This window comes from Dendrobium catenatum, unplaced genomic scaffold (genome assembly GCF_001605985.2).
Source record: "Dendrobium catenatum unplaced genomic scaffold, ASM160598v2 fragScaff_scaffold_72, whole genome shotgun sequence".
Classification (NCBI taxonomy): Eukaryota; Viridiplantae; Streptophyta; class Magnoliopsida; order Asparagales; family Orchidaceae; genus Dendrobium; species Dendrobium catenatum.
The window spans coordinates 1,983,987-2,056,075 of NW_021318534.1; the positions used below are offsets into that span (position 1 = coordinate 1,983,987).

The 72,089-nt window shown below is 33.7% G+C and overlaps 1 protein-coding gene and 1 long non-coding RNA gene across 2 annotated transcripts in view; one reads left to right on the plus strand and one right to left on the minus strand.

Annotated features, from left to right (window-relative positions):
* LOC114579861 overlaps nucleotides 1–82 on the plus strand; it is a 1,221-nt gene extending 1,139 nt beyond the window's left edge. Inside the window, exon 2 of the long non-coding RNA XR_003701088.1 lies at nucleotides 1–82. This exon is cut by the window's left edge and continues 306 nt beyond it. This is a non-coding gene — a long non-coding RNA (uncharacterized LOC114579861).
* An 18,044-nt stretch (nucleotides 83–18,126) lies between these two features.
* LOC110092417 (ammonium transporter 3 member 1) lies at nucleotides 18,127–20,868 on the minus strand. Its single transcript, XM_020816947.2, has 2 exons — nucleotides 20,563–20,868; nucleotides 18,127–18,853 (listed from the first exon to the last, which is right to left on the minus strand). Exons 1-2 carry the CDS (start codon nucleotides 20,789–20,791, stop codon nucleotides 18,336–18,338), a joined length of 747 nt encoding a protein of 248 aa, XP_020672606.2. The 5' UTR covers nucleotides 20,792–20,868; the 3' UTR covers nucleotides 18,127–18,335.
* Nucleotides 20,869–72,089: the final 51,221 nt, after the last annotated feature.

Sequence of the window (72,089 nt, forward strand, 5' to 3'; positions counted from 1 at the left end):
GTATGCTCCAGTGACATTTATATATACATCCATACACAGTATATTAAGTATATCAGATCAGTAAAATTGTAGTTTGTCAGCATGTCTCTCCAAGGCATGAAGTAAGAAAATTTAAGCGCTCCAGCATATAAAAATATTGTTTTCAAATATCAGTAATTATGCTTGGGGTTTCTGTTTGAACCGGAATTGCATGATTGTAGCCACGATTGAGTCTTCTTCTGTAGGTTCGCTATGAGCTGCATTTATATTATGCTGATATGTTATTATTATTATTATTATTATTATTATTATTATTATTATTATTATTATTATTATTATTATTATTATATATATATATATAATGTATTTAAATGTCGGATTTTTTTTTCTTTACCATTGTCAGTAGTTACTTCATGCTAAAAAAAAAACTTCTTGCTATTGTTATAATAGGAAGATTTTTGAGTGATTATCTCAAATATATCTTGAACCTCCATTGTCACTTCATTCTTTCTCTACTCCAACCAGAGACAGACACATTATTATTTGCTTTGAAACTCATTGAGGCTCTACTACATAATGCACGAGACAGCAAGAAGTTTCCATGGTTTTATTTCAAAATAGTCCTTACATCTATATGCCACATGAACCCTTCTTGTGATTCGACCAAACTCAGTAAGCTTCATTAGTCGTGATGAGAAAGATTGCTTTGTTAATGCTATTAAGTAGCATATTTGGTCAGTCAAACATATTTGTAGAATTAAAGAACATCTAGAAAATCTTTAAGAAAGATAGATGCATATCTTTTCACTCATTGGGTATTTGAGACATTGCAGCTAGCATTTCTAGACAACATTTGAAGAGTTTCTCTCTTTCTCTCTCTCTCTCTCTCTCTCTCTCTCTCTCTCTCTCTCTCTCTCTCTCTCTCTCTCCAAAAATCATCAAAATCATGTCTTGCTTTTATTCTGACATTAATTTAGCAGTTTTATCACATTGCAATTATATTAAATTTCAACAACAATGTAAACAATCACATTAAATTATCCAAAATTTAATGTTTAAAGTCCATATGACCAATGCCATTTTATTTACAACTCAGAATTTGTTGAAAAGTAAAGTGGACGGGTACCACTGATAATATATCCAGATTCTAATCCTAAGACCGACGCAACTGATTTTTAAATGGGATATCTCTTCTTTTCTTCACTTCAAATATAAAACCTTATTTCGGATGCATCACCGCAACACCATAAAGTTGAGCACAGCGCTCACCTTTACGAAGCTGCTACACTCAATTAGAATTTTCAAATCCTTCTAGATTCTCAAACCTGAGAGCCTAGCATTGCAGTGGCGAATTCCTACACCGTAGCACTTAATTTTTCTCCCAAAATAAAGAGGACAATACCGCAGCGCAACCATTATCAGTGCCATAGCTTCTAGAATATTTTGTCACTTGACATTTTAGCTTTCTTCATTCCAATCCTAGACTTATCTAAAGCTAATTAAGCATTATAAGACTTACAATTCATGAATAAATAAAAAATAAGTAAGAATTCATTCCAGGTTAGGTTAATTGACTTGGTTTTGAAACAACAGATATTACAGTTAAATTGTTAGAAGTGGAGCTCTTTTATCATATATGAAAGATTATTTGAAGAAGCTCATTGTTGTGATTTAATAAGTGATTTCAACTTTTGTAACTTTTGGTAAGTGGTGGAAATGAAATTTCTAGGAAAGTCTTGGGAGAAAATGTTTTGAAGGGCCTTCCCAAAATTGAGGAAATATGGTCCATTATTTCTTAAACAAGAATCTGTGATTTTTCTTTTGTTACGGCATGGTTTACAAAATAATAGGGAGTGATTAGAACACCTTAGGCCTTCAACCTTGTAGAAGGAGAAGGTGAATAGATAAAGCCAGATATATTTATCAAAATTCTATCTAGTTTAATATGAATAGAATTATCAATCCTATTATTCGGCCAAGTATATAAGAGGATCTTTGGTGCCACTGTCAAAATCATGTCGTTGAGTTCCCAAAGTTTATCATTAGGGATAGGATTGTGAATTGTTTTTTCATAATGAAACCTGCAACAATTCAAGTCACTCACAATAGCTTTTTCATAATGAAACCTTCAACAATTGTGATTTCAGTGTAATTGTTGTTTTTTTTTTTCATTTGTGGCTTTTGTAGACTTATTTGTAGAAGTTTAATTTTGCTTGATCATTGAAGAGTTACCAGAGACTATCTATAGAATTGATTCTTCAGGATGCAAAACAACAAATTTATTTTGGTTTTGGCTTGAGGTATTTGGGTGAGGAGATCATAGGAGGTAATTTTTCCTCTAAGGGAGAGTTGAGGTTCGCTATTGCTTTAATTTCTTGGCAAGAGGAAGGTGGAGGTGGAGCACTGTTGCGGATCATTAGTAACATCAGAGCAAGCGTTTGTAGCAGGCATGAGAGTGGTGGAGGTTAGTATTTTACTTTTGTCGTCGATAATACATTGGTAGGATAAGGATTGGATAGTGTGTCATGAATTGCTGCGACATGCTTTTTTGTTCGCCCGCTCCTGCTTCTCCCTGTGATGGCCAGGAGAAATTATTAGGTTCAGACACCTCACAGAAAACAGGTGACTAGTTCTATAAAGCACTCTAGAAACTGAAAATTAATGACTTTAACAACTAATAATAACCATCTAAGCTTTCAATTTTGCTGAACATTGCAAATTCTAACCGGTTAATTGCTACAGTTTTTAAACAAAATTTATTTATCCCACTCATCCCTGCTTAACATACCTTGATAAAGCTTGGAACTGTAAATCTGAACAGCTTATCCAAACAAATATTTTATTATTTTTATGCTTTCTTAACCATTTCAAACAGCTTGTTTGGCCTTCCAAATGTTTTCCCATTTCTTCAATAGCTTCTTCCATTTCTAATTTTCTCATTCCAAATGTTTTCTCATTTTATCATGCCTTTATCGTCTAACATAAATCTGACAAAAAATCTAATTTTGCGCTGTAATTTGGCCAATTTTTGGGGAAATTTTCTCCGGGGAAATGCAACTTTCATGTAGTGTTCTTTTGTCCAAGAGAGCTGCTTATTTCTATTATATCCTCCTCTTTTTCCTTTTGAAAACACAGCACAGCAAAACTTGAAGAGTAGATCCTCCATGGTTGTACCCTTTCTCTTGAAAAATCAAAGCAAGAAAATCTTATTTGCAGTTTTATAAACTCTTCCACTTCTAATTCTTTTTTACTATAAAAATTTGTAAGTTGTAAATTCATCTCTCATTCCAAGAGCTTTGTTTTAAGTTTAAAATTTATTCTCTTAGTATTACAAGCTTCAAGCATCCAAGGGAATAATACAAAAATTTCATTCCGGACTTTCTGTGAGATCAAAGAGTTTTAATATCAAAGATTTTGCTCTCTAATTTTTTTTCCTTCTTCATAGTTTTAATGGCATTTCTATTTATTGAGTGTGCACTTTTTATAATAATTTCATGTTAAGAACAGAAATCTAGCTTTTCTTTGTTTCAAAATTATTTCAAAACTAAGTGAGCTTTTTATTGCACATTTTGTTTAATTAAGCAAGCTTTCATTGAAAAGAAAGTTAATAGTACATCAAGAAAATAACTAAAGCTTTAATTTCACATACTTTTATTAAGAATTGAACACAATGGTGACATCATTTATTCCACACAATTATTAGGATACTTCATAAAGTATTTTTTCATTATATACAATTGCATTTAGTTTTGAGGGCAATAGTATTCGTTATATATATATATATATATATATATGGCATATTCTGTATATCAGCACATGTTGTTCTACCCCTACGCCTTAAAGGATTTCCTTTCTTATCTACATAATTCAAAATAAATTAATAAGCATGAATAAACATGATAGGTCCTTGCTTATCTACACAATTCATTTTAAAAAAAAAATCAACCCCTTCAATATAATCATTACTCCATTTTGATTTTGACATCCAACTCTTATCCATCAAGCCTGTAAAGCACTCGAAAAATACACATTTAATAAGCATACACAAAATATGTCTGAAACGATGTTGATGTAAAAGGAACTGACAATAAAAATTATATTGAGATAACAATTATTATAGTTATTTTGGGATTATAAATTAGAATCCCATGTGATATGATTAAAGATTTTAAAATAATTGCATACAAGTCACATTTTTTGCACTTTTATTGAATCAAATATAATAATAATGTTGTAATTATAGTTGTATGCATCTTTGTTGATCAGATTTCCCTTTGCTTTTAGGATGTATTGAAACTCGGAACTAATTCTCCATATAGCTAAGGCTCATTGGTTGTCCAAAGGCAATGACAATATCCAAATCTTTTTTCTAAGAATCCAAGGGAGGCATGCTTCCATTAATAACATTATGAAGTTTCAACGTCGTTCTTGGATTGGTTGATTCTGATCATCAAAATGCTTATAAAGGAGTTATACAAAAAACCCTATGCTAATACCTTCTAATTCTAATATCGAGTGGGCAAGACTATTCTTGTGGATCTAATCCCTGATATTGTTGAGGACATTTTGTTAGTATGATATCTGGGGGGTTATATTGGTGATACATAAGAATAAATTCTAGGATGTAGATTGTTTCATTTTTTATTTTTCCAAACTATATGGGGCATTATTGGAAAGGAGTTTCACTGCAGTTGTCCATTTCTCTTATCTAACTTCAAGTTCTTGAAGAATGAAAGGTCATTCCTAACCCAAATATAGAGCTCCTGATTACATCAAGGACTTCATGACAACATTCTTGTAACTTCTACAAAATTGTTGCCATAATCATTGTTTCTATGCTCAAAAAAGTGCTTCCTTTCATTATTTCTCCTATTTGGAGTGCTTTCATTTCTAACAAACCACTTAATGAAAATTTTTATTGGGAATTTAACTTCTTTGTGGCTTCCACACGTTGTTAACTCTGTATATATTTAATTATCAATTTGTGTATTTACAATGAGATGGATGACCTATTGACACGACGTCGCATGCAATGAATTTGAAATGCCTCAACCACAATGAAAATCACTCAAACTTTATTTGTTTGGTAAACAAATTTTGTCAACGTGTCCACAACTTCAAATTTACTAAGAACTCATTTGCATTTCATTTTTAAAAACCAACGACTAAGCTACGGTTGTGATTAACCTAAACCCTAAGGAATGCAAATGAAGAATATGAAGAAAAACAATGAGAAGAAAAAGAGGATGAAGGGGAAGAGACTCACAGTGATGAGGATCGAAGGCACGGTCGGCCGGGATTCGTAAGAGGAGAAGATTTTCGCCGCAACTATCCGGATTGGCTCCCGTAGTCCCGTTCGCGCGAGCAAGATCGAAGAGAGGAATTAGGGCTTCGGGTTACTTAAATTCGCGGATGGGCTTTGCCGACAGTTTTAACCGGTGCAATTTGCACCAGTTTTAATCATTGCAACTGATTCAAATTTCTGATGCAAAACGTGGTTTTCGCAGCGGTTCTTAAAACCGGTGCAAAGAACCGCTGCGAAAGGGCTTGTTTTTTGGTAGTGCATTATCAAAATAATGTCATTGAGTTCCCAAAGTTTATCATTAGGGATAGGATTGTGACTTGCTTTTTTATAATGAAACCTGCAACAATTCAAGTCACTCATAATAGCCCAAGCCTGAGAGATACTTTCACCAATTTTCTTAAGTTGTTGCTAGAGGATACCTCTTTCATTAGCACAATTGGATGCATATATCACAATAATCATGAAAGGAAGCAAACCACCATAGAAAATCTGCCCATAGATCTTTTGACTGGTTGTGAAAATAGGGGGTCAAATACTCCGAGGATGAAACCCATTTTATCTTGATTTCACAAGGGTGGGAGTTGCCAAAGTTTTTATGACTAGCATCACTTTTAAAAGTTGTTTGATGAGGAGAACCGGGGGTCAGACATCATTAGGTTATTCACTAAGAATGAAAAGCAAATAAAGGCTGAATTCATGGGTTAAGTCCTTACATATAAGGATTTTATCAAGGTTATTGAAACCTTAATGTTCCAAATCGCTATGAATGGGTATGGCATTAGAATTTTGTACTATAATTGTTCTTTTTTTTTGTGTCATAAGTGGCTTTTGTAGGCTTATTGGTAGAAGTTTGATTTTGCTTGATCATTGAAGAGTTATCCAAGACCGACTATAGAATCGCTTCTTCGTGATGCAAAACAACAAATTTATTTTGGTTTTGGCTAAAGGTAATTGTGCGAGGAGATTCAAGGAGGTAATTTGTTCCTTTGAGGAAGAGTTGAGGTTCAATATTGCTTCTATTTCTTAGCAAGAGGAAGGTGGAGGCAGATCACTATATTGTGGATCATTTGTAAGATCAGAGAAAGCATTAGTAGCAGGCATGAGAGAGGTCGGGGTTGGTGTTTTACTTTTGTCATCGATGAGACATTGAGAGGATAAAGATTGCGTAATGTGTCACGAATTGCTGCGACATGCTTTTCTGATCATCCACTCCTACTTCTCCCTCTGATGGCTAGAGCAGGTGCCTAATTCTATAAAGCACTCTGGAAACTAAAAATTAATGGCTTTAACAACTAATAATAACCATCTAAGCTTTCATTTTTTTGAACATTGCAAACTCCAATTGGATAGTTTGGCGTTACTGTTGACCTCTCTTTAGTCCAAATCAATTTCAAATGCATTTCAAGACTCATTCTGGGACTCAACCCATTCTTTGGGACTCAATAGACTAGGTTGACCAAGTCAACCTTCGACTTGGTCAACCCAAATCTTATTGGGTCAATTTGACCCATTTAGACACATTTGAGCCTAAATCCAAATCATACTCAATCCCATGGCTTCTTGGATTCAATCCTCTCTCCCTTGGGTCTAGTTGGCTGGGTTGATTAAGTCAACCTTGGACTTGGTCAACCCAAGTCTTAATGGGTCAAAGTTGACCTATTAAGGCCCATTAAAGGCTCTTTAATGCATGAAATTGATTCCAAAGAGATTTGAATTGAAAATTACGGCCAAACCGACCTATTTTCCCTCTTATTTGATTCCAAACTCAATCCCAACTGTCCATCATAGGGTAAGGGCTTTAAATAGGAAAAAATTAGGTTATTCTGGGATCTTTTTTTCTTACTCTCTCTCTCTAGACCTTCTTATCCAGAGATCTTTGAGGTGAGAGCTCCCACGACTTCCCTCCATCGTTCCCAACTCAAACCCAACCATTCCAAATCATCGGCGGCGAGAAATCCGGTGAATCAAGGCCAAAGCGTTCCAAGACAATTCCCCGTCGATCCATCGCATTTTGAAGCGTGATTTCTTCTACAAATAGGAGCGTGGATAATCTACAAGTGCAACAAGCCTAAGAATGCAAAAATCCAACGGTTAGATCTCTTAAAAACTCTTAGAATAGGTCACTACACATAGGGTAAAATAGCTTTTTTAAAAGCTGTTTTTAAGCCAAACAAACACCACCCCATGATTTTTATTCATGTGTAGAGCTTATGTTTAAAGTTTTACGAACATTTGTTGAGTCATTTGTGAGAACAAAGCAAAATACGATTCTAGGGTTTCGGTTCGTTTCCTTTGAACTGAACGAAATATCAGCCGTTGAGTTCGGAATCAACAGCTGTGATCTCATCATTTCCTGATCGGTCCAAACAACACATCCCGCTGTGTAGGATGGGTTACCGTCCAACTCGATCTTAGCCATTCGTTTGAAATTGTAGAAGATCTGACGGCTACAGGATGTGCTAACTGATTAAGTGAAAAGCACGTGGGTCCCGCGCCGCCGCAATCATTGGCAATGATTACGCTGCAGCTCAACATTTCCAATGATTGGTCGCGGTTTGAAATGACCAACCAGAGAGCGCCACGTGTCTAACAGCCGCCAATTTGATTTTAATTAATTTTAATTAGTTTTTTAAGTGTATTTTAAATCAAAAAATTTTGAATGATCATTAAAAATTCATTTTTTATCCAAAAATTATGTATAATATATCAAATTGCTTGTATTTTCGGCCTCTTTAATTTAAAAATAATTTTTATTAAAAATATTAAGTATATTTTGAATTATTTTAAAAATAGTAAAATTCCTAATTTTCTTATTATTTAAATTGTTTTCTTTTTGTATAGTTATTATTATACTATTATTTTAATTATAATTATTTATAATAATCATTATTTCAAACAATTTGTTATTGTTATTTTAATTATTACTTTAATTATTTAGGTATTTTCAAATCTTTTTCAAACCTCATTGGGGTGACCAATGAATTTCCCTTATATTTATTTATTATAAATTAATCTATTTTTAATTAGCCTATTTTTCAAAATTTATATATTTATAAGTGTTTTAAAACTATTTTTAAACTACTTATAATTAAATCATAATTTTGGGAGATTCACTCTTTATGAAATTTTAAACATAGATTGTGCATATGAAGAGTAATCATGGCGGAGTGGATTAGTGAATTATTGAGTCTCAATCATTCACTAATCATTTTGTTAAGCACACTTACTTTCTTTTATCGTGCTTTGTATGTGTAGGATGCACGAGCACTTAGTTTAGGCTCTCCTAAATTTAAGGATATGGTGTGTTTATTTATTTGTGTACTCCCTACATTCTGAACCCAAGGGTTAGTTCAGAACTCAAGTTTAAACCTTTACAACGTAGTGACATCTCAAGGATAAGAATTAATGACCCGTCTAGCGAACTTAGAACATTTCTAAGAGTTATGATAGATCCCTGATTGACATGAAAACTTAAAAATTTAAACTTAGTGACATCTAGAACATCCTAGAATTTTCTAGGAATTTTTAGGGCTCTTTAGACCCCTTATTAACCAACCCTAATTTACCCGTTAAATATAGCCCAATAACTTCTAAAAATTATAATAAAACCATTTTAGATCATAAATATACCCATAATACCTCAATTTTTTCAAAATTTAGTTCTTAATCTAAGATAAATAGGGCCCCTTAGTTTGACCTAAATCTAACCCTTAATTTTAACTTTAATCAAAATTATCATTTTGCCCTTTTTAGATAATTAAAAATTATTAAAAATTCTAAATTTTCTCCAAATACTTGAGAACTCTTTCTTAGGTCATTCCTGACCTTTGGGAGTGATTCCATATAGTTTGGAGCTGGTTTGGATCAAAATCATAAATCACCACTAATTAGGTAGTCTTAATAATTCATTAAATACCCAAAACTTTGAAAAATCATATCTTTGCGTAGGAAACTCCAAATCCAACAAACTCAAAGCCTAACTACTCACCTTAAGGTCTAGTTTTTACCTAAAATGTTATAAACCCCAAACTTTGCCTATTTCTCATAGTAACCGTTTAGACCCCCTCAACCTAGCACCTATGAGGACCCGGGACTTTCTAAAATTGGCTAATTAAATTTGAACTTTAAATAGTACTATCCTAAGTATTAAAAAGTAATCAACAAACTGAATTAACTAAAATGGACCCTAATTCATTAATATTTAAACTTTAAATAAATGTTTCATTTTCTAACCTTCAACAAACCTGAACTCTATGCAACTTTAACTAACTACCCAACTTAAGATCTATCTTACCCACATAAGCCTCACACACACATAGAATTGGTTGCTAGGGCACCACTTCTAGATCTAGGCTAGATCGGTGTTTCCTTTTCTACTGTGTGCTGGGTTTTTCAATAATTTTATTACATGTGTGAAAAATTGATTAGTGTGTTTGCTTACTTTTGCTGTACTCTATGGAATTGATGTGATGAGAGTTAGATCTACCCCTATGTTAGGAACGGTATATATATTGCTTTTCTTGCAGGTGGTCATGCTCTTGCAATGCTAAATAAAAGGAGGACAAATGTCATGATTTCTAATGATGTCTTGTGCAGGTGCTTCAGACTTTACTCAGCCCCCCTAAATAAATGAGGGCTAAAATCATTAATAATAATTGCTACAGATGTTCCAGAAACTACTTAGCCCTTAATAATTAAGAGCATGGCCAAGTGTGGCTGGATGAGTCATTTTCTTTATATATAAACTGCTTGTGATTATAAATGCTTAGGATTTTTATTAAGATAACCTTACATGTGACTCTAGATTTACCGCTTTTCATTAATGTAATTATTTGTAATAATTTATTTGAGTTGTGAAAATGACATTTGAGTTGGGATATCCTTATCCAACTCGAGTTTCAAAAGAAGAATGCATCCTCAAAAGGGAGAGTCTTCTTCCATTTGAAAGATCGAGTTTGGATGGCTTTTATATATCCAAAGAGAAAAGGCAATAACCCCTACAAGGGGAAATTGTCTCTTCGTTTGGATATTCAAGCCACGACGAATCCAAGGAGTCCAAGGAGGAGAGATCCAAGGAGTCCAAGGAGGAGAGATCTAAGGAGTCCAAGGAGGAGAGTTCCAAGAAGTCCAAAGAGGAGAGTTCCAAGGAGTCCAAAGAAGACTGAAGACCTAATATCCCACTAAAAGTCATTTGCGTTAGTCTTAGGTTTAGAAATCTGAGTTGTTGGTAGTGGTGCCCGGCCACTTTATTTTTTTGTAGACCCTGGTTTATAATTAAGGGCAGTTAGCCTATGTACTATTATTTAATTAGTTTAATGATATTGATGTGTTTTATTTATGCTATGTGCCTATAGGCTTGCATGTTTTTATTAGTTTATTGGCAACTTGTATGTCGTTCTTATTTTAGCCTGGATTTCGTTAGGCTCTCTTAGAACTATAAAATTCTTCTACTTGCAATTAATACTTAAAATTTTAAGATTTAAATAACATATAAACTTAATGAACCTAGTGAATTATCAGAATCGTCCGGGGTCGCATGCATATTATTGCATTTCATCTTCTCCTTTGCTATGAGACACTTCTCCGCCTGCAGGCAGAGTCTAGATAATCTGGCCTATGAGGATGAGGTGCCAGACCTGGAAAAGTCTAGTCTCCTTCTAAAATTTATTTTATAATAAGCCTATTTTTAAAATCTCAAGCATGCTTGATTTAGCCTATTCAACTAACATGCATTGTATTAGAAATCAACTAAAATAAAAATTTAATTGCATTTGTTAAGAGCATACATCCTACATAAGTCCAAGGCTACTTAGGAGCTCCCTATATGTCGGCATTAACTTCCAAAAACTAAAACCAACCATCTTTCATAAAATTACTAGACCACATGCTTTTAAATTAATTAGGTGGTTAGCTGGCTCCCCAATCCAGGCTGGGATAAGTTCGGGTTTTGCACTGCATTAGCTAGGACACGAGTTTTAGTGTTGTTCGTAGAACACTAAACCCAATCTAGATTTAAGATTCAAGGCTACTACATTCGGTCTCGCAGTATGCCTAAATAGTTGATAGGTCCCTTCCTTTTAGGGACTATAAATCCTACTTATCCGTGTCACATAGATGACCCCACTTCCATCTTTCTCTCACGCATGTGTCGAGTGATTGAATTTCTTTTCTCCAATTTCTCCTTAGTACCTTAGACCCTCTGAATGTTGATATGAACCCGCTTGCTGACTAAGCCATTTGAGACCTTTCTTCCCTTGAGTAGGACTTCTTAGTCTATACCATTGTGTCGATCCCATTTTGGAGAGGATAATGTATGATTCTTTAATCGAGAGTTTTCTCAGTCTCTGGCCTGATATGTAATTAACCACAGGGGCTTGCGCCCGTGGGAAATTGAATTCCACCATCTACTAAACCCCATCCGAGCTGATGTATCGGGTGGGGGAAACCTGTTGTTGTGATTTAGGCCATATATATTATTACCTATCGAGGTGCGTAGGCGAGAGCCACTATCCTCCATTGTTAATCGTATGTATGGTCTAATCCGCCCTTCAATTGGCTTACTTATGTCGAGTGTAAAGGCCTACGATCATTTTGTCCTACATGATAGTTTGGCCATACCCTTTGCATTCAAACCCCATGAGCGGTGCTCTTTCGGAGGTCCACATTTGCCTTATTGAAAGAGTTGGTGCGTGTAATAATAGGATCCTAATTCGAGCAGTGGTTAGGCATCAACATAATCCTTAGCGGGGTGAATCATATAAACATTATTTTCTTCATAGTTTTACATTACTTGCACATTACATGTTTACTTATTTTGTAATTGCATAGATTAATTATTCTTATAGTGAAGGATATGTATGTCTATGTTTATTCTTTTAGAGTTTAATTTATATATGTGCTTACATTGTCTAATGCTCTATGCTAGTATAATTATTTTATACATCTCCATTATTTATCACTTGTGTGTTACAACTTGGGTGTAAAGTGACTTGATTGATATGACTTGTATGTTGTGTAAATCTATTACATTGTATATATATACATCTTGTTGTTTCCTATAAACATACGCCTAAATATATAACTTCTGTGGTGTATTGCTTCTATTGTAATAGCCCAAGTTTTGACATAGTCAAATAAAATTTTAGGAGTTATTATAAGTCTAATTTGTAAACCATGTTTATCATAATATAGATATTGTTATGTTTTAATTATAATAGTTTTTTTCTTAATTTATAGGCAGGATATATTTTAGATTAATGAATGTAAATAAAATATTTTTTCTAATAAATATCTTTTAATTATGATGCTATTTAGAGCATATGCATCTTTAGATCTCTATTGATCTTATAGAAACGAAGGATGTCTATTGACTTCCTACGATTATATCATCTCCTTAAGAATTTAGTACATTTCATATCCTATGCCTAGGCATGACTCATACTAATTTAATATTTTTGGTTATGCTTTCTTCCCTTTATCGAGGCCCCACATTACACCTAATGGCTACTATGTACATTAAATGAAGATACAAGAGGCAAATTGATACATACAATACTTACATCATCAATTCAAAATAAGAAATTTAGTTAGACATAAAGTAGAATTAAAACAAACTCATTTTCATTAATAGCATGATAGAAAGAGCACACAAGAGATATATATCACTAGAAGAGTTCAATGGATCTCCTTTACACTCATTCTCTTTACTTACATATTTTCTTCCAAAAACACAAGCCAAACATTCTAATGATGGTATTAAGTACTTCTCTAAATTCCCTTAGTTGTCACCCTAAGGGAGTTTCAGAGAATCACTCTAAATTTGACTAAAATTATCTAAGTGATTGAACTCTCCTACAAACATAATATAATGACTATTTATAGGAAAACACGAAAACATAATATGGTGCTGCGACACTAGAAAGGTCGGCATAGGCCTAGTAACTGAATTAAAGCTACAATGTTATTTTTATGGTATCACCGCAGTGCTTGCTGGCGTGGATTAGTTACATGGTGAAGAGGCACATTTTTTCGCTGACAATCGTGTCCTTGAGAAGTTACAACTGCTAACACTGCTAACTTTTGGACATTGCAGTGTAGGAAGAGTAATTTGGGAGCTGAGGGGCTAAAGAGTTTAACATTCCGACACTTGACGATAGAGCACATGGCCCTACAAGGTGAACTTTTGACATCATGGCACTGTCTAACAGAAAAGTGGACATTGCCATGTCGATATTCTGGTTCTCGGCGATGTCCTCTTCATGGCGTTGTCGCGTTGTTTATTTTGTTGTCGCGGCATTTTATGAAACTTAGAATTTTATGTCTTTTCTATATTTTTTCTATACAATACAAATAAAATAACATATTTTTACTAAAAATAAAACACATTATTTACACTTATCAAATTCTCTTCAGCTTAAACTCTTGTTTGTCCTTAAGCAAATAAATATATTATAATTCTGATTAAATGATTAAACAAAGTAAAATTGATAATTTAAAATTACTAAAATATAGGATAATACATCACGATCTAAAAGTAGTAAAAATGAATAAGATTATAATTCTAGTTTAAAAAATATTAATAATTATACTAATCAGACGTCCTTATTATTTGAATCATGTATATTAATGAATTTTTTTGGGACATCTGAGCCATTAAGTCAAACTCACAGACACATTACATATGCAAGCTTCGAACCCAAATCATTTGGTTAGTAGCAACAAACCCCCAACCAGCAAACTAAGATGAGTTGTGTGTCTCCATAGAGATGAATGTAGTTGGTATTGCAATCAAGTTTCCTTAGAGTTTTGTTCTCTCGACATCTCTCTAATTAAATTTTAAAGCTACTAAAAATCAAACTAAATATCAAGTGCTACTCACAAGACTTCAGTGCAATCACATGGTAGGAGTTCCCAGGCTACTAGTTTTTGGTAATTTTCAGCTCATACTATGCCATGTTCTATAGTTCATTTTGAGAAGCTTTCTCATGAAGGCTCACACTGAGACTATTTATTTTCCAAAGTTCCTCGCTGCTCATTTATCAACAACAATAACATAAACTCTTTATCCCACTACATAAACTATGTGTTACATGAAAACTTTTTCCTCCATTGTGTTCTATTTGAAGTCAAATTTTTATTTAAATCTAATAATAATAATAATAAATCATTATGTTTTTAGATCTATCTCTATCTTGTTTAACATAGTCCATAATTAATACATCTACTCTTTTAATCGGATCATCCAAAGGCAGAGAGCATAAAAAATCATGTAAGGTGACATTCTCAAATCTTATTTGCCATTGGAGCATAAAAAATCTTTTCGTGTGCATGCTCGTTGCACATTTATCAAGAGAAGAAAACAAGTAGCCAACTTATTGGCAAATTATATCAATGATAATCCTCATCACCAAATTTGGTTGGCAGGGCAAAAAATATCGTTGATCACACCAAATTTACTTAGAGTAATCCAATCATTTTAAATGTTGAGGAAGAGGAAGTTGTTGCCTGCTACAATCAGTAGGGAAAGATGTTAGCCTTTTCCTTTCTTTAATATTAACTACAGATTTGATCGGAACAAATTTTCCAATCAAATCAAAAGATTTCTTTTATTACTCGAAGGACCGATTAATCAATTAGAATTTGTAAATCATATTTTATTATGTTATTTTTATTCTCTCCATCTTCTTCTCTATTAATGGACAAATTTAATAGTGAAAACTTTTATATTAAATTATATAGGATTATTAATTTCTAAGATAAGTTATTACTTTTAAGATAGAGATCTAAAAAATGGAAAGATAGACTTCCCTAAGAGAGAGAGAGAAAATAAGAGGGTTTTTAGAGGGAGAGAGGTCGAAATATATAAATTTATATATCAAATATATAAATTAAAATATTTAATCAATAAATAAATAAAATTGTAACGATAACACTAATGGAATAAATATTTTATATTATTATGTGGGGGTGACTGCACAAATCCTTTTTTCTCAAATTCGTTGCTGGGTTGACAGTATCATTGTAGGGTCTTAAGTTCTGGATAAAAAAGTTGAGGCTCACATTAGGTAGTTAAAGATTTGTATAAAATTTGTAGAACAACCATAATATAAATCCTTAAAAAAAAATTAGATATTAAAAATATTAATAACTAAGAATTTCGTGGTATATACAACGTTTTAAAAACCGAACTAGACGTTGAACCGATACCCGGTCGGTTCAACCGGTTGAACCGGACCCGGTCGGCCGGCCGGTTCGTTCTGTCACTGAAACTGGGCAAGCAAAGAACCGGCTCAGAATCGGTCGGACCGGCGGTCGGACCGTGAAACCAGCGAACCAGTAACCGAGCGTAAACCGCCCAGTTAAGCTCAACAAAAATTTTCAGCCGTTTGATTTAAATCATGCGGTATTGTGGTGAAGTTGTGAATATTAGGAAACGTGTAAAACATCAAAACCTATTTTACTTTTCAATTTTCTCCCTCCCGTAACTCCCAAAGCCGCCCCTCCTCTGATCCTCTTCCTTCCTCGCTGCAACTCGTTGGTGCTTTGATCATTGGCGAACTGACCAGCCAAATTAATCTTCACCATCGCTGCAGCTCCTCAAGTTAAGCTTAACCGTCGCTGCAGCTCTTCCTTCCTCGCTGGATGTTCACTGTCTAGTGTTGCTAAGTAATTTAATTTTAAACATGCTATTGTTCAGCTATTAGAAAACAACAGAGGTTCATAGTATTATAAATGAGGATAGAAGTTCAATTGCATTTGTCAACCCCTCGTTTGAGGAAAAAAAAATTTGTCTAGAACTAGAACCAGTGTTATTGGTATGGATCTGATTCTGATAATGGTGAATATGTGATTGTTGTAGTGATCTTACCTAGGATCCTTTCCCTAATTTTAGCATAATTCATGAATTTCTTCAAAGCAAAATGGAATGTATATTATTATATTTGAGCATAATTCCCTTAGAAATCCACCAGAAAGGAATAGGTAGCAAGAATCCAAGCCAGGTAAATTACTATTAACTCAATACAATTTAGGTAATGGATTTGCTAAATCTGTGTCTTGTGAGGGGAATTATTTACCACCTTATATTTTTATCATTTATGTCCTTGAATATTAGTTGTACATAGAGAGTTTGATTTGATAATCTATATCTGATCTTGTTGTAATAGGTTCATGTAGGTGAAATATGTTAGTATTTGAAGCCTATAACAAGCCAGGTATTTCATTTTTGTTATCAGTCTTGTTTTTCCATATTAATCATTTTGTATATAATTAGGTTGATGATTGTTCTTGTTTTGTAAATTTGTTATTTTTTATTGCTCCTATAAATGGCTTACAAAGTTTGTGTTTCTAATGACATTCTCACTCCCTTAATGACATCTATCTAATCGATTCTTCAGCTTAATATTAACAATGGATCAATAAAATAATCAATCTACACATTCAACTCAAAGTGTTCGTGAGAAAGTAGATATCACTTGGAACCATTTTACTGAGTGTAAAAGCATTGATGGTAGGAAGCAATACAAATGTCTTCATTGTGGAACAATTTATAAGGGAGGAGGCATTAATAGGATGAAACAACATCTAACAGGGATTAAAAGGAACATTGCTTCTTGTAAGAAGGTACCACATGACATACGACATCAGATGCAACAAAATTTGAATGAGATATCAAAGGAAAAGCAACAAGCACAACAAGACGTCTTGCAAATTAATGATCTATTTAGTGAAGATCCAGTTGAAGAAGAGAGGGGCTCATGTTCTATCACGAAATCACAAAGTTCAGATGTACAAGGTAAGGGAACTGATAAAGGAAAGAGGAAAAAATTGATGAAATTGATAATTTTTTGCACCTAGAACAAAACCAGGATCTCAACCTTCCTTAAGAAGTGTGATGACATCTAAGGAGGTAGTGCACCGTGCAGATTTAACAATTGCTAGATGATTTTATGATAGTTTCATGCATTCCATTCAATGCTATCAATTCACAAAACTTAACATCATCTACACCAACCCCAAGCAAGATTGTTGATTAACTTATATCTTTTGAGTATAATATTAAATATAGACTTATTATTTCATATTAATAATTTGTAGAAGAAGACAGCTTATCTAATATATGTGATGAAGATGACATACCATGTGAGGATGCAAAAGTATTGGGATGCAAGATTTTGATGAAGGAGAGTTTGAGAATCCATCATTCGATCACACAAATTTAGTGGATGATTATTAGATTCACTATGAGTGTTTTGAGTTTTTTTAAATGCGAACTTGTATAAACCATTTAATGCCAATTATTTTTTTTTTGTCTCTATGGTATTAAATTAAAACTTTTTATATTTATGAATTTTGAGTTTGTCTTATTAATAAAGTGTCATAATTTTGCTATAAGTTATGAAGAGGTATGTTATATGTTGCCAATTTAATCTTTTTTAATGTCTATTTTGTTATATATTTTATTTCATTTTCTTTTACTCATTTCATTTTTTAATAAATTGACATAATAGAGAAGGAGAAGTGAAGATGGTTGCATTCATCAACTTCCAACACACAATAGAGCTCAACAAAAGGTATGTTATTTACTTATTTGCTTATGTTTTATAAACTTTATTGATGCAATATTTATATTATTTGATTAGTTTGATATGATAATGAAATGTATAGTGAATGCATCCGAGGAAATTTTTTCATTCATTTTATAATTTTTAATATTATTATTATTTATTTCATCATTCAATCATGAACCTCTCATTCTTCCGGTCTATTGTCTCATCCGATTTTCGAAAACATTGGGTATATATACAAATCCCAATATTTTTTCTATTACTCTTCTTTTTCACTCATTAAATCATTCAATTTTTCATTCAAAGAATATCTAACAGACCAGTAAAGTAAGTACATAAACACCAATGTTCAAATAAGGCAGAGAAAAAAAAAGAAAAGAAAAACACAGCTGGTAACATTCAAGTACTACTTGAAAACTGCTCCAGATGTTTTGAATCAAAACTCTCCATCCTTCTTCACCGAACCACCAGCTGTATCAATCTCCCTACGCCGCCGAGCTTCGATTAATCCGACCGTCGCCATGCTGAGTATCATCAGACCACCCGTGCTTCGTAGCTTCGAAAGCCTCCCCATCTCCCCACAGCGCATACGCCTCCTCTCCGTGCACGGCGTCGTCACCAACAACGAGCTCTTCCTCCGGCATTCGAAGCGGGATGGCGGTGCGAATAATAAGGCAGATAATGGAGGTCACAACGACGTTCCAGCCGATAACGAAGAGCGCGCCGACAATCTGTTTTAGGAACTGGACTCCGCCGGGGCTGCCGTAGAAGGCGCCCCGGGAGTTTGTGACGGGGAGAAAGAGGGAGCAGAGTGTGGGTTCGGCGAAGAGGCCGGTGGTGGCCCCACCGAGGAAGCCGGCGACGGCGTGGGTGTGGAAAACGCCGAGTGTGTCGTCTACTTTCTGGAGTAGGGAGGAGCGTTTGTGGACTATCATCATTGTGAACCAGGGGAGGCTGCCGGAGAGGACGCCCATGGCAATGGCCGCCCATCCTTGCACCAATCCTGAATTTTAAATCAGGATATTTTCAAAATTTAAATAATTAGGTTTATTTTACATTTTGCAATAATCTACACTATTTGAATGCGGACTTTAAAAAAAATAAATAAATAAGTCGAGCCAACATATTTGAACAATAATAACTTTAAATATTTTTTTTCAAATAAATAAAATTAAATCGCATCTAGCCTTTCAACATTTTATATTATTAAAGCTCTTCCTCAATCACAATTCTATTTTTTTTTTAAATAACTTTTTAATGTTATTCATCATGAAAATAATCATCAAATAAAATCCAATTAATTTTTTTTCATAAACACAAATTATAAAATTTTTATGAAAAAAATATTTTTTAAAGCTATTGAAAAAAGTATCTTCCTAATGTAATATATTTTTTTAAATAATTAAAATGGAGTAGCCGAAAAGAATTATGATTATGATCTAAAATTAAAATTTAAAAAAATTATCCCAAATATACCGTAAATTATAGGTATAAAACGGCCTACAAAGTTAAATAAATTACTATATGTAATGAATATGACTATGTCCACGCTTAGCTTATTGTTTAATGAGCCAAATTAAATCTCTCTGGCAATTCTGTTTTATTCAAAGGACAAGTTGAACCGACCCGAGAAATAAATTGTTAATCTCACGAGCAGATGATAGCCTCACTATTAGCTAAAGAATATTTTTTAACTTCTAAGAAATATTAAATTTTTAAACATTTATGAAATAGATTTATTTATTAGTCTATATCAAAACTCTACCGCTAAATTTGACATTTCGTCCGAAACTATTGGGAAGTTATAGGAAAAAAAACAAATATAAAAGTATCTGAAAAGGATATTGAAATAGATATAATAAAAACATATTTTCTAACAGGCAATAGACATATAAATTAAACATATTATGTGATAAAAGAGAAAATTTTATTATTAAAATATATAATATAAGAAAAAATTGAAAATACTTAATTTTTTAATAATTTAATTCTTAAAAAAAAAAAGTTGTGCACAAATTGGCTTCTTTAATATAGTACTAATGCTAGCGGAAGAGGAAACCGAGTTGAATGACGAGAAGTCAACGTTCCAACTGCCTTGGATTCAGGCCGCTCAAAATTATAATATTATTCTCCACAATTATTTAACATAATTTTAAAATATACTTATTATGTAATATTTTTTTTATTAAAATTATATGAAATATTAAAATCCATAGTATAATTTTAAATTATAGATTTCGTTTGAGATAATTTTTTAGCATTTTTAAACTAATTTTTTAATAAATATTTATTGTTAAAAAAATTACTTTAAAAAATAATAAAAAAATTATCCTAAATAAAATCTTAAAAGTAACATGTGCAAAAATATTCGTTCAATTATATTTATGAATTAATATTATTTTGATCACATACAAGTAATTTTTTTATTTTATGCAAAATAAATTTATTTAATTTTTATAAATTATGCAACTCATTTTAACTTTGGGTGTGTTTGATATCACTGTATATTTTATAAAGTTAATTGTAAAATTATAGTGAGAAAAATAACATTGCTAATCTGGTCCTAAAAAATATTTTTTCAATATAAATTTAATTGAAAAGAAGCCAGAGAGGAGTAGCTAAACAGAATTATAATTGTTAAGCTCTAAATAGTTATCTAATATAATTAACTTTAACGAATAAAAATACTAAATAATTTCCTTAAAAAAAAACCTGCGCCGGGAGTTATGCAAACGAGTCCGGTGATCATTCCCTGCACGGCTCCAATGACCGACGGCTTCTTAAAGAAGATGACATCGAGACAAGTCCACACGAGGAGGCTGGTGGCCGCGCAGATATTCGTGTTCAGCACCGCTAAGGAAGAGTCGGTGTTGGCCGCGTACGGGTCGCCCCCATTGAAGCCCGCCCAGCCCATCCATAGCAGTCCAGCCCCCACGAGCATGAGAAGCAAGTTGTTGGGCGGGAACCTCTCCCGGTCCTTCGTTGACCTCGGCCCAACCTATCATATTAATGCCAATATTAAATATACATTAACTCTACATTTAAGTTGACCGCTTTATTTAAAAAAAATTCTTTTTATTTAGATATTTTGACAATCTAACCAAAATTTGATCAGAATAAGATTAAAAAAAAAATAGACAAGATTTTTTAATTATATTTAAAAAATATTATATTAAGTAATATATATATATATATATATATAATAGAGCCCTTGATTCGGACTCATTTGGGCTCGGATTGGGTTGATCTTGGTGTCGTTGGGTTCGTATTTCCGAGACGCTCAGTTTGACTGTAAGCTCGCTGAAATCGGAGTTCATATGCTCCCGAAATTAATTTTTGAAGCTTCCAACTAGTTTTTGCCTCGAGATTCGTGCCCGATCAAGATGATTTTGCGATGTCGTATCAATAATATAATTTTTTCTTATTTAATTTTTGAGCGTATTTTATTTCACATATTCTTTATTATATTTAAATAAAATTGAATAATTAGTTAAATTAATTTTGATAATAATTATAAATATCTAATAATTTAATTATATTAACAAATCATATTGTTTTCTAATTAAAAAAATCTTATAATTGTACAAACCATTACAAAGCTTATTTTTAAAAGCTTGGAATGGTCCGGTGATGTGTAAACGGAATCCTGATTTAAGATTCCGCCAGTCATACTCTTGATATTTACACCCCGTAGATTAAATGGGAGCGCGGACACCACGAGGCCATTAAAGTTTGTTTGACTTTTCTTTTGTTCATATGCTGACGAATTACGGGATGTCATTATCTACTTTTTCTTGGATTAAAAAGATTTGGTTAAAAAATATTAGAAAAAATATTTTATTATTAAATTTAAATGAGAATTTAATTTTTAATAGGACATAATGATTAAAAAGGATTCATATAGCCGACTTATGAGATAATCTTGTGAATTGACGGCGATAAAATTTGGAAAAAATAGAATAAATGTGTATGCAGCGGAAAGTTTTAATTATTAATTAAGGGATTTTGAATTCAAGTATTTTATATATAATATGAATATGAGTTTATCTTAATTGATATAAATATCTTTCAAATAAAAAAAAAAATATATGTTGGTTAAGACTTCGTTGCAGACGGATTTCTTACTGTTTTTTAAAATAGTTTATTAATTAAAAATTAAAAATTTCGTTCTGAAAAATTGGTTTAAAAGCAGTAATAGATCCGTCCCAAACAAAGCTTAAGAGTTATAATATCGTGAATTTGATTTTGATGATTTAAATTTTAATTATTCTTTTGCCGGATGATGAAGTTATGGCCTATTGGTGACTTATCTTTTTGTTCTTCGAGTTTTCATGTTGCTTTCATCTTATGGATGGCCTTATGCAACCATGGGTTGCAGCTTCTCGAGAGGATTCTTTCATCTGCTTCTATTGATTTTAGCCAATTTCTATCATGTTCATTTTCTTCTGTTAGTTTTCTACTATATAGTTTATTTCACTGAAAGAGTTTTCATTTATTTGAGATAGCTCTCTTATTATTTTGTTTTCCATTTCACGATAATAATTTTTGTTTTGCAGTTATTTTTTTCCTACTTAAAAAAATATTTTTGTACTAGGAAATTGCTATTTACAATAGTTTAAAAAAATTATTTTCTCCACAACAGCTTTATAAAAATGTAAGAAGGATATCCCAAACGAAGTCTTGGAATTTATTGGGGCGGCTACAGTGTTTTATAAAGTTTATTATGAAATTGTTGTTGAGAAAATTTTTTTAAGCTACTTTTATTGAAAAAATAATAATTTTCTTTCATAAATTTTTTTGAAAAACAACGAGAATTGAGAAGATAGCAAGAAAAAGAGCCAAATAACATTATAATTGTAATATACAAAAATAAAATAACGAGAAAACTTTCTCAAATAGATCCTTAATTTTCATCATCTTTGTGAATTTTGTAATCTTCTCTTGGGCTCTTAGCTAGAATTGTTATTAGCTACATACTTTTTTCTAGAAAAATGGAATTGGACTCCTATAATTTTTTTTTTAATGATTCAAATATATATTAAAAATGATTTAATTATTATTTTGATTTAAATGCGTGTATGTACGATAAATTTTATGGAGCATTAGATGTATGTGAGCTGTTAGCCTGTTATGAATTTGGGAATGTTTTAATTGTCTTTTCATAGAAGCTTTTGACTGAGTATAAAGATTATAAAATGATGCTATGTATTTAATTAATACAAATATTGTTCTAAATTATTTAGATATTTTTTGTATTATGATAAAATACATTTTGAATGTATTATTAAAATTATATTACAAAATTGTATTCAATAACAATATTTTGTCCTAATATAAGTTTTATTTTGACAATATATACACTTATATATTATAAAATTTATTTCATAATTTATTATGTTCATTAATATTAGGGGTGTCAATTTCGGGTCATAGGTCGGGTTCGGGTCGAATCCAGAACTGACCCGATTTCAAACGGGTCGACCCTAACCCGACACGATAGGTAAACGTGTCTGAAATTTAAACGTGGACCCGACCCGACGGGTTGCCGGGTTGACCCGACCTGACACAGGAAGGCGGACTGCCTGGCGCGCGGACACAGACGCACGTGACTGGGTCGCTCGGACTACCAGGCGCAGACGCGAGCGACGGGGTCGGGGGCGGGCAGGAGCGCGGGCAGGCAGGTAGGTGAGCGATTTTCATTTATTTGTGCAACTGATTATTAGAATTGAGTTTAAGATTGTTTGAACTCAGCATTATAAATGATTTAAGAACCTAATTATGTATTATTTAATCCAAATATTTTTTTTTAATTATTTGTATATCTTTTATTTCATGAACATATATATTACTAGAGTTGCTTGAAACTTTTTTTTTTTAATATGAAAAGCTTGTTTTGAAAAGAAATTTTGACTTCATATCTCATATTGAGCATGTGTACGCTAATATCTCCGCTACATATATATTTTTTAAAATATGCTTGGAAATTCATTTTTGGTGAAATGACGCTTATACATAACCTTGTAAATCGTTTAAAATTAATTTGAAATAGTTCAAATAGAATTGACTCAAATATAATTCAAACTCTATTTGAACCTTGTTCAAAGTCATTGCACTCACAAGTCTTTCAAAATTAATTTAACCCTAATTTAAACTTAGTTTAATAACGTTTTGAATCTTATTCAAATTAAACTATGGTTCAAACCTAATTTGAACAAATGTTCAAATATTGTTCAAACCTGATTTTAATCTCATTATCCTTATTAGAAGACGATCGCATTGTTGCCTACCTATACATATTCTGACGATCACATTAATGCCTACTCCCAACCAACTATATCATGAACTCCTCTCTCCCTCGCACTTTACCGAACCAATCAATGCATTCTCCCAATGAGCTCCATTATGGCTTGTGGCCCTATCAACTCCTTCCCAAACAAATCCCCTCAAGAACTCGTGTTCTCCTTGACATGGTTCAAATCTGGTCATTGCCTTCACCAGTGAGAGACAAAAGACACTCGTTGCATGAATGTGTTTGAATTTTGGTTTCAATAGGATTTGAGCCAATTCAAACATATTTTGTATGGCTTTGATCGAATTTGAAAAATAATTCACAAATATAAATGCTATTTCTCATTGAAAGAACTATTATCTAAAATAAACTTTTGAACATATATATTTCTCCAAAAAAATATATAGAGGGGTATTCAAATAGGCGCTATATGAATAGAATCAAATCTCATTTTAACATTTATAGTCCTTGCAATCAAAAATATCATCCAATAATGGATGACGGATATGAGTGGCATATGGATTGAAATTGATAATGTCAATGTGATAAAGCTAGTACAAAAAACAATGGAAAAGATTAAATGGAATTTTATGGACACGTGGGATTCCTAAAATTTCTTTTCTTATGCTTTTTAAAAATTTAATTTTCAATTATGTACATAGGAATCGTAATATTGTTTTCTCATTTTTGTGCAGCCTATGCAATGTTAGGAAATTTTTATTTTGTAAATGTTTAGATAATAACTTCCCATTAATATTATTTTCTATGATAAAAGAGGTGTGTGATAGGATAGCTAACACCTAGTGTTATAATTTTTTTTGAATAATTACAAAATGAAGTTCATAGAAAAAAGAATACAAAAATGGATGTTTTTGAGTCAAGATAATAAGAAAATATAATAAGAAAGTAATGGAAATTATTTATTCATTGCATTTCACTTTCATTATCTTTTATATTGGGTCATATTTATAGAATACTATGTATTATGTTAATTCACTTAACCGAACTAATTTATTATTAACTAATAAATTATTTACAAATGAATTCTCAAATAAAGCACTAGGATGAGAATCTGATCTTAGCTTAAACATTTTGTAATATTTTGTGTTTGTACAATTACATTAGTAGAGAGATAGAGTGTTTAACATCTTAGCTTTGCATGAAGGTATAGTGCACACAAATAAGAGAGGGGAGATGTGAGAATCATGAGAGACCATATTTTTAATGTGAAAAATACAGAAAAGGAAAAAATCACAAGGCCTAGCCTAATTAAAATGATTCCACTAATTTTTGTATTTGATTACAAGTGAAGCCCTTCCTTGGGGGAATTAAGGAAATGATATATTATAAAGAATGCATTGGTTGGCTAAGGTTGGGGCCCATTGGCAGAAATCCATCTTCAAGGGCTAAACTTGGGAGTTAGAGTGATGTAGACAACGTACAACAATCTTATAATTGATGGCTTTTGTTGGTATTATTGATGATGGTAAGTGCAAAAATTGCTAGGTATTAGAGTAGTTAGGTGATTATGGTTAACAAATTGTAGCTTGGTGGACCATAGTTGGGTGACATAGGTTGTAGGATCGCAGTTGGGCGATAGAGATTGGAGGACTATAGTTGGATGATGGAGATTAGAGGACTGTAGTCAGGTGATGGGGTATGAGGACTTTAGTCAGTGAGTGATGAGTGTTGGAAGGACCATACTTGAGGTATCATAATCAGTAGGTGATGGAGGTGAAAAGGATTATCATTGGATGATGATAGTTGAAGGATCATAATCAAGGGATGATGTGTAATAGCCCCAAATTTAATTTCACTTAAATCCATATAAACTTGAAATTTGGTTGAGTGAGCATTATGGTAGAAAGCTAGTGAAGCACTATGACACCAAGCTCTTGAGTTTACAAGAGTTTGAGTGAGCCTAGTAGTGCTAGAGCCTTGGGTGCCATGGTGCTAGGTCAGAAAAGTTATTTTTTTAATAAAAATATTAAATTACTTTTTTTATAAATCTCTCATTCCACCATCCCCTCCCCATTCTCCTTTGCATGCTAAATGAGAAAAGAGAGAGGGGAGGAGAGAAAGGAAGAGAGAAGAGGAGGGAGATAGCACAATTTGAGCTAGTTCTTTATATTGCTCTTGTTGTAAAAGTTGCTCTAATTATGGTAGGTGACCTTAAATCTACCTATATTTTCAAAGATTTTAAGTTTTGTATATTTTCTCTTTCTTAAAATTGATTATAATATAATATCTCTTGTTCTAGTAAACTTTTACCATATAACCTTTGATATGTGGTAGATATCATCACTCTGAATATTTGAACTAATTTATATAAAATCTCAATATATATATATATATATAATGCTAAATATAGAGTGATCAAAAGCTAATATCCTATATTTGAACATAAAATATATGATATATATTAATTTATAATTCATCTTGTATAAATTCACTTTTGCATAATACATATATATTGATGAGCACTAGATATCTACATGCTATGATCATTGTATATGATGTGTACATAATGTTTATTATTATGATTACTTGATATAAAATGTGTATAAAGGCTAGAAAAGTTGACTAGAAATGACTAATCTATTAAGATTGGCTAGAGCCATCTTACCCTATATATAGGAGAGTGGGCTAACAAGCTTTTATTTAATTTAGATTTATGGTGTAATTCTAAGTGATATAAAAATAAAGGTATAAGGATATTGACTGATATCATATAATATGTTGACAGACAAGAAGTGACAACTTCTTACATGAAAGCCACCTAACTTTGTATAGCTTCAATTATGATCCAATTCTTCCCCAATAATATTAATTTTAATGGCCCCTTTAATAAATTTCAAGGCCCCTTTAATAATTAATTAAACAGTTCATTTTACTTAAATAGGTTAAAAATATTTAAAATTTTATATTATTTTATTAAAATCAATAACTTAATTTAATTATTTTAAATTTAAAATTTATTTTAAATATCTTAAATATTTCAAAAAATTAAAATTATTTAAAAACTTAAGTATTTAATTAATATTTAATAAATCTTTAATTGAAATAATTTTAAAAAATTCTAAAACCTCTATTTTAAATTGCCTTAAATTTTTAAAAACATTTTGAAAATTGTTTTGAAACTATTTTTTTTTTTAGATTTGTTCAAATTATTTTGAGCTATTTTTAATTTTTTTAGACTTTCCAAAATTAGTCTATTTTTTAAATATTAAAATTAGTTTTAAGATTATATATATTAAATTGTGAGAGTTTGAGTAATCCCTTGAAATTTTAAACACAGTTTGAATCTACATGAATAAGAATCATCAGGAAGGATTAGTTAATGGTTGTGTTCCAACTACTCACTAATCAAACTATTGTTTATGATAATTGTCTTTATTCCTTGTATGTATAAGCCACACATACTTGCACTTAGTTTAGGCTCTCCTAAATTTAGAAATTGATTGTGATTATGTATGCATATATGTATGCATTAATGGTTAGAGTGACAATAATTTGTGCCCACCTAGGTTAGAAGCCTGCTAATTTTAGAAATCATTAAGCTTAGAATCTAACTATTCATAAGCTAACCCTTAATTAGGCCTAAAATTTAAAAAAAATTCATAATTAGTTTAAATAAAATCCAAAACTTACAAATAAAATAGAAAATATCTCAAAATCAAACCCTCAATCTAGAAATAATAAAATCCCTATGATTAGACCATAAATTTAATATTTATTTTTTTGTGAAATAGATAATTAATTTAACTAAATAATTAAAAATATTTAAAAATTAAAAAAAATCCCTAAATGCTTGGGAATCACCCTTTAAGTTATCTTTTTTATCTTTAGGGGTAATTACAAGAGATTTGAAGCTTAATTGGATTAAAATCTAAAATTCCTCTTAATTAAGGCAATTTTTAAAATTTGCAATTTTTAAAATTTTGAAAAATCATAAGTAATTCCGAAAAAAAAATCTAGTTTAATCAAACTCAAAGCCATTCAACTCTAATTAAAATCTAATATTTTCTAAAAATGTCAAACTTTCAAAATCAAGTCAAAGTCAAAACGTCAACTCTTCGATCAAGCGTAGTCTGAATTTAGGTCCAAACTTCAAAAATCATAACTATTTATTGAAAACTTTAAATTAAGCAAACTAATAGTCTAACTACTCATCATATGGTCTAATATTTATTAAAAATCTAAAACCTTCAAAACTAACTTTAATTTAAAAAGTCAACTTTTGGACCTTTAATTAATGCAATTAAAATAGTTCCAATAATTATAAAATTCAATAATTAATCAAAATTCCAAAAAATTCCAATTTGATTAATAAAACTATGAACCAACATTCTAATACATAATAATCACTCTAAAGATGAAGTTTTTAATATGGATTACTTAGGATAATCCTGTAGGAGAGTCTAAAATTTTTATTTTTATATCAATATAATTTATTTAAAGTTAAGAGTTGTTAAAGAGTGAGTTTGGGTTACTTAGAACTAAAATTGAATTCCAAAGAGGAAAGGACACCCCTTAGTGGGATAGTCCTCTTCCATTTGGAAGCTTAATTTTGGATCACCCTACTACCTAGAGTGGGACAAATAACTTCCCCCCTCGAGGGTAGAGTTTTCTTTCCCATTTGGGTATCCAAGTATGACGGATCCAAGGAGCTTGAAGAGTAGAAGACTAAAGAAATAAAGAAAGAAGAGTATCCCACTCAAAGTCTACTTGCATCTATCTTAGAGTTAGAATCTGGGTTTATGGTACATGACCATTTTAAATTTTTGTAATTCTAGGTTGTATTAAATGGGGCATTTGCCTACATACATTATTTAAGGAATTAATTATATTTATTGATGTTTGGTTTACTTTGCAAGTGTATAGGATTATTCCTACTTTTCTTAGCTTTTTATCATTTGTGTGTCTCTTTTATTTTAGCTTGGATATATGGAGGCTCGTGAGGGTATAATAAAAGTTTTCTACACAAAACTTAGATAAAATTTTAGATAACATCGAAATTCTAACGCTTTTAAAAAGTAAGCCTAAGACTGTCGGGCGTTCGCATAAACATTTTTTATGTATCCTTCTCTTCCTTTTATTAGGTACCTCCCGTCTTGTGGGTTTTGGTAGACCACCTGTCCTATGAGGGTGCAGATCTATCAAGGAGAATTTATAAATTCTTTAGGATAAAACTTATTTTTAAGCCATTTTAAAACTAATTCATTCCAACTTTATGCATTAAATCGAGTCGATCAACACGCATTGCATTAAAAATACATTTAAAGGAGTCTAAATCTTAATTGCATTTTATCTCAGCATTTTCACCCAATATAAGTTAAGGGACCAATTAGGATCTACTTTAGATGTCGGTCCCAATTTTTAAAAACTTGAATAAAAATGTCCCTACCACTCTTTTATAATGACTGGACTCATGGATTTAAAATCAATTAGATGGTTAGCTGACTCACTAATATAGACTAGGGTAAGTCCAAATTTTGTACTACAATAGTTTGGTTCAAACTTCTATGCTCTAGCATAAAAATTTAGATTTATGATCCAGGGTAGAATTTGAATCATAAGACCCCACCTGTCCTATGAGGGTGCAGATCTATCAAGGGGAATTTATAAAATCTTTAGGATAAAACTTATTTTTAAGCCTTTTTAAAACTAATTCATTCCAACTTTATGCATTAAATCGAGTCGATCAACACGCATTGCATTAAAAATACATTTAAAGGAGTCTAAATCTTAATTGCATTTTATCTCAGCATTTTCACCCAATATAAGTTAAGGGACCAATTAGGATCTACTTTAGATGTTAGTCCCAATTTTTAAAAACTTGAATAAAAATGTCCCTACCACTCTTTTATAATGACTGGACTCATAGATTTAAAATCAATTAGATGGTTAGCTGACTCACCAATCTAGACTAGGGTAAGTCAAAATTTTGTACTATAATAGTTTGGTTCAAACTTCTATGCTCTAGCATCCAAATTTAGATTTAGGATCCAAGGTAGAATTTGAATCATAAGACCCCACCTTCGAGAATATAATCCCAAATTTTTAATAAAATATTCAATTCAAATTAAAACTTTATCTCAATCCAAAATTTAAAACCCAACATTTAGCTTAGGTTGGGGCACTTTTGAATTATTTTAGAATATCAAAGTACCTCCTACCTCTCTTCCTTTGATTCCAAAAATAAGTGCTCAATCTTGCTCCATCCCATTTAAAATTTTTGTTTCACCTCCTTTGACATAACTCTTAGAAAGTTTCCAAACAAAATTTTACCATTATTTTAATTTAGAGTTTTCATAAGAGACTCTAATTTCCTATGATGTAATTAACTACAGGGGGGGGGGGGGTCCATTATTTTAATTTAGAGTTTTCATAAGAGACTCTAATTTCCTATGATGTAATTAACTAGGGGGTGTTATTCTTGTAGGATATTCAGAATTCACATCTACCTTTTTTAAAATCAATTTTCAAAATTCAAATTAGTCTTCTTTGGGAAAATTGAGTTGACAATAATCATTATCATAATACTCTATTGATCAATAATAAGTGATCTTTTCTTTCCTTGAAGAGATATATAATTCACTATTGTGATTTAGAATATGAAATTAATGATCTCTCATCTGGACTATAGTGGTTGGATATTGATAGAATCTCATTTTGACCCTTCGAGGTCATATGCAATTTTTCCATAAATTCAATTACTATAATTAGGATGAATTTTTTTAGTTTTGTTATCTTTGCCTTTAGGAGCAGTATATCATTTAAAATGAGGCATTTGATTTTAAGACTATAAATATAAAATCAAATTTCCCAAATGAAAATAAGCTTTTCCAAAATTCCTTTTTTTTTTTTTTCAAAATTCCACCAACAATAATGGTTTTGTGCAGAGTTAAAATATAATGTGATATATTTCCTCGATGGAGGAATATTAAAATAATTAGGAGTATTGAAATGGAACTCTTACATGCCTAAGCATAAGATGTTTAGTTTTCTAGAGTTTATAGAGATATAATAATAATAGGAAAGCTATAAACATTTCCTCACTTTTTTATAAGCTTGATGGAGATCTAAGAATGCATAAGCTCTGATTCACACCGACATAAAAGAGTCTATTTAGGAAAGCTTTGGAATTTAACTATCATTATTACAAAATACTTTATCTACTAGTATCATATATTTCTTCTACATTTCTTAGTTAGGATAGAATCAAAATATGATTCGGTTGTGTAAGATAAATATTGTAGCTTAAATAGATAGTGAGAACACATTTGCATTGTAGAAGAATACTTCCTTGTAAGATCAATACTCTCTCATATTATTTTTATTACTTCATCTATATGTGCACTTTTATTATTTTGTGGGCATTTATATCAAAAAAAATATAAACATATTTCACGCACCTCTACCTGTCTGCACTCCCACATCCTCATCAAGTTTTTGGCATAATTTCTAGGAATGTAATGTGCTTTCTTGCAAATTTGTTCGATATTATCAAAAGGGCTGCATATTTAATTCTATATGTGTATCTTAATTTGTTTGTTTTGTGTTTAAATTTTGAAAAAAAATATATTTTTATTATTTTTTCAAGTTTTGTATAAATTAATTTTTTCATTTTTATGTGATTGGTGAAAGCATAGTAGATCTAATAAGGAGCTCTTACTATTTTATTTAGAGATTGAGAGAACCCTTACAAAAAATTAAAAAATCTAAAAATATTGTAGCATTAGGAATGGCTGAACCAAATTAGATTGTAGGGAGTATGCCAATCTTGTAGTAGATGGAATTCATCAGAGAATCAATTGAACTAATATCCAAGCTAATAAATTAAGCTAAAACCTAACATTATTAAGATTGTTAAAAATTTCCAATTTGGGGAACTCTTGTTGAGGATCCCAACATACAATTAGCTATCTTCTTAGAAATTTATGCAACATTTATGTATAATGTGAGTAAATAATGATTTTATTAGACTTTGTTTTTTTTTTTTTTTTTCATTTTGCTAAGGGGAAAAGCTAAGAAGTGAACAAATTCTATTCCTTAAAGCTCCATAATCAAATTCCTAGCTAAGTATTTCTCAATTTTAAAACTATCAAGCTTATGAATGATGTAATATCATTTTCACCAATTTAAAGGAGAGTCAATTTATGATAGTTAAGAAAAATTTAAGGAGATTCTTAAGAAATTGGAATCATCATATTTTACCTGATTTGCGGGTGATTCAGACCTTTTATATGGGCTTATAGGATCCCTTAGGTTAATTATTAATTTTACAGATGGAGGTTCTTTATTGTTAAAGCATTTTGAAGAGGCTTATGGCTTGATAGAGGAGATTACAACAAATAATTTCAATTGGCTTTCTGATAGGATGAATCCTAAGAGAGTAGCCAGTGTCTATGAGTCGAATGCTTTGTTAATTTTGATAACTCAAGTAATAACCATGTTTAAGAAGTTGATAATTTTGGAGTTAGTTTAGGATCTGAATCTACTATGCATTTGGATGAGCATGATTTGAATTATGTTGGTGAGAATAGTGCTCAAGGGATTAAAAATGTGAATTTAATTAGAAGACAAATCAATTCCTATTATAATATATATAATCTAGGTTGGAGGAACCACCATAACATTAGCTAGAATAATAATAATGGTGGATGTAATTAGGGGAATGCAGGTTAATTAAATCTTAGAGGAAATTAGAATAATCCTCAACAACTTTTATTAAACCCTATACCTTCTTATTCCCCAATATTTAATAAAAAAAACCAGTTTAAGGATAAGAAAACACCTTTAGAAGAGTTAGTGATTCAAATGGGAAATCAAATGCAAATTCAAGCTGTAGCCCTTAAAAATATAGAAAATTAGTTTGGTCAGCTTGCTAGTTTGAATAATAATAAATTTTGTGATGAGTAGACTAATTTTAAAGATAAGAAATTTGAACAGAAATGTCATAATATTCATCTTAGGAGTGGGAAAGATTTAGGAGATCTTTATAAGGTTAGGGATCAAACTCAAGTAAAAATTATGGAAGAAGTCTTTAGAAGCTGAACCACGTACAAAATAACCTGAAATAAATAAACAAATTGAAAAATCTATCAGGAAGGTTGTAGAGAGACCACCACCACCTTTTTACCAGAGGTTGATTAAAAACATTTGGATAAAAAATTCTCTAGGTTCTTAGAAGTGTTTGAAAAGTTAACTACTAATATACCCTTATATGAAGCCTTAAAGAAGTTTCCCACTTATGCTATTTATGAAGGACATTGTTAATTAAAAAAAAAAGGGGGAAAATTTAAAATTGTAGCTTTAAATGAGGAATATAGTGAAATCATATAAAAAGAAGCACCCTGAAAATATTAAAGTATCTAGGTAGTTTCACCACACTCATGACTATAGGTGATAGATTCTATTGGAGAGCCTTATGTGATTTAGGATCCATCATCAATCTCATTCTTTTGTTAATTTTCAGGATATTAGATTTAGGAGAGGTTCAACCCACCATTTTCAACCTTTAGCTTACTGATATATCACATATATATATATATATCCTAAGGGGGTGGTAAAGGATATTCTTGTTAAGATAGATACATTATTCTTTCCTATAAATTTCATTGTATTATATATGGTGGAGGATATGGAGATACCTATTATCTTAGGGAGGCTTTCTTAATAATAGGTAAGGCTATGATTGATATTTATAAAGGGGAATTTACTATGAGAGTGTAAGATAAAAAAGTAACTATTGATGTGTTTAAATTTAGGAAAATTTCTAAAGAAAAGAATGATTGTTATTTTAGGGTTGATTTGGAAGAAACTTTTGTTAAGAGTTTTAAGGAAGAGCTGATTACTAAAAAGGCTTTGAATGATTCTTTGGAGGAATATTATGAGGACTTACAATAATATGTTCAACTTGTTAGACACACTTCTAAAATGTTTAGAGAGACATATGAAATCCTAAAGGCATCATAATTAGGTAGAGCCTTAAGACTATTTGTAAAGAGATCATCAACTTTAGAGCTTAAAGTCCTTCAGGAAAATACGTTATTACCGACAGATGAAATCCGCCAGTAACATAAAAAAGTTGATGGAAAAAGGATGTTTCTGTTGAATTTCCATACGACGGTAATTCGTCCATCGAAAAAAACTTCTAATGTAAATATTACGCTGGAAACATTTTCGACTGACTTTCCTATGCAAAATCGGGAAAAAAAAAAGATTATGGTTGCATCATTTCCTTATGCCTTATTTTATGATTATATCCACCAAAAGTTTTGGCAAAAAATTTTGTCGGTAGTACCGGCAGATAAAACATCGCTACGTATGTTGAAAAATATACAATGAAGACAACCGGCGTATCGTACACCAGAAATTTCAGTGTAAAAAATGTAATGGAAATCGATACATAATTCATTATATCATTATTTCTGTCAGGTTTCTGGCATATTATCCTCCAAAAACCTGTAGCAATAATAAAAAAACAACCTTCCCATAAAAGAAACTGATTTCCACAACCTCCAGCAAACAGTTACACAAGACAATAACAAACATCAACAACTTATTGTGTTTAGTGTAATAACAAATAACTATTCATAAACATCACAATTACATAAGGCAATTTGTTCATTTAAAAGAACAAACTGAAATAAATACATATGAAGTTGAAAAAACTAAACAACTACTCTAAATTCGTTGACTCATCCACAACTGAAGCTACCTCCTTTCCATTGAATTGCTCCCTCTTTTTTTACATTTCATTCAATAACTAATTATGTTTCATCTGCATTTGCATTTGTATATGTGCCTGTAGATTACAATAGCGTTTACCATATAATTTTTAATATATTATAAACTTAATCATTTTAAATAGAATGATATGATTTTATTATATTTTCATTGGTTAAATATGCCTATAAAAGTTTTTGGGTAAAATAAGTAGGAAATTGGTATGCTGAAAAAGGGTTGAAAGTGATGAACAATAATTTGATATGATAATTCTAAAATGCATGTGCTGAAATGATTGATAGAATTGATTTGTATTAGAATGTGATACTAATTTGACTGAATGGATATTTTGATTGATATCAGATATATGAAATGATAACCTCGACGTGATAACCTTAAGATTAACAAATAAATTGATGGGATTCATAAGTAGTTGATGATTGATTGGGAGTTATAAGGAGTTAGGGTGACTGATCCACGTGATTCAAAGGTAGTTATAAGAAGTATATTAATTAGGAGTCATTAGGGGTGACTAATTGAAAATCTTAAGTATAGAAGCAAGATAGAAGATACCCTCTTCTATATATCTAATAGAATATTGATTACTAATTTTGATACTAATTACTAATATTGATACTAATTATTATTATTAATATAATACAAACATTGACCTTATGAATATTTATTAATGTTTCTGCTTACTATTATTGAACACAGATACTAACATTGATGTATAACAATATAACGGATAGTCCAACTAGAATGATTGAATGATATGATTGAGAAACTGATTACATAATATAGACTAAATGATTTATTGATATAAGTGATTGGTATAGATATCATATATTGATTCAAAGATTTTGTTCTATGATTTATAATATATTACTTCTATGTTTCCATATATTAATTTTAGTTGTAAGATTTTAGTTATATTTTGGGTTTTTATGCTCATTATATAATTTTTACAAGTTTACACAAAAGGGTAAGGACACTATGGCATGAGGTACTAGACAACAACATGCATAGTTTTTTTTTTTTTTTTTTTTTTTTTTTTTTTTTTTTTAGGGGAAACCCATGAAGGGGCCTACGAGTTGATTAAAAATCAAAATTACAAGGTCCTTAAAGGGACCTCGAGCTTTACTACTGCTCAAAAGAGCTACAATAAAAAGAAAATAAAAAAAAATCCTAAAAGCACAAGTTCGCTACTAGGCAAAATACACAGAACTTAGGTACAATCTACGGTGCACAAGAAAGGGCACTTAAAAAACAGCGAAGCAATGGATAAAACCGTTCAGCTCCAGCTTCCTGATCCAAAATTGAAAGAGGCACAAACCTGCACAAAAATAATCCTGCAAAAAAGAAAAAGCCATAGCAACAAAAGCATAATAAAGACCAACCAAACTAAGGCAGAGAGTAACACAAAGGAATAGGTAAGGTTCTGTCATCATAACCATGCTTCCTCCAAGAAGCCAAAGACCTCAAAACTAAGTAGGCACGGGATAAAGGGAGGCAATACCAGCCAGCTAACATTACAGTGCCAACAGAAGTAAGAATAAACCCCCAGGAACAAAACTCCATCATCTCAAATATCCCAAAAAACCCCAACCAACAGCAATCCAGAACCAACCCGCATCTGCCACCCCAAGATAAAAGGGAACACCACCTAACACCCAAAAGTCTCACCAATGAAAGCCCAACAGCCAAAAAGCCAGCACCCAATACTCCACATATAGAGAAGAAACCACCAGTAAACAACAGAACAAGACCGAAACTGAGTCCAAAAATCATACATATAAAGCCAAAAAAAAAGTCAAAACAAACCAACAGAAACCAATAATGCTAGTAGTGCTTAGGATAAAGGAGCTCAGGTAAATATAACAAATTCAACCATCATAGGTAAAAACCTGATGCCGCTCCATCTAGCCCCCCAGGCCCAACACACAGAAGGGATCAATCCAACATAAAATAGAGAACACCAACCCAGGTAGCAGCCTCCCCCAGCAGAAAGCCCCCACCTTCGGAATAGAAAAAACCAGCCCATAAACACAGTACCTCGACCCAACAACCTTCCCAGAGGACAATAAATCCATAAACCACTGGTGAACGAGAAGAAACAAACCCACCCTAAGCCCAGGCCATAACCAGACCCAGTAAACAGAGGAAGCAAGGCTACCAAATGCCATAGAGTAAAGCCTAACACAAACTAAGGGGAGGAGAGCAACTAGCAGACACCTCAAAAAATAAGGGTTAAAATCATTGCTCCACCCAAAAACACCACAGCACAACCCAAAATGAATCATAACAACCAAAAAAACAAAACCAAACTCCTCCAGGCACCAAACCAACAAAAAGACAAAAAGGAAACACCCCCAGCCCAGCTGGAAACAAGATAACCAAACCAAAACCAATTAAGATCTAACATAAGGGTAAGACATAGCGTCCAAATTGATGAGACCTCTAAGAGGCATAGGAATAGTGATATCCACCATGTCTTTAAAACAATCAGACCCAGCACCAAGACAAACTAACCACTTAGCAGCAGCATTGGCTTCCTTAAGCACATAAGAAGTGTCAATGTAAATGGAAACCATCAAATGCTTAATATCTCTTATGATATAAAAAAGTTGAGGGTCACATATCGAATCCATCCCCTTAAATAAACATTGGATATTAAAGGAAGGCTCCAACTCAATAGTAATAGCTGTAATATCAAGAGACAAACAGCATCTTAACCCATAGAGAATGGTAGTAAAAAAAAACCAAATGGATATTACCCATGAAAGGCCCCATAAAGGCAAGAATAAGATTACCATAGCCATCTCTGATGATGCCACCACACCCCAAATTGTTATTCTCATACACAACACTAACATTCAGCTTGAAACAGCCAACCTTCAGTTTAACCAAGAAAACCAGATGAGGAGAAGAAGGTTACAAAGAGATCTGAGGCCTGATACCTAAATCAGAAGCTACATGATAACAATTTTTAAAACTTTTTAAAGATATTAAATTGACAGAACACAATTTAATCAATTTATCTTTCACATTATTAATGACCCTGCACGAATCAATTTTAATACCATTGAATAAAGAGTTGTTTCTTTCCAACCAAAGATACCAGAAAATAAGGGAGGAAGTAACATTTTTGATATGACCTTTAGAATTCACAAACCAAGCCTTGAGAAGATTATTAATGGATAATTTAACATTAAAAATATTTAATTTGAAAATATCATCAAAATAACACCAAATTTTAACAGCTATAGGGCTAGACAAAAACACATGATGCATACTTTTAACATGGAAACATCATTGGCACTTAGACGAAAGAATAAAACCCCTTTTAATCAAATTGTGTTTCATAGGAAGAAATCTATGAAGCATTCTCCAAATAAAAGTAGAAACATTTAAGGGAATACTTTTGTGCCAAACCATAGAAAAAATAGTATCCACCTCTTCCCTCATTCTGAAATAATTCCACACATCTTTTAATCTAAACAAACCATCACTAGCCATATTACATAAAAGAATATCATTAGTGTAAAAGTTAATAGGAAGAGTAAGAATTTTCTGAATAATACAATCCAGAAGAACATCAGCAAGCTTGTCAAAATCCCAACAATTATCATTGATAAAGTAACTAACCTTAACCACAACAGAAGAGGAAGAATTATTAAGAGAGTCAATAGAGCAAGAATTAAGCCATTGATCCTGCCAAAAGAAAATATTGCCAATACCAAGGCCCCATGAAATAAGAGTCTCCACTTCCCACTTGACCTTACACATCCTCTACCAAACTTTAGAATCACTAGTATTAAAAACACAAGTGGAAGGGTGCTTACCCACACAATATTTAGAGTACATAAATTTATCCCACAAGGACACTTTGGCACGAATAGTAAACCATAACTTATAAGAAAAGCCTTAGCAAGATCACCCATGCTTTTACAGCCAAGCCCACCCTCATTTAAAACCCCACAGCATTTGTCCCAAGAAGCCCGAAAATTTTTGGTATTACTAGAAGCACCTTTCAAAAAGAACTTGTTAAGGATAGTATCAATTCTATTGCATACCAATTTAGTGGGGAGTAGAGTTTGAAAAGAATAGACTGGAAGAGAACAAAGTACACTTCTAATAAGAGTAAGCCTACCCCCAAAACTCAACAAATTGGAATCCCAGGAAATAAGCTTATTCTGCACAGAATAAATTAAATCATAAAACAAAAATGACTTCTTTCTACCTTTAAGCAACAGAATACTAAGATACTTAATAGGTAACTGACTATGCATAAACCAGTCCTCCCTTTAATGGCCGAGATCCGATCCATATTTATATTATTAGAAATAAGAAAACAACATTTGTGATTGTTAAGAGATAAACCACTAACCAAGTTAAAATCATGAAAAAATTCCATAAGTTTATTACAATGATTACAGGAAGCATTCATAAAAATGATAAATCATCAGCAAAACAAAGATACGAAATAGGAAAACCACCCCTAGTTCTAAAATAAAATTGGGGTTGAGATTCAAACAAGTGAGGAATAATTCTAGAAAGTTAATCAACAGCAATAATGAACAGGGCAAGGGACATAGGGTCACCTTGCCTAAGACAATGAGAAGATTTAAAAAAACCAAAGCTCTTTCCATTAATAATCAAAGAGAAAAAGGACACTCAATGCAACTTTTGATAAGGTTAATAAAGTTCAAGCTAAAGCCAAATAAATGCATAATGTTATAGATGAATTGCCAACTAATATTATCATAATCTTTTGAAATGTCCAATTTAAGAATCGAATTACCTCCCCTAACCTTAACGTCCTGATCATTGCAAAATTCCTGAGTCAGCAAAATATTGTCAGAGATAGCACGACCTTTAACAAAACCCATTTGGAAGGGTGAAATAATCTTAGGAAGAATATTAGTTAAACGAGACATAAAAATTTTGGAAAGCAGCTTACTAAAAAAAGTACATAGACTAATAGGTCTGAAATAATTCCAACTACTAGCATTTATCTTTTTTAGGAATAAGAACAATAGAAGTAGATGAAAAATACTTAGGTATAGTATTACGTGCAAAGAAATCTATAACAACAGCAAAAAGGGCATCCTTAATAATATCCCAACTTTTTTGAAAAAAATTAGTAGTAAAACCAACAAGGCCAGCCACCGAGGCATCATTCATATTAAAAACAATATCTTTAAGTTCCTTAAGAGAAGGATTGACAACAAGCATATTATTATCCTCCACATAAATGAGAGAGGGAATAATATCAGGGTAAAGGATCTGACTAGGAATAAACACCTTATTCAGTTATTCCTGAAAATGATGAATGGCCAACATGGCAATGTCCTCATCCTACTCAATAAAAGAGCCATCCTCCAGAATAATTTTATTAATAGAGTTAGTGGCACATTTCCGTTTAACCAAAGCATGAAAGTACTTAGAGTTATTGTCACCCTCCAACAGGTGCTTAGCAGCACCTTTTTATATTCAAAAAGTTTCTTCTTGAGTCTGAAGTTTAAAAAGATTATCCTTAGCCTCTCTAAGAGAAGCAAAATTCCCATCTGAAGGAAAACTTTGAGAGTTAAGCTCAAAATTATTCACCTTTTTTTCAGCATTTAAGATATTAGTAAAAATATTTTAAAAAATATGATGGTTCCACCAATTTAAAAGCTTCTTAAGTCTTTTCAATTTAAACCAAAATCTTTTCATAACCAAAATAGAGTTATCAGGATGTAAAACCTCATTCCAATATTCACTCACAACACTTAAAAAAGAATCGTCCTGAATCCACATATCCTGAAACCAAAATTGGGGAACAACATTCACATGAAGAGCCTTCACAGCAATCAATAAAGGAGAATGATCAGACAAAGTACGACTCAGATGCTAAACGAAAGTAGAACTAAAGGAATTTATCAAACTATCATTAAATAAGGTATGATCCAACCTTTACCAGAGTTGACCACTATTCCAAGTAAACTGATTGCCAGAAAAACCAATGTCAATAAGATTGCAATCCAAAATCATATTATTAAAATTATTTATAAAATAAAAATTGGGAGTAGATCCCCCAGAATGCTCAGAAGCATTAGAAATGGTATTGAAATCACTCCCAACTAACCAAGGACCAAGGTCAATACTATGAAAATCAGCCAATTTCTCCCACAAAACCTTTCTACGGGATGAAGCTGCATAAATGAAGGAAGCACAACACTTAACATTAAAAACATCAATATGACAATGCACAACTTGAGCAAAATTACAAAGAACCTCAATATGGACAGGGTCTTTCCAAAACACCCATATCTTATTCATACAATTAGACACCGAATGCTTAAAACCAAGAAATCTAGCAGTGCTAAGTAAATTAGAAGCATTAATAAGAGGTTCAAGCAAAACAAGACAAGAAATACCATGAATACGACAAAGATTCTTAACCTGCAACCGAGACAAACCACAACCAATTCCCCTCACATTCCAAATTATAGCTTTAAACATAATAAAACAAAAATTAACGATTAGTTTGTGAACGAGTATTTCTACCAGATTGTATTACCAAATTAGTAGTTCTACCCAAATGCAGAACCTGATTTTTGCTCTTCCTACCACGTTTCCCTTGGCCTTTACCAAAGCTAATGTCAAGGTCATCTTTAGCAAAGCATTTGGTAGAAAATGATAATTCCTCATTATCTGTAGAAGCATCATAATTGAGATGAGATTGGGAAGGGGACTTACAATCATGATTCACCTCTACACCATCACCCTTAGGAGGGAGTTCACCCTCCTCCAATAATTCTTCCCCTTCCGTGACCAAGTAAATTAAACCAAGACCTAGATTTTCAGATTCAACCAAATCCTTTTCACTGGTACCCACCTTATTGTTAGCGTTATAGTGGATATTAGGAACAATATCTTCCTGATTATGAGTAGAGCAAGAGACATCATCAACCATAACAGGTTTATTAGTATTTAATGCACAATTAATAGATGGCACAACATCAGCAATAACATTTAAACATGAGGAAACATTTAACCCTTCACCACCCTTAGATGTCCCATCCCAAATACAAGTGCTAACTACCTATTCAAGAAGAATAGCCTCCAATGAAGAGGGATGATTAATAGGAGTAGTTAACGGGTCATTATCTAACAATAAAGGATCATCAAACTTAGATGAAAGCACATCAACCATCTTAGAATTATTACCTTCATTCTCAATACTCTGTAAGTTAATATTCTCATTAGCTACCTCCTATTGCAATTGTTTGGTTACCATTTTTTCTTTGCGTAAATGAGGGCGCAACCTAAAACATTCGTTAAATCCATGACCATGCATCTTACAATGAGAACAAAATATAGGCAAATTTTCAAATTCAACTTTTTGGAAGTAACCATTTATCTCAGAACCTAACCACACCTCACCATTGTGTTTCTTAGAAACATCAAGTTCCATTAGCACCCGAGCAACAGAGGGCTGAGATATATATGCCATGGCTTGATTAGTTTGTAATGGTCTTCCAAATATTGAAGCAAGCCCAAACAAAATTTGCGAATTGAAAAATGTAGTCTCAAATTAGGGAAATATATCCAAACCGGCGCTATAGGAGATTCCTCCCTCACATCAAAGTTTGGTGTCCATTTAAGAAGGCGCATTTGACATCCTTGAATATAGTAAGATCTTCGCACAAAGATCCAACAATAATCAAGATCGTTGGATAATTATGACGCAACATGGCGTGGATCCAATAGACTGACATGAAATGAACGAGTCAACTTCAAGCTAACAAAAAACTTACGGAAATGTCCAGATTCGGTCGCCTCAAAGCAAATTTACCAATCAAAGTAAGATCAAAAGGAGCGGCTAACTGAGAAACCACAGAGTCATCGAATTGAAGAGCCGGACAACCCTTAAAAGTCGAATGCACAAATTTAAGCTTAGATACAGAAGCTGAAAAACCGAAAACAACATTCTTAAAGGAACAAGAATGACTATTAGATGAAGAAACAATCGGGGGAGGGAAAGATGATGACAGAGTCATCATCTCCCAAACCAAAAATCGAAAGAAAACTCAAACTAAGGAAGCGTAGAACCACAATAAAGCTCACAGTAAAGAACTAAAATAAAGAAACCAAACCCGAACGCCAGAGAACCACCGATGAGCTCCCGTGGAGGAACCCTAAATCGCCTCAGAGTCGCCGGAGAGAATGAGAGCGCTATATTATATGATTAAGCTAATAATTTTATTAGACAACATGCATAGTATCCTTTCAACATTACTAGTTTAGGTTTTTGTTTATTCCTCTAATTTATGTATGTTAGTTTGCATCTAATGTGGGTATTGTATATATTATTGTGGACATAGAGATATAATATAAATATTTATTACTATAGTAATATGAAATATATTTTTTGTTATTTATTTGTGTCATATGATATAATTAATAAGCTCAAGATATTTAATTGATCTAGTTGTAAATGATTAAGCATTGGATACTAACTGAAAGAAAAAAATGAAAAGAATGAGTAGAAAAGATAAATAAAGAAAAGAGCAGAAATTCTTTCACTTTAGATCTCGAGGATTGATAAAGTGGTATTAGAGAAATGGTTAATAAAAGAATTTGATTATGATCAGCGATGCATTATTTATGTATTTGTATATTGATTTTATTTCAAAGGGTTTACTTTACAAGTATTTATTTTATTTGAATAATTTATTTTGTATTTGAGATTTATTTAGTGATCTGGCAAATGTAAACAACTGAAAAGGGAAAGAAATATGAACATCTAACTCTAGCATTTTCAATAACTTCAGAGAATATGAAAAGATTTTCCCACATGATTACTTAAATGGTGAGTGATACATTGATAAAATAATATGGTCAGGACTATAAAAAATGGGGGAAAGTAGTAAGAAAAGGATTGGAAAGACTATTAAAGCACTTATATGGGCAGTAATGTAATTGGTATGGGAGGAGATAAGTGGGTGGCATGCCAATATTTAAGGTGGGTGATTATGGGCATTGAATGGAAAAATGTCCATTGCCTGGATATTGATAGGGATATTTTCAGAATGGAAGTAGACCATTTGAGTCAATGAAGGAGGTTCATGAAGTACTTGAGGATGTGACTAGTATGATTTATTATCTTCTTATAATGTGAGCTTTTTAAGATTTTATTGATTGATATCAGATATAGCTTTTTATTTATAAATCAATTTTGATTCAATATACTACATATTCAATTTTATTATAAGAATGCTCTCCTATTCTAACTAAGTGATATAAAAACATTGAGGATATTCAACATTACACAAACCCTCTTCTAACATGTCCAAAACATCATTTGGAATGAGTAAGACTCAAACTCATGCTTTGGTCAACCTTAGTTAACTAAGTCAACCTAGGTTGACCAAAAGGCTCCATAGGTATTTGAACTTGAATTTCATTCATAGATATTTCACCAAGCCTTAAGACCAGCTCCAAACTCAAAATCATATTGGTAATGCATTAAACTCAATCCCAACCCATGGTCAACCCTAGTTTACCAAGTTAATTATGGTTGACCAAAATATCTCTTAATCATTTAAATATGCATTGCAAATCTAAAGACCTCAAGCCTTGAGACATATTCTAATAAAATCAAAATATTATTTGGAATGTGTTGGACTCAGCCCTTGCCCATGGTATAATCTAGTTGACCAATTCAGGCTAGGTTGAAAAAACACACATACACTAAAATCCTACTCAATTGCATTGCCTTTAGCATGACCAAATCAAATTGAACTCATAGTACTACCCATTGGGTCACTAGGGACAAACCCAAGGTGACCCAACCCGTGGGTCCACTTGGGATAGCTATATGGCTTGACCCAAGTGTCCAAAGTCACTTTCATTGACCCAAACTCAATCAAAGTCAAATTGGGTCAATCCATCCCTTGTATTGGATGCCTAGTGATCCCTTACATCCACCCTGACTAGCCTAGCCTTTGGGCTAGCTTGGGTCAGCCAATTGGGCTAACCCAAAGTCTCCAAAACAAGTAATTCCAAATATCATTTCATGACAAGACCTCATCTTGTAAAATTAGTGAAAGTTTTTTATGGTTGTTAACCCTCTAAGAACTAGCTCAAGGCTAACCAAGAGGGGTGGGGGGGGTGGGCAATGAATTAGAAATTTTAAAAAATTTCCTTAAGCAAAAAAGAAAATTATTTTATTTTTTTTAAACACTAAAATTAGAATATTTCAACAATGGATATGGAAGAGAATAAATTCACAATAACAAAAAAAATCAAACTTTTTAACCACACATTGAATCACAAAAAGTATGGAAATTAAAATACAAAAAAGTTAAAGAATGAACACACCATATTTTATAGTGGTTTAGTTAAATTTGACCTACATCCACTCCTCGGAGGCCTCCACTCCATGTATTACACTAAACCTTTTAGTGTCTGTCCTTTAGCCCCCACAACTAGGTGGATAAGCACTTATAAAAATCTCTTCCACCAACCTAGTGCATCAGAGTTCCTTAAATCTTTTTCACTCTTCTAGTAAAGGCAGAGAACCTGAAATCCTTTTTTTCCCTCTTGGAGATGGCATAGAATCAAGAATTATTTTACTCTTGAAAGTTCATTAGGGATGTTAGGCCCTTATGAACTAGCCCAAGGCTAACAAAGAGGGGGTTAAAAAAAACTTTTAACTAAAGCACAACAAAGCTCAAACCAAAATCACTACAGAAAATAAGTGCGAAAAAATTAAATGAAGAAGCGCTAAAAAGAACATAAGGGTTTATAGTGGTTTGGTCAACTCGACCTACATCCACTCCCCTGAGGCGCCCTCCGAGTATTGCACTACCAAAGTGACTCTCCTTTTGCTCCCACCGCAAGGCGAAGAAGCCCTTACAAAAACCTATTTTTTGCCACCCCCGGCAAGGCAGAGAACCCAACTCCTTTTTCTTCCTCCTGAAGCAGGTAGAGAACCTTGATCGATCGCTGAAGCTTACCTCTCCCAACCCTTCCAAGGACAAGAGACTCTAGTGGAAGAAGAAGTGGAACATGCTTGGAGCAACCCTTAATCTCCCTCACAAGATCCTCTCTCTCTCTCCCTCTCTCTCTCCCTCTCTCTCTCTCTCCTCTAAGCTTTCTCAGGTCAAGATAGCAGTAAAAGACTATTCAAAATGTTGAACAATAGCTCTTAAATAGAAGAGCTTCAAAATAGCTCATTAATTGCAAGTTGCTGACATTATCTTCCAGGGCGATAGTAATATCATCATGTAGGATCAGTGCAATTTATGCCTAATCACCTGGGATGATCTGGGACGAATAGAAGAAAGGTGTTCCTATCATCAAGGATGATGATAAATCATCCTGTTTGATTAGTTCAAATCACAGACTGTCGGCCAGATAATCACTCTAAAAAGAGTTCTGGATGATTCCAAAATAGCTTGATTGTCCGGGCCGATCTCACTATTATCATGGATGATTAGTTCAAATTAGATGGAAATCGTCCAGAGCATCGCCCGAAATCTGAGCTGGCCGATCCTTATCGTCCAGACCGTCGCCTGAAATTTGATATGTCTGATATCGATCGTCTAGAAGGAACTAAGTTTTTTTGAAATGATCATCCCGGCAGATCTTACGATCGTCCAGGACGATGTGATCATATCAATCATTCTTAATTTCTTGCCTTAAATGCCTGATTAATTTAGGCAAAATTGTATCATATAACCCAGGCCGATACAAAATCATCCTGGCCTATTTCCATAAATAAAGAATGCCTAAATAGATCATGGCGGCTGATTCTTTCTATTTTGAGGCTATCATCCTGGCCGATACAAGTATCGTCCAGGCTGATCAGCTAATGACGGCTGCCTTAATAAGATGTCCTGATTAGGGTTTCTGTTTTAAACCTGATCGTCCAGGACGATAATAATATCGTCCGGGATGATGTGAGTAAAAATTGAAATTCTAAGTTAGACAGAAAAATCACTCAAGTGTGTGTGTGTGGGGTTACTGTTGACCTCCATTTTCGCTTGAATATTCTCGAGCACCTTTGATTGATTCGATTGAACCTTGTCGAGCCCAAGTCGAACTCGAATCGATATGAATTGATGTTAATTTGACTTGACCCTGTTCATTCAAGCCCAAACAATTTATTTTTGACTGCAACGAGTTCAATTTGACCCGAATCATCATTAATTTGATTTAATCTAATCGATCAAACCTAGCCCGATTTTAAATCAAGCCAATTCGAACTAATTTGAGTCAAGTTCGCACCCAAACCTAACTAAAATCAGCCCAATATAATTCTATTAAGGCTCATTTGACTTTCTAAGCCATTTGAATTTGATTACTAAATCAAGAAATGCAACTGACGGCTTTTATTGCGTTAAAATTTGATTATGCTGTTGTTTAAGCCTCTCAGTCGTGCAAACTCTTGAATGAGAGTAGAGCGACTTTACAGAAGATAGAGTGCCGCAGGGCCTTTTTCGGTGTTTCGAGCGAGGTTAAACGTGGGGAGACGTTAGAAGGATTGGAGGAAGCCTTCGGCTTCCTCATTCTCATCGGCACTTTCTCCTTCTCCAACTCTCAGTTTTTCCCTACTGGATTGATCGGAGGGACCCCCGCTCTCTCTATCTTGCTCGGTTCTAAGGATACAAGGCGGAATCCCCAATCTACCACGATCCGTTCCCTCTCTCTCTCTCTCGGTTTGGCTGGTTGGCAAAGTGCTCCCTGACCCCCCCCCTCTCTCTCTCTCTCTCTCTCATTCGGAAGAAGCTGAGATCGGATGACCCCCGCTCTCTCCCTCTCGTTCTCGCATGGTAAGAGTCGGGTATCCTCCGCCTCTCCCTGGTTCGAGACAAACCCAAAAACCGAACTCCTGTTCGGAGTTCCCGCTCCCCCTCTCTCTCGGTGGCCCAAAAATCCCAGGAGTCTGGACCAAAATCCCCCCCTTCCGCTCCAGCTCTCGATTTCCTATGTTCGAAAATTCCAGGCGAAGCCGACACCTCGCACCCATCCGAACCTAGGCAAGGCCGGACTCCCTCCTGCTCCCTTCAGTTCGTGGCCTACCCTATTTGACCCAACCTAATTTTGCTAGCTGTAGGTATGCCTACCTCTCTTCTCCTTCCTCTCATTCTCATATTTTCATGCTAGTTTCACAAAGAAAGAAAGAATCAATATTGTTTAAGTTCCTTACAAAATCTGGATGAGATTGCCATTTAGTTTCTTTTTTATCTTCTATATGTATGCATATTGTTGAGATGGTTATTGCATAAATCTTGGATAATCTTGTGGAGTTTGATTAGTTGGGTTTAATCCAGTAGGTGTTAAAATCATGATTTTTATTTAAACTTGTTTTATGTGGCTTTGCAAACATTGTACACCAAGTGTTTGGTGAAATGTCATAAAGGAAGAGCTATGAGGTTTTGGCTTCCATAGTGATTTGCTCCAAGTGGTTTCATTAATTCTTCATGTGGTTGACATTTTTCTTGTGATAAATCTTGGTGACCTTTGAGCGTATTCTTTGGCAATGTTTTCAATCAAGCGTATGTTTAGAGAATATGTGATCGAAGGTTAATAATTTTCGTGTTAATTTGTTTTAAATAATCTTTTGTCTAAACCATTTGGTTGAGGTTTTATGGCTGTGTTTTGGATTGAGGAAATCAAGGAGAAACCAAGCATTATTCTCACAGAAATATCTTTTTCACCTTAGCTTCCCTTGCTCCTCACTTTAGTTTAAGGCTTTGTGGATGGTTTGGTTGAAGAAAAGTTGTATTTATGCAAGTTTTCTTTGGCTAAAATTGAAAACTGAATGGGAATTTTATGGTTTATATGGCATCACAACTCTAGTCATCTTGACCTTAATGAAGATATTTATTCTTTATGATGTGTTCTATGAGAACTTGTGATAATCAAAGACGTTAAAGGTTCAAGTTTCAGGATTTCTAAAAAAATCTGAGAAGTTTTCTTTGGGTTAATTGCTTAAGTTTTTCCTATGGTTGATTTTCGTGATTTGATAACTGCATTCCTTTTTCTCTCTCTCTGATGCAAGTTTGGTAGGAAAAGATTAATGAAGATTGCACCTATTTCGTTTCTCATGGTTACACTCATTCATGCTTTTCTTCTTAACCAAAATAAATGAAACAGTAAATTGTGATAAGTTTCGATTATTTTGTCCTTGTCAACATGATTGAAATCTCCATGTTTTTTTTTTATTTGTATTCAATCCGACTCACAATTATCAAATGTAAAATTTTAGATGGGGGATTTTCTTGAAATGCATGTCTTATTCTACACTATTTGTAATTCGATCTTCATGTGAGAATAAAAAAAAAATCTGAGAAAATATGAAGCAACTTGGGGCTTATGTTAGAAAATTTCTTAAGTTCTTGGAGAGAATGGGCTTGCATTAGATTCTTATTTTCTCTCAATTACATGAAGACTAGTGAATTGAATGTTTATTGTACAAGATTGATTTTAAGATGAGCTAGAGACGATTGCATGATTCGTTTCATTTATTCTTTCATGGAATTATATAAATGAGAGTTTACAAGTGAGTTTGTATATGTTCAACTTCATGTCATCTTTACATAATTTAGATGGAAAGCTTGGTGGCTATGTGAGAAGTCGCTTCGCAAGAGCTTTGAGTTAGAATGATTAAATAAGATGGAGATTTGTTATACAAAACACTTGCATCAAAATGCACATTCATATCACATTATGACTTTATGGGAAATGTTTAAAGAGCACGATGAATAAGAAAGGATTGTAGGATATGGTTGAGCTTGAGAACTTACATGCGTATTTAGATCACCCAATCATATGTTTTCAAGGGGAGTCATTGAAAATTATGTTGTTTCATCTACATTTGCAAAGGGAAAGTGGAATAGAGCAAAATCTTTGTTTATACACCTATACATACCATAGAGCACAAAATATGAATATTGAATTTGTAGCATTTTAAGCATAATTTATGACTTTGCATATGAAGTTAGCATGTGAAGCTTATATAAACATACATAGAGTATTACATTGGGTTTTGGATTCAAAGTTTTACATGAATAGTATTTGATGGTTATATTGAGTTTTATCAACGAATGTTTTTGGATTATTATGTTAATACATGTGCGGAATTGTTTGGAGTAAAGTTTGCTTTACAAAAGTGATTGTTTGAGCCATGTTATCTTATGAAAGCCTTACATTATCATTGCTTATGAGAAATTGTTGAGCTTTGTAGTTGCTAAACAACAATATAAATGGCAACATTGTGTTATGGGTAAATTGTGTTAAGCAATTCAGGTTGAAAGTATTATGATTATACTTTAGCAAGTTAATGTGAAATACAATAGTTTAATATCATACATATTCTCCTATGTTAAAGTCCCTAATGAACCTCATGTAAATTTGTGTTGCTATGAGCTTAAGTATAACATGTGGATAGATTTTCTCTCTTTTAAGATATAGGGCATAACCTTCACATCAACTTATTTGCTTAGCTTCATACTGTTGTATATCATGTATCCATGGGAATATGCCTCAAAAGAGAATGTCATGATGGAATTCTTGTCTGGATGTTTTGGTAAGGATTTTTGCATAAATTTTATGAACTTGGTCGCTAATGAAGAATGTTTTAGAAACTCTTGAGCATAGTTGTGCCTCTCTAAATTTCATGTAAATGGGTAGGAAAAAGTTTCAAATCTCTTTTCATGAAGTGGAGCCATATTTTCATTCATACATGTATAGGATTTCATTGTTTTATATTTGTCATTGTTGATTAATGTCATTTGAAGTATTTTGGAAAATTTCGTGAGTGCCTTTATGATCGGAAAATTTTAGAAAATATTTTGTGTTGAGAGGCTTTATCATGAGTTTTGCGAATCGTCTTGTATTGAGATTTTGTAATTTTGTCTTGTGAATGTTTCTTGATGGAGGGCTTTATAGTGCCTATTCATTGAAAAAAACTTCAACAAGTCTACCCCACTCCAAATGAAAAAAGGCACTTGATTATTTTGTGTCGGGAGGAGTTTTTGTGTTCAATTTGTGCAAGATTTTCTTATGCCGTTTCATTTGAAATTTTTCATGAGTTGTTTTAGAATTCATAACTTTATGGTTAGCTTTGTGTAGTAGATTCGTTGATGTCTTTTTAGAATGAGGTGGTATTTCATAGGGGAGTTGTCTTTCTTCTTGCTTGCATTTGTTTTCTAAGTGGTTTTTTAGATTAGCGGGTAATAAGACCTTTTTTTTGGGTTTTAAGTGAGAGGTCTATTTTGGTTGCATTTTGGGGGTTTATTTCCCTTTGTCGATTGGGGCTTTATTTAGAGGGTAGTTAGGTTGTTTGGGTTGAGTCTTATTCAAGTGCCTTGTTTGGAATGTGGGGACAGTAAAGGGCATTGAAAATGCCTTCTTCCTTATTCGTATTACATCGAATTGGGGGAGAAGGTTATTTTAGAGGCACACTTGACATCAAAGAAGTGTGCCCAACAACAACAATGCCTACATTCCTTTTATGTTTGATTTTTCATTTTTTTTCTTTCTACTGCTTTGCCATTTATTATAGTACTTTTATCCATAGATCCCTAAGCTATTGACATACGTATAGAAGTCCTAAGGGTTAAAAAACAAAACTCTTTTTACCCCTACATTTTTAGTGACACTTAAGGACAAAAATTAAGGACCGAGTCTTAAAAAACATAGACTTAGGGTGCATGTTCCTTATTGGATAGAGACATTAAAACAAAAACTTGATGGCATATTTTCTTAGGTTTAGTTCTTCTTAATCCATTAATAATCAACCAACCATTTATAACTTAACACTTAAAATGTATTAAACAAATATTTAATTCTTAATCAAATTATAATTAACACTTATAATCATTAAATTACAAAATCTAAAACATAAACCTAAATCAAATTTAACTAATTTAATAATCAACTCTTAACCAACTTAAAGTTTGAAAGAGGTAGACTTTAATTAGGAGATCAAATCATAAGCTAAAATCCATTAGGATAAATGACTTCTAAATATCAAACCTTAGAATAATCTTTAAAATCAATCAATGAATCTCCTTTTAATAAAACACCTAATATATCTTTTTTTTCTAATTTATAACCAATTAAAATAATCTAACAAAGTTGATAATCACTGGGTAACCCAGGCCTACGAGGTTATTACGTTAGCCCCAAGGAGGGTGAAATAAACCTCACGGCCTCGGTGTGAAACAAAGGTGATAATCGATCAAATCCTAAAAATAAAAATCTCTAAAATCAATCCTAAATTACTAATATTTTAACTTCAATTAAAATCTTCCTTTCACCCTTTAACAAATCAAAATACAAATAATTTCAACTAAATCATCCTATATAGGATCTATCCAAAACTGCACAGCCTACACACACCTTAGACTTGTTTGATTAGGACACGTCTTCTAGCCCTAGGTTAGGCTGACATTTTCTTTTGTTATTCAGTGTTTACTACTTATACATATTTTATAAATGTTAATATTAAACTTCATGCTAGTTACATTTCTATTTATTTGTATTTCTTTTCTGAATGGCATCTACTCTCATTTGTGCATTTTTCTTTCTTTTGTCTTTTGAGGTACATTGGGGTAATTCGCTAGCTTGAAGCTTTTAAGTGGCTGCGCCACATGCTTTGCGTGGTCGAGAATAACTTGCTTGCTTGGAGCTTTTAAGTTGCAGCGCCACAGTCAGGTATAATCTCTGCAACTTGTAAAGCAATTATCTTTTAATTATATATCGAAACTGCTACACATCATACACATTTTGTTGATAGGTATTCTAGCATGTTTAGGTAGCCAGTCATAGGTTAGCGCACTAACGAAGCTTTGGCCCTATAGGTCAAAGCTTGCCCCCTTCTGTGAGCCCTAGAGACCATTAGGGTCATTTTGGCCTGTAGAGTAGGCCACCTATTTGTGCCATTTGGCATTATTGTTTTCCCAGACGAAGTGGGCATCATTATTTTTCCCACATGAAGTGGGCATTGCTAGGATGTTACCTTTTTCTGGTTTTGGGTATGATACCCCCCACCTTCTATGAGCCTTAGAGACCATTAGGGTCATTTAGGCTTGTAGAGTAGGCCACCTATTTGTGTTATTGGGCATCATTGTTTTTTCACACGAAGTGGGCACCGCTAGGATGATTTTATATTAATGTGTGATGCGGGTATCTTGCCTGAAGGATACCCTTAGTGTGTTTATTTACTTTTTTTGTACTCTGAATGTCATGCATACGTTCTTAAACACTTTTCACCACAATGCACTTTACTTACATGCATGCATTACATTAGTGGACCTAAGGATATTTCTTACTTATGCATCTTTTCATGCATCATAGAACGCTAAATATATTCCTTTGTATATTGTAGAGTCTCTGATTTAAGCCTTTTGAATTACAAATCCTTGATTCCTTAGGATAGAGCCTTCCCATCTTGCATACATATAGGGTGATTAGTTGTGCTTAAGATTTTAGCTGGCTTCCTTTTTTACGTAAGGAATAAGTCCAGGATCGCATTAGTTAGGTCGTAGATGTTAGTGTCGTGTGTACGACACTACATAGTTTTTAAATTTAGGGTCAAAAGGCTAGTGGTACGAGTGTACCACTATACGCCTTATCAGTGGGTAAGCCTTTCTTTCTTTCGAAAGTTATAAATCCTACCCATCCGCATTACACAGATGATGCCACATCCCTCTTTCTCTCATGCATGTCTGAACGCATTGTTCTTTCTCTTTTCTCCAGTTTCATCTTCTTCGAGCTGATCGGATGATGACTGAACCATATGTGACTGATTAAGCTAAATTGGGCCTCTCTTCCCCTTTGGTTAGGAGAGCCTAGAAATCCCTTTGTACTAAACCCATTCGAGAAGATAATCTAACATCCTTAATCGAGAGTTTTCTTAGACTGAGGTCTAAGATGTAATTAACTATGGGGGCTTGCGCCCGTAGGAAACTGATCCCCACAATCAAATAAACCCCATTCGAGCTGATGTATCGAATGGGGGAAATCTCATGAAATTTTGGATTATATATATTATTATCCATCGAGGTTGGTAGGTGAAAGCCACTATCCTCAATTGCTAATTATATGTATAACTCCATCTGCTCTTCCGTCAGCCTGCTTATGTCGAGTGTAAAGGTCTACGACCATTTTGTCCTACGGGATAGTGTGATCGTACACTTTGCATTCGAATCCCACGAGCAGAATCCTTTCGGAGACCCACAGATTTCTGGCAACCAAGGTGGGACAAATTTCTCTCTCCATCTTTGGATGTTATATTTTGTTTTCTTGTGTGCACTCTGGGTTTAGTGCTCCTTAGATTAGGTTCGTCCTACTCTTAGATAGGGTCCTTTCTTTGTTAGGTTCCATTCTTAGTTAAGGTTTCCCCTAACTTTGGTCTCTTTCCTTCTGGCCTTTTAGGCTATTTCGTGCCTTATCAAATTATCTTCTTTCCGTCAGGTTTTTGTGTTCGCTCGACTCTCTCACTCTGAGATCATCGAGCAGACCACAGCACCTTCCTACCTTTCGTAGGTACTTGATACCTTAGTGTGGATTAGTTATTGATAGTATTTCAGACAAGGAAGGAGACTTCTGATGCCAGACTACTAGCAAGCAATCTATTCCCCATCAGATATGTGGAATTAGAGTCGAGAATTCCCATAAAAAATCTTATGACACTTCTTCCACTAGTGTTGGTTGTTTGTTACAGATATGCAAACCTTCTTACCTCCTATAAATATTCCTCTATATTCGTATTCTTTGAAGGGATCTTTCTTACTTTTTGGCAGTCTGTGTGGCCACGACGATTTGTCCTCTACCACACGATGTTCGCTTCAAAGAGTATAATGATATCTTTAAAGGGATACGTTAATATGTCGTAGGGATACTTGTCCTTATATTTGTGCACACCAATCATATTGGTGTTATCACATAAAACCCTTGATTTCCCCCCTTTTTGTGAGGGGTTGTTCTACCCAGTTTTGCTTGTCACCCAAGCGTGGTCTGGGATATCAAAACCAATAATTCAAACCCCTTTTTAAGAGATGATACTGGATCCATACCCACCTAGGTTAATCATGTGTGGTGAGTTTGATCCAATATCCCTAATTATAATCCACTTTTTATAGGTGATACTAGGTCCATGCCCATATGTGTTAGTCAGGTGTGGTGATGTTGATCCAATGTCCCTAATTCAAACCAATTTTTCAGATGTGATACTAAGTCCATACCCACCTAGGTTAATCAAGTGTGGTGTAGTAGATCCAATATTCTTAATTCCAACTTTCTTTCTATAGGTGATACTGGGTCCATGCCCACCTGTATTAGTCAGCTATGGTGATGTTGATCCAATGTCCCTATGTAAGTTTCATTCTCTTATTGTTTCTTGATATGTTAGTTATTCTTCTTCTGCTACTTGCACGTATCCCTCTATATAGATATAACTCCAAAGGATCTCTTCTACTTTTCGACAGTTCATGGCCACGATGATTTGTCCTCTACCACGTGATGTTCGTCATACAAAGTATGAGATTATCCTTAGTAGTTGTATATAAATACGTCGTAGGGGTGGTTGTACTTGCACTCATACCCACCAATTACTCCGGTGTTGTAGTATGAAATCTCCTTTTCAGTCCCCTTCAGGAGTTGATTTTCCCCAGTTTCACTTGCCACCTTCAAGTGTGGTCTGGGATATCAAAACTACTAACTTGAATCTCTATGGAATGTGATTCTAGGTTCATCCTTAATCTATATTAGTCAAATGTAGTGATGTTGATCCATAATCACTATGTGAATTTCTCTATAAATTTTTTTTTATGATATTTGTGCTCCCTAGTTCATTCATATGAGTTGAATGCGGCCTGGGTTACCAAAGCCAATGTCTTATTCCTTTATAGATCATGTGCATAATATTTCTCTCTCCCCAGTTTTACTCATGTGGCGATTATGGCCTGGGTCATCAAAGCTAATAATTTTCCCCTCTCTTTATGTTCCAATCATTAAAAGATATTTCATGCTAAGAGTGACTCATGAATATGGTAAATGTTTCCTCTACCGTGTGTCATTTTTGACGGTATGAAATATACTTAATCTATGACTATGAATACAATATAAAAAATGTTGTTATAATAAAAGGAGAGGGAAGATCTTAGTCGAGTAGAATCGGTTGCCCTTGTCACAAGTGAAACCCGGTTCTACGTCCCAAAAGCCCAAAATCCTTCTAAATTCTCTCCTTTTTCCTCTCCTTAAAACATTTTGATGATTGCTTAGGAGATGACTGTATATTCATTGCTTCTATTATGATTATTCACTTATAATGGGATATTATTCTCCTTTACCCATGATGTGGTACATCTTACTCTAGATGTTGACATCACTTCTTAGTGGATTTTGATCTTCTAGTAGAAAGTCAATCCCATATCTTCTTGTACTTCTCATAGGGTCCCATCAATTAGTATGGGTGTTATCACTGTGATTTCTTTCAGCAATCATTGATCCTTAATATGATTGTTGTCTTTAGTGACAAGTGTGTCCCCTCGCCACTTCCATTGCTCTCTCTTTCATATGAGATTATTCTTTCCACTTGGATGTTTGTATGTTCCTCTTCTTAGAGAGATATACATCAATCGATTGCTTATTGTTGTATGATTCCAATTTTACTTAAAGAAATTCTACTTATATTTTGGTTACTCATGGCCACGATGATTTATCCTCTACCATGTGGTAATTAAGATATAAGTTTGAGATTTATTAGGTGATGAATTACCTACCTCTTTATTTTTCTCACAGCACCACGCACATGTGCATTAGGGGGTTATTGAGTTCTTGTCCTCTTCTTATCGCCCCGGCCGATGCCCCGGGCGATCGTAGAGTGTTTCTTGTCCTCTTCTTATCGTCCCGACTGATGCCCCGAGCGAAATAGAGTGTTTCTTGTCCTCTGCTTATCGACCCGATTAATGCCCTGGGCGGTAGTAGAGTGTTTCTTATCCTCTGCCTATCGCCCCGGCCGATACCCCGGGCAGTAGTAGAGTGTTTCTTGTCCTCTTCTTACCGCTCTGACAGATGCCCCAGGCGGTAGTAGAGTATTTCTTATCCTCTTCTTATCATCTCGGTAGATGCGCCAAGTGATAGTAGAGTGTTTCTTATCCTCTCCTTATCGCCTCGGTGGCTGTGCCAGGTGATAGTAGAGTGTTTCTTATCCTCTCCTTATCGTCTCGACAACTGCGCCAAGTGGTAGTTGAGTGTTCCTTTGGTAATCATGATCTTTGATATAATTATTATTTTTAGTGGCAAGTGTGTCTCCTCGCCACTTCTATTACTCTTTCCTTAATATGAGATTATTCTTTCTGCACGGTTGTTTGTATGTTCCTCTTCTTAGAGAGTATACATCAGTCGATTGCTTCATGATGTGTGATTTTAATTTTACCTAAAGAAGTTTTACTTATATTTTGATTACTCTTGGCCACGATGATTTGTCCTCTACCATGTGGTAACTAAAATATAAGTTTGAGATTTCTTAGATGATGGATTACTTACTTCTCTTTCCCTCATAACACCATACACATGTTCGTTGGGTGGTTGTAGAGGTGACTTTCACTCTTTATCTCGCTGTTGCTAATGTGGTCAGGCAGATATTGAGTGATCCTCATTCACTGTTGCGATCTGGTCAGGTGAATGTTGGATTTTGTCTCTTGTCCTGCTGTTGCGATCTGGTTAGGCAGACATTAGACTTTTTGGAAAGCTCTTTATTCATTGTTACGAATATGGTCAGATGAATATTGAGCTGTTCTCATTCGCCGTTGCGAATATGGTCAGACGAATGCTGAATTCCCTTTCTCTTTCCCCCTTTGTCCTGCTGTTGCGATCTGGTCAGGCGAACATTGGGTTGTCCTCATTCACTGTTGCAATCTGGTCAGGTGAATGTTGGACTTGTTTCTTTTGTCCCACCATTAAGAATATGGTCAGGTGGACATTAGACTTTTGGGAGGGCTCATTATTCGCTGTTGCGAATATGGTCAGGTGGATAGTGAGCCATTTTTATTCACTGTTACAATCTGGTCAGACGAATGTTAACTCCCCTTTTTGGTTGGGTGCCCGACAGAGTCCCTGGGAGGCATACTTCACCACCTCTTCATTCCGCCTGTTTTATTTCCTGTTTGGGGGTTATTGAGTTTTCTTATGATTCTTTGTTTCTCCATTTCAAATAAGGTCAGACAAACATTGAGTCATCCTCATTCACTGTTACGATCTGGTCAGATGAATGTTGGATTTTATCTTTTATCCTGCTGTTGTTATCTAGTCAGGCAGACATTAGACCTTTTGGGAAGCTCTTTATTCGTTGTTGCGAATATGGTCAGATGAATATTGAGCTATTCTCATTCACCGTTGCAAATATGGTTAGACGAATGTTGAACCCTCTTTCTTTTACCCTTTGTCTCGCTGTTGTGATCTGGTCAGGCGAACATTGGGTTGTCCTCATTCACTGTTGCGAATATGGTCAAGTGAATGTTGGACTTTTCTCCTTTTGTCCCACCGTTGCGAATATGGTCAGGTGGACATTAGACCTTTTGGGAAGCTCTTCATTCGCTGTTGCGATCTGGTCAGGTGAATGTAGAACTCCCTCCCTTTTTACTCCTTATTTTGTTGTTTTGAATATGGTCAAGCAAATCTAGAATTATCTTCATTCACTTTTGAGATCTGGTTAGATGAATGTGGGACCACTTTCTTTTCTCTATTCTGCTGTTGCGATGTGGTCAGGCAGATAGATGATTTTCTTACTTTTGGTTACTATTATTTTCCTATGATTGATGCTTTTCCATTTGATATGATTTTCAATTCATCGTAGACTTCCTTCCTTCTCGCATCATCTTAGATTTGTTCTCTAGATGATTGTTGAATTTCCTTTGGATTCTTTGGGACCTTGTTTCAATTTTACTCATGAGAGCATGAGATTTCCTTCTCCTATCATGCCACTATGGTTGGGTAGATAAGTTGAGCTTCTTTCTTTGATTCTCTCTCATTGTTGATCTAGTTCCGTTAGTTGACCTTGAGGTTGTATCATCTTAGAGTTGGGAAGGTCAATGCCAACATATACGGTTCACTTGTTGTTCTCCGTATATGTTGGGGGTTCGTTTGTTGACCTCGATTTTTGCCCGAATATTCTCGAGCACCTTCGATTGATTCGATTGAACCTCGTCGAGCCCAAGTCAAACTCAAATCAATTTGAATTGATGTTAATTTGACTTGATCCTGTTCATTCAAGCCCGAACAATTTATTTTTGACTGCGATGAGTTCAATTTGACCCAAATCATCTTAAATTTGATTTAATCTAATCGATCGAACCTAGCCCAATTTTAAATCAAGCCAATTCGAACCAATTAGAGTCAAGTTTGCACCCAAACCTAACTCAAATTAGCCCAATTTAATTCTATTAGTGCTCACTTGACTTTCTAAGCCGTTTGAATTTGATTCCTAAATCAAGAAATGCAACCGACGGCTCTTATTGTGTTAAAATTTGATTCTGTCGTTTTCTAAGCCTCTCAATCGCGTGAACTTTCAAACGAGAGTAGAGCGACTTTACAGAATATAGAGTGCCGCATGGCCTTTTTCGGTGTTTCGAGTGAGGAAGAACGTGAAGAGACGTTAGGAGGCTTGGAGGAAGCCTTCAGCTGCCTCATTCTCACAGGAACTTTCTCCTTCTCCAACTCTCGGTTTTGCCCTACTTGACCGATCGGACTGACCCCCGCTCTCTCTATCCCGCTCGGTTCCAATGATCCAAGGCGGAATCCCCCATCTACCACGATCCGCTTCCTCTCTCTCTCTCTATTTGGCAAAGCGCTCCCTGGCCCTCTCTCTCTCTCTCTCTCTCTCTCTCTCTCTCTCTCTCTCGTTCGGAAGCAGTCGAGATCGGAAGACCCCCGCTCTCTCCCTCTCGTTCTGGCACGGTCGAAGTCGGGTATCCTCCGCCTCTCCCTGGTTCGCGACAAACCCAAAGACTGAACTCCTGTTCGGAGTTCCCGCTCCCCCTCTCTCTCGGTGGGCCGAAAATCCAAGGAGTCTGGATCGAAATCCACCCTCCCGCTCCAGCTCTCTATCTTCCTGTGTTTGCAAATTCCAGGCGAAGCTGACACCTCTCACCCATCTGAACCTGGGCAAGGCCGGACTCCCTCCTGCTTCCTTCAGTTCGTGACCTACCCTAGTTGACCCAACCGTATTTTGCTAGCTGTTGGTATGCCTACCTCTCTTCTCCTTCCTTTCATTCTCATATTTTCATGCTAGTTTCATAAAGAAATAAAGAAGCAATATTGTTTAAGTTCCGTACAAAATCTAGATGAGATTGCCATTAAGTTCCTTTTTATCTTCTATATGTATGCATATTGTTGAGATGGTAATTGCATAGATCTTGAATAATCTTGTGGAGTTTGATTAGTTGGGTTTAATCCAGTAGGTGTTAAAATCATGATTTTCATTTAAACTTGTTTTATCTGGCATTGCAAACATTGTACACCAAGTGTTTGGTGAAATGTCATAATGGAAGAGCGATGAGGTTTTGGCTTCCATAGTGATTTGCTCCAAGTGGTTTCATAAGTTCTTCATGTGGTTGACATTTTGCTTGTGATAAATCTTGGTGACCTTTAAGCGTATTCTTTGGTAATGTTTTCAATCAAGCATATGTTTAGAGAATATGTGATCGAAGGATAATAATTTTCGTGTTAATTCGTTTTAAATAATCTTGTGAACATTACATACCACTCATCCGTTCATGCATCAAATGAGGTTTTATGTTATATATTTCATTGCACCTCTAATATCTTTGTCCTTAGGGAATACGTTCACTCTTTATGCTGAATGCTATTGATGATCATTTGCACTAAGATGTTTAAGTTTCCAAATTATTCTATTGAGATTTGTTCTTCGTTTTATATACACATAAGCTTTTGTCTAAACCATTTGGATGAGGTTTTATGGCTGTGTTTTGGATTGCGGAAATCAAGGAGAAACCATGCATAGTTTTCACTGAAATATCTTTTTTACCTTAGCTTCCCTTACTCCTCACTTTAGTTTAAGGCTTTGTGGATGGTTGGGTTGAAGAAAAGTTGTATTTATGCAAGTTTGCTTTGGCTAAAATTTAAAACTGAATGGGAATTTTATGGTTTATATGGCATCACAACTCTAGTCATCTTGCCCTTAATGAAGATATTTATTCTTTATGATGTGTTCTATGAGAATTTGTGATAATCAAAGACGTTGAAGGTTCAAGTTTTAGGATTTCTAAAAAAATCTGAGAAGTTTTCTTTGGGTTAATTGCTTAAGTTTTGCCTATGATTGATTTTCGTGATTTGATAACTGCATTCCTTTTTCTCGCTCTCTGATGCAAGTTTGGTAGGAAAGATTAATGAAGATTGCACCTATTTCATTTCTCATGGTTACACTCGTTCATGCTTTTCTTCTTAACCAAAAGAAATGAAACAGTAAATTGTGATAAGTTTGGATTATTTTGTCCTTGTCAACATGATTGAAATCTCCATGTTTTATTTTGATTTGTATGCATTCCAAGAAAATGCATACAAATAATCCAAGAATTTTTTAGATGGGGCATTTTCTTGAAATGCATGGCTTATTCTACACTATTTGCAATTCGATCTTCATGTGATAATAAAAAAAAATCTGACAAAATATGAAGCAATTTGGGGCTTATGTTAGAGAATTTTTTAAGTTCTTGGAGAGAATGGGCTTGCATTAGATTCTTATTTTCTCTCAATTACATGAAGACTAGTGAGTTGAATGTTTGTTGTACAAGATTGATTTTAAGATGAGCTAGAGACGATTGCATGATTCGTTTCATTTATTCTTTCATGGAATTATATAAATGAGAGTTTACAAGTGAGTTTGTATATGTTCAACTTCATTTCATATTTACATAATTTAGATGGAAAGCTTGGTGGCTATGTGAGAAGTCGCTTGGCAAGAGCTTTGAGTTAGAATGTTTAAATAAGATGGGGATTTGTTATACAAAACACTTGCATCAAAATGCACATTCATATCGCATTATGACTTTATGGGAAATGTTTAAAGAGCACGATGAATAACAAAGTATTGTAAGATATGGTTGAGCTTGAGAACTTACATGCGTATTTAGATCACCCAATCATATGTTTTCAAGGGGAGTCATTGAAAATTATGTTGTTTCATCTACATTTGCCAAGGGAAAGTGGAATAGAGCAAAATTTTTCTTTATACACCTATACATGCCATAAAGCACAAAATATGAATATTGAATTTGTAGCATTTTAAGCATGATTTATGACTTTGCATATGAAGTTAGCATGTGAAGCTTATATAAACATACATAGAGTATTACATTGGGTTTTGGATTCAAAGTTTTACATGAATAGTATTTGATGGTTATATTGAGTTTTATCAACGAATGCTTTTGGATTATTATGTTAATACATGTGTGGAATTGTTTGGAGCAAAGTTTTCTTTACAAAAGTGATTGTTTGTGCCATGTTATCTTATGAAAGCCTTACATTATCATTGCTTATGAGAAATTGTTGAGCTTTGTAGTTGCTAAACAACAATATGAATGGTAACATTGTGTTATGGGTAAATTGTGTTAAGCAATTCAGGTTGAAAGTATTATGATTATACTTTAGCAAGTTAATGTGAAATACAATAGTTTAATATCATACATTTTCTCCTATGTTAAAGTCCCTAATGAACCTCAAGTAAATTTGTGTTGCTATGAGCTTAAGTTTAACATGTGGATAGATTTTCTCTCTTTTAAGATATAGGGCATAACCTTCACGTCAACTTATTTTCTTAGTTTCATACTATTGTATATCATGTATCCATGGGAATATGCCTCAAAAGAGAATGTCATGATGGAATTCTTGTCTGGATGTTTTGGGAAGGATTTGTGCATAAATTTTATGAACTTTGTCGCTAATGAAGAATGTTTTAGAAACTCTTGAGCATAGTTGTGCCTCTCTAAATATCATGTAAATGGGTAGGATAATGTTTCAAATCTCTTTTCATGAAGTGGAGCCATATTTTAATTCATACATGTATAGGATTTCATTGTTTTATATTCGTCATTGTTGATTAATGTCATTTGGAGTATTTTGGAAAATTTCGTGAGTGTCTTTATGATCGGAAAATTTTAGAAAATATTTTGTGTTGAGAGGCTTTATCATGAGTTTTGCGAATCGTCTTGTATTGAGATTTTGTAATTTTGTCTTGTGAATGTTTCTTGATGGAGGGCTTTATAGTGCCTATTCATTGAAAAAAACTTCCACAAGTCTACCCTACTCAAAATGAAAAAAAGGCACTTGATTGTTTTGTGTCAGGAGGAGTTTTGTGGTCAATTTGTGCAAGATTTTCGTATGTCGTTTCATTTGAAATTTTTCATGAGTTGTTTTAGAATTCATAACTTTATGGTTAGCTTTGTGTAGTAGATTCGTTGATGTCTTTTAGAACGAGGTGGTATTTCATAGGGGACTTGTCTTTCTTCTTGCTTGCACTTGTTTTCTAAGTGGTTTTATAGATTAGCGGGTAATAAGACCTTTTTTTTGGGTTTTAAGTGAAAGGTCTATTTTGGTTGCATTTTGGGGGTTTATTTCCCTTTGTTGATTGGGGCATTATTAAGACGGTAGTTAGGTTGTTTGGGTTGAGTCTTATTCAAGTACCTTGTTTGGAATGTGGGGACAGTAAAGGGCATTGAAAATGCCTTCTTCCTTATTCGTATCACATCGAATTGGGGGAGAAGGTTATTTTAGAGGCACACTTGGCTTCAAAGAAGTGTGCCCAACAACAACAATGCCTACATTCTTTTTATGTCTGATTTTTAATTTTTTTTTCTTTCTACTGCTTTGCCATTTATTATAGTACTTTTATCCATAGATCACTAAGCTATTGACATACGTATAGAAGTACTAAGGGTTAGAAAATAAAACTCTTTTTACCCCTACAACTTTAGTGACACTTAAGGACAAAAATTAAGGACCGAGTCTTAGAAAACATAGACTTAGGGTGCATGTTTCTTATAGGATAGAGACATTAAAACAAAAACTTAATGGCACATTTTCCTAGGTTTAGTTCTTCTTAATCCATTAATAATCAACCAACCATTTATAACTTAACTCTTAAAATGTATTAAAAAATATTTAATTCTTAATTAAATTATAATTAACACTTATAATCATTAAATTGCAAAATCTAAAACATAAACCTAAATCAAATTTAACTAATTTAATAATCAACTCTTATCCAACTTAAAGTTTGAAAGAGGTAGACTTTAATTAAGAGATCAAATCATAAGCTAAAATCCATTAGGATAAATGACTTCTAAATATCAAACCTTAGAATAATCTTTAAAATCAATCAATGAATCTCCTTTTAATAAAACACCTAATATATCTTTTTTTTTTTAATTTATAACCAATTAAAATAATCTAACAAAGTTGATTATCACTAAGTAACCCAGGCCTACGAGGCTATTAAGTTAGCCCCAAGGAGGGCGAAATAAACCTCATGGCCTCGGTGTGAAACAAAGATGATAATCGATCAAATCCTAAAAATAAAAATCTCTAAAATCAATTCTAAATTACTAATATTTCAACTTCAATTAAAATCTCCCTTTTGCCCTTTAACAAATTAAAATACAAACAATTTCAACTAAATCATCCTACATAGGATCTATCCAAAACTGCACAACCTATACACACCTTAGACTTGTTTGGTTAGGACACAACTTTTAGCCCAAAGTTAGGCTGACATTTTCTTTTGTTATTCAGTGTTTACTAATTATACATGTTTTATAAATGTTAATATTAAACTTCATGCTAGTTACATTTCTATTTATTTGTATTTCTTTTCTGAATGACATCTACGCTCATTTATGTATTTTTCTTTCATTTGACTTGCGAGCTACATTGGGGTAATTCGCTAGCTTGAAACTTTTAAGTGGCTGCGCCACATGCTTTGCGTGTTCTAGAATAACTTACTTCCTTGGAGCTTTTAAGTGGCAGCGCCACAGTTAGGTATAATCTCTGTAACTTGTAAAGCAATTTTCTTTTAATTATATATCAAAACTGCTACACATCACACACATTTTGTTGATGGGTATTCTAGCATGTTTAGGTAGCCGACCATAGGTTAGCACACTAACAAAGCTTTGGCCCTATAGGTCAAAGCTTTCCCCCTTCTGTGAGCCCTAGAGACCATTAGGGTCATTTAGGCTTGTAGAGTAGGCCACCTATTTGTGCCATTTGGCATTGTTATTTTTTCACACAAAGTGGGCATCATTGTTTTTCCCACATGAAGTGGGCATTGCTAGGATGTTACCTTTTTCTGGTTTTGGGTATGATACCTCCCCACCTTCTGTGAGCCTTAGAGACCATTAGGGTCATTTAGGCCTGTATAGTAGGCCATCTATTTGTACCATTGGGCATCGTTGTTTTCCCACACGAAGTGGGCACCGCTTGGATGATTTTATATTATTGTGTGATGCGGGTATCTTGCTTGAATGATACCCTTAGTGTGTTTATTTATTTTTTCTGTACTCTGAATGTCATGCATACGTTCATACACACTTTTCTCCACAATACACTTTACTTACATGTATGCATTACATTAGTGGACCTAAGAACATTTCTTACTTATGCATCTTTTCATGAATCATACAGCGTTAAATATATTCCTTTGCATATTGTAGAGTCTCTAATTTAAGCCTTTTGAACTACAAATCCTTGATTCCTTAGGATAGAGCCTTATCATCTTACATACATATAGGGCGATTGGTTGTGCTTAGGATTTTAGCTGGCTTCATTTTTCAGGTAAGGAATAAGTCCAGGATCGCATTAGTTAGGTCGTAGATGTTAGTGTCGTATGTACGACACTACATCTTTTATAGATTTAGGGTCCAAAGGCTAGTGGTACGAGTGAACTACTATACGCCTTATCGGTGGGTAAGCCTTCCTTTCTTCCGGAAGCTATAAATCCTACCCATCCGTATCACACAGATTACGCCACCTCCCTCTTTCTCTCATGCATGTCTGAATACAGTGTCCTTTCTCTTTTCTCCAGTTTCATCTTCTGCGAGCCGATCGAATGATGACTGAACCATGTGTGACTGATTAAGCCAAATTGGGCCTCTCTTCCCCTTTGGTTAGGAAAGCCTAGAAATCCCTTTGCACTAAACTCATTTGAGAAGATAATCTTACATCCTTAATCGAGAGTTTTCTTAGACCAAGGTCTAAGATGTAATTAACTACGGGGGTTTGCACCTGTAGGAAACCGATCCCTACAATCAAATAAATCCCATTCGAGCTGATGTATTGAATGGGAGAAATCTCGAGAACTTTTGGATTATATATATTATTATCCATCGAGGTTGGTAAGTGAAAGCCGCTATCCTCCATGGCTAATCGTATGTATAACTCCATCTGCTCTTCCATCGGCCTGCTTATGTTGAGTGTAAAGGTCTACGACCATTTTGTCCTACGGGATAGTGTGATCGTACTCTTTGCATTCGAATCTCACGAGCAGAATCCTTTCGGAGACCCACAGTTACTTAGCATTAGAACACTTCAAAGATTACAATTGACTCAAGAAAGGGAAGATGAAAATTATAGACTGACTTAAACCTTGTCTAACCTATCTTGAGCTGGTTCTGATTGCCATCCGGTCTTGTGGTCCTTAAATGTTATTAAGCAAGGAAGTCATAGAGAAACAAGAGTGTTTGCTAATATCAAAATCATAATCCATGAAAAACAGGTTTGCAACAGTTCCCTCCAGCAGCTGGTAGAGAATTATGATCTAATGCTGAAGAATGTCTTTTTAGAGCCACCCAATAATCAAAGTAGAGACATGAAGAAGATTGGAAGGAAATTTACTATGAGTAACCTTGTAAAGCAATCACAACTCCCCCTTATAAGAACTCTCCCTCTCTTCTTTCTTAAGGCTCTCCTCAACTCTCTCCCTAAGAACCCTCTCAAATAACTCAATAGTAAAAGATTGTCTTACAAAACATTATGAGAGGTTAAATACAGAGCCTCCAAAGAAGCCCTAATTTTTAATATGACGCTTCTGATCATCCAGTACGATCCAAGATCGTCCTGTATGATTAGTTCCAAATAGAACTTTTAGCTAGTACGAACTGCAACCCACTATACTATAAGTTCAAGTGTTTTATATTGATCATCCTATTCGATTTAACACATTATCATGTATGATTAGTACAAATACATAACTAATTATATAGTATGAGGGGTATTTAATTATCATCACATGCTGAAATTAAGATGTACATTACGATCATCTAGATCATCTTGTACGATCAGTTCAAACATATAGAAAATTGGTAAGTACGATGGGCGACGTTTAATTATCATCCCATGCAGTAATCGAGTCATATAGTATGAGCATCTTTAATCATCTTGTACGATCTAGTTGAATAATTTAACCATAATTAAACTCCAAATCACATGATCAATTTAGGCATGATTGTCATCAATCATATAGTATAATGAAATATCATACAGTATGATTAGACATATATTTTAAATATTAAAATATTATCTAAATTATGATTGGCAACTATTTTGCTGATTATAACTAATCATCTTGTATGATCTAGATTGTATAATATAATGAGTTTTAATCAATCTTAATTAACTGAGGTGTCTTAATTAGGGTTTTTTATTTTAAAGGAATATCGAATATGATATTAATTGTACTGTATGATTAGTTCAAAAAATAGAAATTTTTCTAACTCACCAACTCAATCCCTTAAGTGTGTGTGTGCCAGGTTACTTAACTTAGTATCCACTATATGCTTGACTTAACTTAAAAAAATTAAAATTATATTAAAGTTGAAATTACAAACAGACTCAACCCTAGTCTACCTGATTGAGCCAATTGAAGTTGCAAGTGAATGGTGAACTTAAGATATTAGTGAGCAGGGAAAAATATATATGCAATAGATTGAATAACATAGTAAAAAAGTCTAATAATATTTATTTTCATCAAAATCACATGACTTGGGTCCAGATTTGCAATAATTGGCTTGAATATTGCATGAAGAAAACTTCCAAGCACTTGCCAACTCAGCCTCCCCCCATATGGTGGTCACTAATGACTGGAATCTTAAAAACCAATCACATGTCCAATTAGTTCAACAAAATATCCCAAGCCAAGTGACCCCAAGCCCTAGAACTCTCTAGAGTCCTTCCTATGGTTGTATTGAACTGTCCCAACCTAACCCCCTGACCTGAGATGGATTAAACCAAGCTAATTTTTTGTTCACATGTTTGTTTTTTCAATGCCTCTAAATACTCTGATTTACTATGAAGAAGGGTTTTGAATTTAGTTTGATTAGCCTCCTAAGAGTATAAGCATTTAATCCCAATCTCCCAACTCTTCTGTTGGCCATTTCCAGTGAGTTCAAGCAAGCTCCGGCAAGCCCGTTCCAGTCAAACATCAATTTTTGATCCATTGCTTCTTGAAGTAGAAATATTCTCTTGAACTAGTCAAAGCATCCTGAAGTTGTGCTTTAGAAATTGGAGCAATCCCTGAGGTATTCTCATAATCTTAAGCTCAAGCTTAGGAAGGTCTGGTAAAGTGTGAAGTGAACCATCAATCCAATAAGATCTGAACATTAAATTAAAGGTTTGTGCTCCATTGATCCTCTCTGATTAATTTAAAGGGATTTTATCTGACTGATCACTTAGATCTAGCCAAAATATATTCACGGATGAGAGAATGTGTGGGAGGTTAAAGACAAAATCCTAGTCATTGATTTTGATCAACAACCCAGATTAGATTAATCATGATCTCGTCATTCGAAAGGGTTTAAATCTCTTCCGTTTTATCTTGAATCATATGGTTATTAACAAAAGTGCATGTTTCCATTAATGTGTCAACCATTGCCCCACCAATTAGACAGCACCATGCGTAAAGGGTTGTTAAGGGTGTGATTGGATTAACAAACAATATGAGAAATTACATGAGCTTCAAAAATTCATAATTTCTCAACCACTTGGCCAAATTAGATGACCTTAGGCTCTATGGATTTATCTTGAGGAGTAGAATAAAAGCCCTATAATTGCATGCTTCAATTCATCATATGTTAATAATATATTTAGAAATACTCCCATGGGATACTTCTAAATTACTCTTCAAATATAACATCACGAGATGAATTTTATATGGATAATTCTTGGCCATATGTTATATATGCCAAACAATCTTCATATCAATTAGAAACCTCTAAGGGTTTCAATTGATGATCTCAAGTTCATAGGTCAATTTTTTAACTATTATTTAGAAATTCTATACACATGAATCTATAGTGAATTAGATTATATGCTTTGGTGTGTTGATTTTGCTCTATGTGAGGGTTAAAATGATATTGATTATAGCCCAATCTCTTAAGTAGATTATCCAAATTAAATCTCATATGGTATATGTGTATTTATATTAAGGGATTAATTATGAAGCTTAAAGAGGCTTTGATGAATCCAAATTCAATGGATTTGAAGGATAGGTTAAAACAAGCCTATGTTTTAATTTTCATTGAATGTAATGTTCATTTGATCTGTTAATTAGTAAACCAAAAAATAAACTACATAATTGACCTAGGATTTTCTTTAATTCAAATAAAAACTTATGTGGACCTCCGAAAGAGCACCACCTATGGGGCTCAAATGCAAAAGGTACGTCCGCACTATCTCGTAGGACAAAATGATCGTAGGCCTTCACACTTGACAAAAGCGGGCCAATGAGAGGGCAGATTAGATCATGCATACGACTAACCATTGAGGATAGAGGCTCTCGCCAGCACACCCTGATGGGTAGTAATATACAAGACCTGGTTGAAACAATGGGTTTCCCCCACCTGATACATCAACTCGGATGGGGTTTAGTAGATTGTGGAATTCAGTTTCCCACGGGCGCAAGCCCCCTTAGTTAATTACATCCCAGGATGGAGCCCGAGAAGACTCTTGATTACGGATCAGACATTATCCTTCCCAAAGTGGGATCAGCACAATGGTATAGACTAAGAAGTCCTACTCAAGGGGAAGAAAGATCTCAAATGGCTTAGTCAACATGTAGGGTTCATACTAGCATTCAGAGGGACTAAAGAAGTGAGAAGAAACTGGAGAAATAAAAAATAAAGCATTCAACACATGCGTCAAAGAGAAGATGGAGGTGACATCATCCTGTGATGAGGATAAGTAGGATTTATAGTCCCTGAAGAGAAGGTTACTTAGGCATACTATAAGACCGAATGTAGTAGCCTTGAATCCTAAATCTAAGTTGGGTTTAGTATTTTACGAACAACACTAAGACTTGTGTCCTAACTAATGCAGTGCAAAACCTGGACTTACCCCGGCTTGGATTAGGGAGCCATCTAACCATCTAATTGCTTCAAAACCATGTTATTAAGTCATTTATGAAAGATGGGTGGGCGGTATAATTTTTGAAAATTGGATCAACATCTAGAGAGTTTTCTAATTGGTCCTAGACTTATGTTGGGTGAATGCTCCTAGCTAATGCAATTAAATTTTTATTTTAGTTGATTTCTAATGCAATGTATGCTAGTTAAAAGGTCAAATCATGAATGTTTTAAATTTTAAAAAATAGGCTTATATAAAAATAATTTTTAGAAGGAGACTAGACTTCCCCAAGTTCAGCACCTCATCCTCATAGGCCAAATTATCCGAACTCTACCCGCAGGCAAGGAAGTGTCTTAAAGCAAGGAGGGAGAAGAAATGCAATAATATACATGCGATCCCAGACAGTTATGGAAATTTCCTAGATTCATTAAGTTTCTATATTATTTAAATCTTAAATATTAAATTTTTAATTATGAGCAGAAAAAATTTGTAGCCCTTAAAGAGCCTAACGAAATCCAGGCTAAAACAAAATTGACATGCAAATCACCAACAAACTAGGAAAATCAGGTAATCCTAGAGGCATACAGCATAAATAAAACACATCAATATAAATAAACCTATTAAATAAATGTCCATAGGACAACTGCCCTTAATTACAACACAGGGTCTGCAAAAACTTAAAGTGGTCGGGCACCACTGCTAACAACCTGAATTTCTAAACCTAAGACTGACAAAAATGACTTTGAGTGGGATATTAGGTCTTCAGGTTTTTAGCCTTTTTATACTTCTTCTCCTTGGACTCCTTGGATCTCTCCTCCTTGGAATCCTTAGATCTTTCCTCCTTGGACTCCTTGGATCACTCCTCCTTGGACTCCTTAGATTCATCATGGCTTGAATATCCAAACGAAAAGACAATTCTCTTCCTGTAGGGGGCATTGACTTTTATCTTTGGATATCTAAAGCCATCCAAACTCGATCTTCCAAATGGAAGAAGACTCTCCCCTTTGAGGATACCTTCTTCTTTTGGGATTCAAGTTGGATAAGAATATCCTGACTCAAATGTCATTTTCATAACTCTCACAATTATTACAAGTATTTACATTAATGAAAAGTAAAAAATTCTAGACTCCCTGCAAGGTTATCCTAATAAAAATCCCAAGCAGTTTATATATAAAAATGAAAAGTGCACATCACAGCCACACTTAGCCATGCTCTTAATTATTGAGGGCTAAGCAGTCCACCTATAGCAATTGTAATTATCTTTTTTAACCCTCATTTATTTAGGGGGGCTGAGCAAGCACCTTCATAAAATAACATTAGAAATTATGATATTTTTCCCCCTTTTAGCATTGCATGAGCATGGCCACCTGCACAAAAAATAATATATATCTTGTCCTTAACATATGGGTAGATCTAACACACATCACATCATTTTCATAGAGTACAAAAAAAGTAAGTAAACACACCAATCAATATTTTTATAACATGCAATGAAATCATCAAAAAATCTTGCATCCTGTAGAAAAGTAAACACCAGCCTAACCTTAGTCTAGAAGTGGTTCCCTAGTAAACAATTTTATGTATGTGAAAGGCTTGTGTGGTTAGGATATGTCCTAAGTTAGGTAGTTAGTTAAAGTTGCCTATAGTTCATGTTTATTAAAGGCTAGAAAAAGAAACTTTATTTAAGGCTCAAATATTAGTGAATTAGGATCCATTTTAGTTAATATAGTTTGTTGATCAATTTTTAATACTTAGGGTAGTGATATTTAAGTTCAAATTGCTTTAGCCAACTTTGGAA

Bases quoted from the DNA above. Each gene is read 5' to 3' on its own strand.
- LOC110092417 (XM_020816947.2), bottom strand. From the start codon at position 20,791: ATGCTCGTGGGGGCTGGACTGCTATGGATGGGCTGGGCGGGCTTCAAT. The intron at 18,854-20,562 runs GTTTTTTTTTAA...TTTAAAATTCAG, and splicing joins TTGCATAACTCCCGGCGCAG to GATTGGTGCAAGGATGGGCG.